The sequence below is a fragment of the Dipodomys spectabilis genome, unplaced genomic scaffold, assembly GCF_019054845.1.
Source record: "Dipodomys spectabilis isolate Male_0828 unplaced genomic scaffold, ASM1905484v1 ptg000288l, whole genome shotgun sequence".
In the NCBI taxonomy this organism is placed as follows: Eukaryota; Metazoa; Chordata; class Mammalia; order Rodentia; family Heteromyidae; genus Dipodomys; species Dipodomys spectabilis.
Genome location: NW_024870965.1, coordinates 7,813,036 through 7,869,734, shown reverse-complemented (window position 1 = coordinate 7,869,734; position 56,699 = coordinate 7,813,036). Strand labels below are relative to the sequence as shown.

Below are 56,699 nucleotides of genomic sequence, written 5' to 3'. Positions count from 1 at the left end.
TACTGTTTCTGCTGCTCATTGTACTTACTCATGCTCAACATTCCTTTATTTAAAGCTCTTTCTTAAGAGTGTTGATGACTCCAATACCTGATGAGTGTCTTAAAAATATGACTAACTCACCAGAGTTAAGTGCTACCCTGAAACCCCTCTTATGGAGGCTAGTAGACAAGTCATAAGTAAATACAAAAGTATTGGGGGTTTCACAAAGTCACTTCAGCAGAAGGAATTGTTTGTAAGAGATTTACAAGAAGCTGTAGGCTCGGCTAGAACAGAAAGAATGTATGGCAATTGCTGGGATAACTACTTAGGAGAAAGAACTTCCTGCTACTCTCTTTTATTTACTAAGAGACTTGCTAGATCTAGGCCTCCATGGCACTATTAAAAAAGGAACAGGAAAGATCTTATGGGACAGTTAAGGCCTCTATAAAAATAGGTAATGGTTAATTGGTGACAAACATCGAAACCCTTTGTATTTCTTAGAGATAAGCCGGAAACAAGTGCCTATCAGGCAACCAGCTGGTGACCACCCAAAAATGAAGCCATGCAGCAAGATTGTGTAACCTTCTGCCCTTTCTCATGGAGACTTTTGCTATAAAAGCTTGTTATCCTCTGCATTAAATCGCGCTCAGCATCCACTCCTCTTGTGTGTGAGTTGTCTGTTTGCCATCTCCCCACCTATTCCAGTTCCTCCACTAGGTGTCCTCCGTCGTCCCGACAGAGCCGGTCCGCGGCAAAACCCCAGTGCCAGCACTGGAAAAAAAAATGTAGTAGCCTGGTGATCAGGTCACAGCGCCTTTGGTGACCCAGGTTCAGCTCCTGCAGCCTCATCTCCAATCCTCCACTCAAAACCCAAACCATCTTTGTTTGTTTGTATCGGTTGTGGGGCTTGTACTCTGGGCCTGGGCGCTGTCCCTCAGTTCTTCAGCTCAAGGCTAGCGCTCTACCACTTGAGCCACAGCGCCACTTCCGGTTTTCTGGTGGGTTATTAGAGATAAGAGTCTCATGGACTTTGCTGCCAGGGCTGGCTTTGAACTGCGATCCTCAGATCTCAGCCTCCTGGGTAGCTAGGATTACAGGTGTGAGCCACTACCGGGCAAACTCAAAATGTTTTTCATTTTTCTCCCCAAATGCCTGCATTCCACCTTCCTGCAACCTGAGACTCCTTCCTCTAACTCTGGTCCATGCTACTTTGCAGTTTCAGTGGGTTATTAGATGCTCCCCTGCCTGTCCATAGCATGTCTCTGTCCTTTGTGCAGGACAGCTCTTGCAGGCCTCTGCTCAGTACACATGAAATGTCTGTACAAGTCTTCTAAGGGGCATCTTTGCAGATGTAGTATCAGCTAGTAATCCATGTTGACAGGCTACCATGCTGAGGACTTTAATCTAGTTAAAGGCACATCTTTGCTTGATCCACGTTTAGTAACTCATGAGTACTTTGACTTTAGGGTTTTCCCTAATTTGTAATTCTTACATATTTTTTACACCAGTTTCCTGTGTTGCTAGTTTGGGTTTTTTAGTTGCAGAACTTAACTCTGGGCCTAGTCGCTGTGCCTGAACTTCTTTGGCTCCAGGCAAGTGCTCTACCACTTGAGCCCCTGCACTACTTCTGGCTTTTTGAGTTCTTTATTGGAGACAAGAGTCTCAGACTTTCCTGCCTGGGCTGGCTTCAAACTGTGATCTTCAGATCTCAGCCTCCTGAGTAGTAGCTAGAATTACAGGTAGTAGTAGCTGAGTAGTAGCTAGAATTACAGCCATCAACACCCAGGTTAGGATATTATATCTTAATTTTGTTGGTTGTGGGGCTTGAACTCTGGGCCTAGACGCTGTCCCTCAGCTCAAGGCTAGTGCTCTACCACTTGAGCCACAGCGCCACTTCCAGCTTTTTTTGCTTATGTGGTGCTGAGGAATCAAACCCAGGGCCTCATGCATGCAGCAAGCAGCACTCTACCACTGAGCCACGTTCCCAGCCTGTTTGCTGATTATTTTGGAGATGGAATCTTGTAGGTTTTTCTGCTAGCTTCAAACTTTGATCCTCTAGATCTGAGCCTTATGAGTAGCAAGACTTACAACAGGCATGAGTCCCAAGTGATGAAATACACCAGTCCCCTAGTTTCCATGGTGGTGGTGATGTAGTTTGTGCATTTTCAGATTAGCAAATCCACCATGAAAAGCATCCAAAGGCTGATTGAAATATATTGTAAATGTGTGGGAAGGTATTAGTGAGTGCCCCTCTGGATAACTCATGTAAGCTAGTAATAATCATAACACAAAAGCAACCAAGGAAGAGTTCAAGCTCAGTAGCAGTTAGACTTCTGACACCTTTGAAAACTGTCTGAAACCAAAAACCAAAACCAAGGCTGTAAACATTAGCCAGGGTTGTAAGTGCTTACCATGTGACAAGCAGTCAACACGGGGGCTGGGGGGGGGGGGGGGGTCCGTCCATCCTGTCTGGAGGAGCCAGTAGGGCTCAGCATTGTGAGATGTCACTCAGTGGGTCATAAAATGGGAAGGCAGGCTCACTACCCTGAACTCATGGTGCACTCTAAGTCTCATTAAAGTAACTTGAATTAGCATATTTGTATTCTTACATATTTTCTCTAGAGAATAATTTAAAAAGCAATATAAATACTTAAAACCCATTTTTGTGCAGTACTTGGGCTTGAACTCAAGGCCTAGACGCTTGCCCTTGGTGTTTTCTTTCACTCTACCTCATAAGCCACAGCTCCACTTATGGTTTTTTTGGTGTTTTAATTGGATATGAGTCTCACAGGCTGGCTTTGAACTTCAATCCTCAGATCTCAGTCTCCTGAGTAGCTAGGATTACAGGCATGAGCCACCAGTGTTTGTGTGTGTGAATGGGTATGTATGTGTATTGATACTGAGGCTTGAACTCCAGGCTTCAACTTTTCCACTCAAGGTTGGTGTTCTACTAGTTGACCCACACCTCTATTTGTGGCTTCTTGCTGGTTAACTGAAGATTAGCCTCAGGATCTGTCTTCTAGGTCTGACTCTGAACCCTGATCCTTGGATCTCAACCTCCTGAGTAGCTAGGAGTTTAAGAATGAGTCTTCAGCAACCTTGCCACAAAACTCTCAACTTGTATCAAATGAGAATGCAGTAATAAATTTTCATAGATCAATTTATTTGGAATTACAAATATTAATAAAAGACTTTGCATTTCTTAACAGTTTAGCTAAATATAAACTCTGCACTAAAGTTTTGCGGTGGCACAAGACTAACAAAGAACACAGAAGCATTTTAAACTATACAAAAACCTCAACTGGAAAATAATCTTATTTTATTATACATTAGCATATAAAAAGCCTCATCTTATGAGGCCTCTGAAAGAATCAGAACCACCCATTCAGCTATATCTTAAACTCCAAATCTGAAGACAATTTATTATATTTTGGCTTTATAATATTCTATATTAAAATGAAGAGAATTCAAAATATATACTTTTTACAAGATTAACATTTTAGGCAAGGTTTTTTTTAAAAACAAAAAAAACAAAATAACCAAAATCAAACCTTTCTGCATTTTACAACACCAGTTATCTTTGTTTTCCTTATAAAATATTTTTACTTACAAACTTGTACTGTTGGATTTTAACCAGTAATCTGGTTTAAAAATTGTGCAAATAAACAAAACGTATGAAAATAGTGTGTTACCAGTCTTCTTTAAATAAATCTAGTATCCGCAGCACTTTGCCCTCAACGGCAGGAGAGGCACGCCGAGCCCAGCTGCTGACGCCAGCCCCTCTCTGTCTCGGCCCCCTGCTCCTTCATTTTCTTCCAAACGCAGACACCAAAGGCAATCCTTTTTATAAATTAGATAAATTAAAGTCTTCACTGCTCTCAGCTATGTGCGGCCCCCTCACATCACACCCAGGTGTGAGACGCAGGCTGGTGGAGCCACACCTCCACCGGCCCCAGGCTCTCCACAGCCCACATGACCTCTCCCGAAGCTGGATGTGCGCACCTGGGAGGAACCGCTCCCCACGCACTGCCCACGGCTGCTGCCATGCAGACACACCGAGTTCCTTCTCACTCTCTGTGGCAGCAGCATGTTCTCCACAGCAATAGCTGCCGGCACCTTCTGAACTCAATTCATGCACTTAAAAAGAATGAACGCATTCTTCCATGAAACACTCTGTGTAGACACTTGAAGCTTAAAACACTGGCTAGTAAACGAAGGTAACGTAAGCAGTGCTACTGCATGTGGCTAATAAGGGAAGGGAGTCCGGGCCAGGTGGCAGGGCGGGCGGTACTCAATGCCGCGGGGGACTTACACCCCTCCTTCCCCAGCAGCCAGGCCACTGGAAACGCGAAGCTGAATAGAGGGACAGGCCTCCGGCCGGCGGACTGTGAGTGGCCGCTTGGCCTCAGTCTCTATTGGTGTTGTTGGCTGCAAAGGCATGCAAGTTCCCCATCTGGCTCAGGCCGCTCTGAATGTGTGCCACGTGGATCTCTACATTATTCTGGAAGCAACTAAGGAAAAAGAAATAGCTACTTTATTCACAAAGTTAAGAGAAACCTTTTCTTTTTCTTTTTGGTCGGTCATGGGGCTTGAACTCTGGGCCTGGGCGCTGTCCCTCAGCTCTTCAGCTCAAGGCGAATGCTCTACCGCTTGAGCCACAGTGCCACTTCTGGTTTTCTAGTGATTTATTGGAGATAAGAGTCTCACAGACTTTCCTGCCCAGGCTGGCTTTGAACCGAGATCCTCAGATCTCAGCCTCCTGAGTAGCTAGGATGACAGGGGTGAGCCACGGGCACCTGGCTTTTTTTTTTTTTTTTTTTTAAAAGGAAGCACTGAACTTGAGTTTGAAAATAGCTGGGATAATGACTTCAGGATGGGCCAGAATTCTACTTCCATGGTACTAGAAAACTTTGCTTTGAAAGAACCAGAGGAGCCTCAGGTAGAGAGAGGAGCAAGTTGTGCTCCACCTCCAAGATGCACCAAAGCAAAGTATTACAAGTGCCCAGGTCCTTTACACAGAAAACCCATGTAACACCCGTTCTGTCAAGAGGAAGGCCATATGGAAAATCCCAAAAAGACAAGACTACGTCACAAGTATGTAAAATTCTGAACACATATTTAAAAAGCTACAATCCATTAATAAAGTGATTAGGATACACCTAATTACCTGATATTAGAAGCATCTATTGTACTCTTGATATCATTTAATGAATCTGTAAGTGATTTGAATTCAAAGGAATTCAGGTCTCCTCCCTCTGCTAGACACTAAAAGAAAAAAAATTGAATTATAGTTCAAATACACACATAAAATACCTGAATTAACAATGAAAATGAAGCCGGGTGCTGGTGGCTCACGCCTTTAATCCTAGCTACTCAGGAGGCTGAGATCTGAGGATTGCGGTTCGAAGCCAGCCCGGGCAGGAGAGACCGTGAGACTCCTATCTCCAATAAACCACCAGAAAACCGGAAGTGGCGCTGTAGCTCAAGTGGTAGAGTGCTCGCCTTGAGCTGAAGAGCTGAGGGACAGCGCCCAGGCCCAGAGTTCAAGCCCCATGACGGACCAAAAAAAAAACAAAACAAAAAAACCAAAAAACAATGAAAATGCAAACACATCATAACGGAGCCTCTGGGATTCTGCAAAAGCAGTGCTAAGGGGAAATTTTTTTTTTTTTGGTTGGTCGTGGGGCTTGAACTCTGGGCTTGGGCACTGTCCCAGCACTCTTCAGCTCAAGGCGAGCGCTCTACTGCTTGAGCCACAGCACCACTTCCGGTTTTCTAGTGGTTTATTGGAGATAAGAGTCTCACAGAGGAAGTGGCGCTGTGGCTCAAGTGGTAGAGCGCTAGCCTTGAGCTGAAGAGCTGAGGGACAGCGCCCAGGCCCAGAGTTCAAGCCCCACGGCTGACCAAAAAAAAAAATTGAACTAGCTGTGTAACACACACAGGGGATTGAGACTTTTGTTATTGAAATTTCTCTTGATTTGATTCATAGATTCATTGATGTGGTCAATACCACATGTCAAAACCATACATACTGCCAGTTGCCAGCTGCTCATGCCTGTAATTCTTACTCAGGAGGCTAAGGTCTGAAGATCACCATTGAAGCCAGCCTGGGCAGGAAGTTCCATGAGACTATTTCCAATTAATCCCAAAAAGCTGGAAATAGAGCTGTGACTCAAGAAGTAGAGCCAGGCGCCGGTGGCTCATGCCTGTAATCCTAGCTACTCAGGAGGCTGAGATATGAGGATCGAGGTTCAAAGCCAGCCCCGGGCAGGAAAGTCTGTAAAACTCTTATCTCCAATAAACCACAGAAAACCAGAAGGGGCACTGTAGCTCAAGTGGGAGAGCACTACCCTTGAGCTGAAGAGCTGAGGGACAGGGTTCAGGCCCAGAGTTCAAGCCCCAGGACCGACAGAAAAAAAAAGAAAAGAAGAGTCTCACAGACTTTCCTGCCTGCCTGGCTTTGAAACACTATCCTCAGATCTCTGCCTCATGAGTAGCTAGGATTACAGGCATGAGCTACTGGCCAGCTGAGGGGAAAATTTTTAACCCTAAAGCACATATAAAGAAAATAGAAACAGCTAAACAACCTCATGATGCAATTAAAACTGCTAGAAAGGGGCTGGGAAGGTGGCTCAGTGGTAGAGCGCCTGCCTTGCATGCATGAGGCCCTGGGTTCAATTCCTCAGCACCACATAAGCAGAAAAAGCCAGAAGTGGCGCTGTGACTCAAGAGGTAGAGCACTAGCCTTGAGCTGAAGAGCTGAGCGACAGCGCCCAGGCCCAAAGTTTAGGTCCCATGACCAACAAAACCAAAACAAAACAAAACAACTGTTAGAAAAAAAAAAAGTCTAAAACTACTAGATGGAGAGAGATAGCAAAGACTGGCAGAAATTATTGAACTAGAAATGCAAGAACTATATATAAAAATCAATGAAACAAAAAGCTGTTTTTTTTAAATACTTCATTTTATTTTATTTATTTATTTTTTTGGGTCCGGTCATGGGGCCTGAACTCTGGGCCTAGAGCTAATCAACCACTTTGGCAAAGTAGCAGGACACAAAATTAACCCACAACAATCAGTAGCCTTTCTGTATGCCAACAATGCACAAGCAGAAAGGGAAATCATGAGAACAAGTCCATGCAATAGCCTTAAACAAACCAACCTAGAAATTAACTTAACCAAAGATGTAAAAGTCTCTATAGTGAAAACCATAAAAATCTCAAGAAAAAAACCCGAAGAGGACACCAGGAAATGGAAAAACCTTTCATGTTCATGGATAGAATCAGTACTGTGAGAATGGCCATACTGCAAAAATTGATACACAAATTCAATGCAATCCCCATCAAAATCCCAATGATGTTCTTTACTGAGATAGAGAAAACAATCCAAAAATTCATATGGAACAACAAATGACCCAGAAGAGCCAAAGCAACTCTAGGCAAAAAAGCAACGCAGGCTGGATCAAAATTCCAGACTTCAAACTCTACTACAGAGCCTTAATAACAAAAACGGGGTGGTATTGGCACAAAAGCAGACCCAAAGATCAATGGAACAGATTAGAAGACCCAGAAATAAAACCATATAGTTACAGTCATCTAATATCCAACAAAGGAGCCAAAGACATTCAGTGGAAAAATCATAGCCTCTTCAATAATTGGTGTTAGAAAAAACTGGGCAGCAACATGCAGAAAACAAAGTGGATCCCTGCTTGTCACCATACATTAAAATCAACTCAAAGTGGATCAAAGACCTCAACGTCAGACCCCAAACTCTGAAACTACTGCTGGAGAGAGCAGGAGAGACATTAGAACTTATGGGTACAGGCAGGAAGTTCCTGAATAGAGTCCCTGGGGCGCAATAGATAAGAGAGACTTGGCAAGTAGGCCTACATTAAAATAAATAAAAAGTTTCTAAAGCTGGGTGGCGCCGGTGCCGCATGCCTGTAACCCCAGCTACTCAGGAGGCTGAGATCTGAGGATCAGGGTTTAAAGCCAGCCTGGGCAAGAAAGGCTGCGAGACTCTTATCTCCAATAAACCACTCGAAAACTGGAAGTAGTGCAGTGGCTCAAGTGGTAGAGCGCTAGCCTTGAGCTGAAGAGCTGAGGGACAATGTTCAGGCCCAGAGTTCAAATGCTATGACCAACCAAAAAAAAAAAAAAGTTTCCGTATAGCTAAGGACATAGTTACTAAACTAGAAAGACAGCCAACTAGCAATACATTAGACAAAGGCCTAATATCCAATAGATACAAGGAGCTCAAGGAACGAACCCCTCCCAATCCTAATAAATCAATCATTAAATGGGCAAGAGAGCTGAGGAGAGACTGCTCAAAGAGGTAAGAATGGCAAGGAAACACATAAGGAAACGCTCATCCTCCTTCGTCATGAAGGAAATGCCAATCAAAATGACCCTGAGATTCCATCTTACCCCAGTTAGATTGGCCACATTGTGAACTGGAACAATAACAAATGCTGGCGGGAACGTGGGGAAAAGGAACCCCACCGCACTGCTGGCGGGGATGTAAACTAAACCACCACTCTGGACAGCAGTCTGGAGGTTCCGCAAAAAAGCCCAACAGCGACCTTCCCTGCGGCCAGCCATTCCACGCCTGGGCATCTTCCTGAGCACCACAGCCAGGATATGAGGACACCCGCACACCCATGTTCACTGCTGCACTATTCACAACCGCCAAGATACGCAAACAGCCCAGAGGCCCCACAACAGGTGAGTGGATCCAACAACTGTGATACCTACACACAATGGAGTTTTATGCAGCCATTAGAAAGAATAATGTCATTTGCAGGGAAGTGGATGGAACTAGAACCAATCATATTACGTGAGGTAACCCAAGATCAGAGAGACAAACAGCACAAGTTCTTCCTGATATACGGGTGTTAAGACTTAAACCACACTGGGATATGACAAATTACACAGAGACCAAAAGAGGACAGACTAAGGAGAAAATCATAAAAGTGCAATACCAAAGCACCTCTTCATATTAGAAAAAATAATATACATTCTGAAGCAAACTCTACAGATATGGAAACAAAGAACTTTCATCTTAATTTGTTATTTCATGTATGCATGTATGCATGCATGTATGTATGTATGTATGTATGTATGTATGTATGTATGTATGTTGTGGAGCTTGAACTCTACGCCTGGGTGCTGTCCCTCATTTCTTCAACCCTCAGGTAGCGCTCTACCACTTGAGCTACGGCGCCACTTCCGGTTTTCTGGTGGTTTATTGGAGATCGGAGTCTCACGGTCTCTCCTGCCCGGGCTGGCTTTGAACCGCGATCCTCAGATCTCAGCCTTTTGAATAGCTAGGATGACAGGCGTGAGCCACTGGCGCCAGCAGTATAACTGTTTAATCAAAATCATGAAATACTTTCTCTGAGATTACCTTAATTTGTAGTAAAATAGCTGTAAGCCTGGAGATCAGGTCTGTGAGGTTTTGGTTTTCAACACAAGGCTGTCCAGTGGAGGAATTTGCATGCCGAACGATCTCCTGGGCCTCTTCCTCACAGCGGCGCCTCATGTCTGTTGGCTGATCAGCTGGCTGGAGCCCCTGGTCTGGGGCAAGCTGACCATGCAAATGGAGACGCAGATGAAAGCTAGGAAGGGCCAGGGTTTGCATGCACATGTGTCTACACTTTATTTTTTTGTCTGTCGTGGGGCTTGAACTCGGCCTGGGCGCTATCCCCGCTCTACCACTTGAGCCACAGTGCCATTTCTGGTTTTCTGATGGTTTGCTGAAGAGTTTCACAGACTTTGCTGCCCAGGCTGGCTTTGAACCATGATCCTCAGATCTCAACCTCCTGAGTGTGTGAGCCCCTGGCACTCAGCATGATTCTCACTTTGTAACTAAAGTGATGTCCACTCTTAGAAGCTTTCCTCTGATAGTATTTTTCCTATGCTCTGGGGCTTGAACTCAGAACCTGGGCGCCATCCCTTAGCTCTGCAGCTCAAGGCTATCGTTCTACCACTTGAGCCACAGCACCACTTTGAGTGGTTTCTTGGAGACAAGAGTCTCATGGATGTTTCTGCCGGGCCAGCTTTGAAGTATGATCCTCAGATCTCAGCCTCCTGAGCAGCAAGGGTACTCAGGGCCTGGCATGTTTCACAATTTTTGTTATGCTTAATTTTGATATAACTTTAAACAAAAGTTAAATATGAGAATAAAGAGGAGCTGGGAAGGTGGCTCCGTGGTAGAGGGCGTGCCTTGCATGCTTGGGTTTGATTCCTCAGCACCACATAGACAGAAAAAACTGGAAGTGGTGCTGTGGCTCAAGTGGTAGAGCGCTCGCCTTGAGCTGAAGAGCTGAGGGACAGCGCCCAGGCCCAGACAGTTCAGGCCCCATGACTATCCAAAAAAAAAAAAGGGGGGGGGGAGGGGTCTGGGAAGATGGCTTCAAGCCCCACAACCTACAAAAAAAAACCCCAAAACAACTCTTTTTCTTTTTCTTTCTTTTCTTTGATAGCTTCCCCCACTTCCCCCCCCCCCCCCGCCCCCCCGCAAGGCTGAGGACTGAACCCAGGCGCCCTTCCACTGGGCTAAACCCCCAGCCCCTCCTTCTTTTCTTTCATAAGCCTGCCTGCCTTCCTTTCTTCTTTCCTGTCCTAAGTTTGAACTCAGAGCCTGGGCACTATCCCTGAGCTTTTTCATTCAAGGTTTGCACTCTACCACAAGAGCCACAGCTCCACTTCCAGCTTTTATCTGGTTGACTGGAGATAAGACTCTCACAGATTTGAACTGAGATCCTCAGATCTCCAAACCAGATAGGGTTCCAGGCATGAGCTCACTGGTGCCTGACTATGTCCTGTCTCTTTAGGCCTCTGCTCGGAACCATTCTGCAATGGTTTACAATTTCCTTAGGTTTTTTTTGTCAGTACTGGGGCTTGAACTCTGGGCCTGGGCACTGTCCATGTGCTCTTCAGCTGAAGGCAAGAGCTCTACCACTTCAGCCACAGCACCACTTCTGGTTTTCTAGTGGTTTATTGGAGATAAGAGTCTCATGGATGGGGCTGGGAAGGTGGCTCAGTGGTAGAGCACTTGCCTTGCATGCATGAGGCCCTGAGTTCAATTCCTCAGCACCACATAAGCAAAAAGAAAAAAGCTGGAAGTGGCGCTGTGGCTCAAGTGGTAGAGCGCTAGCCTTGAGCTGAAGAGCTGAGGGACAACGCCCAGGCCCGGAGTTCAGGCCCCATGACCGGACCCTCCCCCAAAAAAATAAAAGAGTCTCATGGAGTTTCCTGCCTGGGCTGGCTTTGAACCATGATCCTCAGATCTCAGCATCCTGAGCAACTAGGATTACAGGCTGAGCCACTACCACTGGCTCAAACTCCCCAATTTTAAGTGGTAGTGTTGAACCATCCTTAGTAATATCAAATGTGAATGGTAAATCAAAATAACTTGTCATAATTCCTAAAATCCAACAATTCACAGTTCCAAGATAAAGTCTGAAGGAAGAAGAAACAAAATTGTATGCATGGAATGAGCACAGCTTTCTGAAAAGCATAGAGTGTTATGTATTTATTAAAATAACAAAAGCAAAAACCAGAAAAGAGTCTCCTGTTCTTTTTTGGCCAGGCTGGCTTTGAACCTTGATCCTCAGATCTCAGCCTCCTTATAGCAAGGATTATAGGTGTGAGCTACCTGTGCCCAGCTTATTTAAATGAAAAAAGAAAAAAAAAAGATACTTGGACGAAGGAGTTTCAATTTGACAAGTCAGTTTATGAATACAAGGCATTGAAGATCAATTATTTTGCCTATAATCCCAACACTCAGCAGGCTATGGGAGGTGGCTAAAGAGTTCAAAGGCAATAGGGCAGTGGTAGCTCACGCCTGTCATCCTAGCTACTCAGGAGGCTGAGATCTGAGGATTGTGGTTCAAAGCCAGCCCAGGCAGGAAGGGCATGAATACTCTTATCTCCAATGAAGTACTCAGAAAAAGCCAGAAGTGGTGCTGTGGCTCAAATGGTATAGCACTACCAGCCTTGAGCAAAAGCAGCTCAGGGACTGCGCCCAGGCCCTAAGTTCAAGCCCCATGACTAGCACAAAAAAAAAGAAAAAAGAAGCAAGAGTTCAAGGGCAGCTACCATCTCAAAAAACAAAACAAACATTCTCTTCCCCCCAAAACAACAAAAACAAAGAATCCTTGAGGAGTGCACAAAATAAGGTTCCCCAAAGGACCTTACTCAATGATACTGGCCTAGGTTCCGAAAGTGCAGACGGAGGATTAAGCTTCAAGCAGAAACACAGAGAGATTCATATAATCACCTACCTCATAGCAGTACTGTTGAACTTTATGTAAAACTTTGTTTAGGTCCTTGTTCAGTTGTTCAAGCTCTAAAACAATGGTTGCATATCTCCGCTGAAATTCAATGCTGATTGGCATGGAATATGATTTCTGAGAAGAAAATCAGATCTTGGTAAGTTTTTATTATTATTATTGATATTAGCTTGGCCTGGTGGCTCATGCCTATAATCCTAGCTACACAAGAGGCTGAGATCAAGGTTCAAAGCCAATGCAACTGCAAGTGAGGCTGTGGCTCACAACGATACAGCCCTAGCCTTGTACAAAAGCCATCAGGGACACTGCCCAGGCCCGGAGTTTAAGACTCATGACTGGAAAAAAAAAAAAAAAGACATTATTAAGTAGTAGTTGCACACATAGGTTACAATTTCAAAAGTCAGACTATGAATCTAATGCTTATTTTTTTTTTTGGTCGTGGGGCCTGAACTCAGGGTCTGAGCGCTGTCCCTCAGCTCTTCAGCTCAAGGCTAGTGCTCTACCACTTGAGCCACAGCGCCACTTCTGAATTTTTCTGCTTATGTGGTGCTGAGGAATCGAACCCAGGGCCTCACGCATACAAGGCCAGTACTCTACCACTGAGCCACCTTCCCAGCCCTCCACTATTCTTTTTGGCAGACAAGATATCTCAGTTCTTTGCCTTTCTCACTTGGAAATGTATGCGGAGGATACATAGTGTTACACTGTACACACACGTCCCTTACTGATGGGCATTCTGGGTGTTTCCATAGCACTGCAAACCACAGTTTCCCCATGGGCCCCTGCTGTAAAGAGAAGGGCTGGGGGTTCTTACTCCTCACGGAATGCCTCACCAATGCCATGACTTGTTCAAGATTTTGTTTTTGCCACTTACAAATTCAAGACTCATTTGTGTTTTTCCCTCTGTAATATGTCTATTCATACCTTTTGCCCACTGTCTTCTGAGTAGTGGACTTCTAAATTTCACATGTTTAAAAAATGTTGACATTTCTTAAATTAAGAGTACTCTACCACTTGAGCCATAGCTCTACTTCCAGCTTTTTGGTGGTTAACTGGAGATAAAAATCTCAAAACCACAACTCTCAGATCTCAGCCTTCTGAGTAGCTAGGATTATAGGTGCGGGCCACCTGAGCCCAGAAGGCGAGAGAGAGAGGAGAGAGGAGAGAGAGAGAGAGAGAGAGAGAGAGAGAGAGAGAGAGAGAGAGAGAGAGAGAGAGAGAGAGAGAGGTCTCAAAGGCCTCACCATATATATGGGTGTGTGTGTGTGTATTTGGTCTTAACCTTTTTAAAACAAGATAAGCAATTGAAGAGAAAAAGATAAATCCTTACCAGTTTTTCAGCTTCTGTGTTCATTTCCCTTAATTTCTTGATATGCTCCTTTTTAATCATGAGAATTTTTGATAATCTAGTCTACAAAGAAGAAATATTTCACAATCAACAGAAGCATTTAGCTACCTGTCAGTGTACAGAACCTTACTCTGCAGCCCAACTTGGACTCCTCTTGGCATCCTGAGCACTGGGATTTCAGGCGTACGCCGTCACCACCAAATCTGCCCTTCCAACTCTTCACTAAGGTGATTGGATAGTAGATTTTAATGTTTTGATAGAAAAACAGCAAAGTATTTTACTTCATATATTTGATCAGCTAATGGGAAAATATAATATTTAAATCCACTGCAACTAGGACATATTAAAATGTAACATGTCAATCTGAATAAGCTTTTACAGCTCAAGACAGGACAATGTACAGATCAAAGAGATCAGAAACTATAAGAACTGATATGCAAATGTTAAAATCCCAATTTCACAGTCATTGTAGGTATGTATGTATGTAGACCATGAGGCTTGAACTCAGGGCTTAGGCGGTATCCCTGAACTTTTCTGCTCTACCACTTTGACCCACAGTGCCACTTCGAGTTTTTTTTTTTTTTGTCAGTTGTGTGGCTTGAACTCTGAGCCTGAGTGCTGCCCCTCAGCTCTTCAGCTCAAGGCTAGCACTCTACCACCTGAGCTACAGAGCCACTTCGAGTTTTCAGGTGGTTAATTGGAGATAAGAGTCTCATAGACTTTCTTGCCTGGGCTGGCTTTGAACCACGATCCTCAGATCTCAGCCTCCTGAATAGTTAGGATGACAGGGTGAGCAACCAGCACCCAGCTACAGTGATACTTAAAAAAAATGCATATAATTAGAGAATGCTAGAGTCTCATTGTTTTCTAAACTTGGCAGCAAAAACATTTAACTGTATTACTATGTAACCAAATAATAGACAAGGAATAGTATTTCTTAGCTTTTTCAGCTAAGATGCACTAGTTTTCTGGTTGTTAATTGGAGATAAGAGTCTCATGGACTTTTCTGCCCAGGCTGGCTTTGAACAGAAAATTCAAAAACGTATTTAGCCAAACTGACATAGACACAACTATATACCAAATGGACACAACTATATGACATTCTGGGAAAGGCAAAATTAGGGAAGAATAAATAGATCAATTGAGTCAGGTGCTGGTGGCTCAAACCTATAACCCAGCCCCAGTACTGGATCAACAACAGCAAAAAGCGCTATTCTAGTGGAGATGCTGACGACGAGGAAGTCTATACGTGTGTACAGTAGACTACAGGGAGAGTACTGGTACCTTCCTTTCAGCTTTACAGTAAATTTAAAGCTGCACTGGAAATAATGTATATTAATTCTTTGGGTGGGGGGTCGGGGGTGGGGAGTGGGGGGTAGGAGGTGGTTATGGAGCTTGAACTCTGGGACTAGGTGTTGTCCCTGAGCTCTTCAGCTCAAGGCGAGCACTCTACCACTTGAGCCATAGCGCCACTTCTGGTTTTCTGGTGGTTTATCAGAGACAAAAGTCTCATATACTTTCCTGCATGAGCTGGCTTTGAATGTGATCCTCAGACCTCAGTCTCCTGACTAGATAGGATTACAGGTAGAAGCACTGGCACCGTGCCAGAATACTTTTTTTGAGCCAGCATTTCACTATGCAGTACAGGCTGCCCTTGAACTCACTATCCTTAGCCCTCCAAGTGCTGGATTGCAAGTAGTGTGCTATCACATCATTACTTTTTACTAGTCAGACTAAAGCTGGGTGCTGCTAGCAGCTCATATCTGTAATCCTAGCCACTCAGGCTAAGATCTGAGTGGAAGCCTTGCATAAAAAAGCTAAAGGGCCGGGTGCTGGTGGCTCATGCCTGTAATCCTAGCTACTCAGGAAGCTGAGATAGATGGATCATGGTTCTAAGCCAGCCCAGGCAGGAAAGTCCATGACACTCTTCTCTAACTTAAAAAAAAAAGACCAGAAGTAGGGCTGTGGCTCAAGTTGTAGAGCACCAGCCCTGAGCAAAAGCTGAGGGAAAGCACCCAGACCCAGACTTCAGCCCCAGGATTGGAAAAAAAAAAAAAAAATTATTTAGAAACATTGCTACATACAATATTTCTACTCTTAACTTATTATGCTTTTGACTTAGATTTCTTAGTCTCTAAGAACTTGCTAAGTACTTAGAAATAGTAGTTTCAAGTTTCAGGAAAGTTTTTAATGCAGGTAAGGTAGTTTAAACCTATGTGCACAAACCTCCTAGCTACTTGGGAGGCAGAGACAGGAGACTGCACTTTGGGATCGGCCAGAGTATAAGAGTTCATGAGACTCCTCAGAGAATGAGAGGGTGTGGCTGTATACACCTGTCATCCTAGCAACAAGTCCAAACAGAAAGGTCATAGTCTAGGCCAGCCCGGACATAATACAAGACTCTTATCTTTAAAATAACTGATGCAGAGACTGGCAGGATGGCTGAAGTGGTAGAGTGCTCACTTAGTGAGGTCAAGGCTGCAAGTTGAAACTCCAGTACCACCAAAACAAAATAGACCTCTTACTCCTTTTTGGCTGTTACAACTTAAGTTTTACTGGAAACAGTGAAGTCCTGAAAATTCACAAAATGACGAACAATATGTACAAAAGTATTTGGCTCTAGAAAATTTTTGAACTTTAGTAACACAAAAGACATTAAATTTTTATACAAACAGCAAAATATTCAGAGCAGTTCTTACCACTTGAATAAGAAATTCTACTGGAAAACCTCCTAACGTTTCAGTGTCAGAGCCAGAAATTTTACTTCTCCAAGGTGACTGCCCTAATAAAGGGTCATTATCCTATGGGAATAGAAGGCAAACATCTAATTAGTGACTGCTCAAAAAGAGTATCTGACTTTTAGATAAAGTGAAAATTCTGTTATAATTTACACTGTATTAAAACCTAATAGGAAGGAAAACATTTCTGGATTTGAAGTGGTGTGACTACTTATCTATTTTAATTTTTGATAACTCAAAATAATATGGGTAGCTCCTAAAGTTGTTATACTAGATGTTTATATCATAAGAAAACAATTCAGAATAAAATAATCAAATTACTGGTAGCATTTATATACTACTACTCACTGTGATTGGAGACTGGAGAGGAGGGGTATAATGTAGTCGCGGTGGGGTCATAAAAAATCGAGAAGGCCGCTGTTTCTGTCCAAAGGCAGCAATTGGCATTGTTTCATGAGGCTCATTACTCTTTAACAAAAGTGAACAGTCCACAACTTAGAAAAGTTTATCAGAAGCCAGGTACCAGTGGCTCATACCTGTGACCCTAGCTACTCAGGAGGCTGAGATCTGAGGATCAGGGTTTGAAGCCAGTCCAGAGCAGAAAAGCCCCCATGAAACTCTTATCTCCAATTAACCACTCAAAACCAGAACTGGAGTTGTGGCTCAAGTGGTAGAGCACTAGCCCTAAGCACAAAGAGGCTCAGGAATAGTGCCCAGGCCCTGAGTTCAAGCCCTACAATCAATGAAGAAAAAAAAAAAAGCTTACCAGTCATTTAAGCTTTATACATGAGATACATACTCACAGGCTATGATTTGATGATACATAAAGTGCATTCTGATTTATCATAGGATATATTAATCTAGGGCTGGGAAGGTGCATGCATGAGGCCCTGGGTTCGATTCCTCAGCACCAAATAAGCAGAAAAAGCCAGAAGTGGCGCTATGGCTCAAGTGGTAGAGCACTCGCCTGGAGCTGAAGAGCTGAGGGATAGCGCCCAGCCCAGAGTTCAAACCTCATGACCAGCAAAACAAAACAAAACAAAGAATATATTAATCTACAGATATCAAAGGCTCAAATGCAAATCAGAAAATGTAAACATTAAAGTGTTGTCAAAAGGTTGAACTCACAAAGGAATCAAAAGAAGAAACTATCAAAGGGTCACACAATTTGAAGAATTAACCAGTCACATTATTCTATGGGCCAGTGGCTCATGCCTGTAATCCTAGATACTCAGAAGCCTGAGATCTGAGGATCGCAGTTCAAAGCCAGCCCAGGCAGGAACGTCTGTGAGACTCTTATCTCTAATAAACCACTAGAAAACTGGAAAGGAGCTGTGGCTCAAGCGGTAGAGTTCTCGCCTTGAGTGAAAAACGTCAGGGACAGCGCCCAGACCCTGAGTTCAAGCCTCACACTAAAAATAAATAAATAATAATAAAAATGAAAATAAAAAAATTCTATGGCCACCTTTGGCTATTTTCATTTATACTATTTAAACATTATCTACTGTAAATTATTTAGCGAAGGAGACATTTCTGAGTGGCTGCATATTGAAAATTGCATTGATAATACAGAAAAGTAATTTTCTGAAAATTTCCTCATTTAATAGAAAACTGAAGAAAGGTACACTTTGCTCTTTGAGTCTAAACTTTTCTTTTTCCTTTCCTTTCTATCTCTTGTCTAAAAGGATGAGGAACCAAAAAAAAAAAAAAAGGAGGGGGGAAGTATAGGGAGGAGCTCTCATGTTAAGCAGTGTGCATGATTTGTGTGTGCGCGCAGGCGCGTGCATGCTAATCCTGCAGTTTGAACCCAGGGCTTGTGTGCTGTCCCTGAGCTTTTGTGCTAAAGGCTATTGCTCTACCACTTCAGCAACAGCTCTACTTCTAGCTTTTTTGGTTGTCAACTGGAGATAAGAGTGTCATGGACTTTCCTGCCCAGGCTGGCTTTGAATCGTAATCCTTAGATCTCAGCTTCCTAAATAGCTAGGGATATAGGTGTGAGCCACTGGCACCCGATTAGCTCCAGAGCCTTAATTAATGAATGTATGTGCCTCCATACTATCATTCAGAAAGTGAAGATATTAGTACCCACCATATGTAACTGTGAGGATACAACAACAAGACATAAAATAAAAGATGGTACTTCATGCTATTAAAGGCATTTTGTAAGAGGCTATTCTTTAACCTAAAAGCTAGGCTGAAAATGTAGAGTAGCTTCTTCCTAAGATTACTTAGTAAGCAGTGATTGGTTCTATTATACTGTGTAGGCAAAATATAACAGACATGAATCCTGGTTTCAAAAAATACAGGGTCTAGTAGACAGGGTTAGGAACTCCTAAGGATCTCTTCAGTTTTCAACATGAAATCTTTTTTTTTTTTTTGTCGGTCGTGGGGCCTGAACTCTGGGCCTAGGCGTTGTCCCTCAGCTCTTCAGCTGAAGGCTAGCGCTCTACCACTTGAGCCACAGCGCCACTTCCGGCTTTCTTCTTTTTGCTTATGTGGTGCTGAGGAATCGAACCCAGGGCCTCAGGCATGCAAGGCAAGCGCTCTACCACTGAGCCACCTTCCCAGCCTTTTTCAACATGAAATCTTGACTCAGAAAATACAATTTCTAAGAAATGTCTAGCAAACGTATTTAATATGCATAAAACACAAATGTATTATAAAATACTACTTACAAGAACTTCATAGTCAGGAATGGTATGAGTCCCCAGCCCTGTCCTGTCAAAAGTTACTCTATAAGTAGCATTAAGTGTGTCTACAGCGTCTATCTGTCCAGTGAAGAGACCATCATGAACACCACGTAGCCGGGCTGAAAGAAAGACAGACTTTATCACATTTGGGAGATAGAATTATACAGAAAATATATAGTATTGTCTCTTAGTTTTAAAATGAACACGTATTATATTTTAGGTTTATTGATGCACAAATGAAATCACATAGCTACTAAATTAAGGGGGAAATATATTAACATTTAGAGTTTAAATTTCTAAAAAAGTAAAGTAGCCAGCTGTTGGTGACTCATACTTGTAATCAAAGACACTCAGGAAGCTGAGATCTGAAGATTGTGGTTTGAAGCCATCATGGACCTTTTTTGAAAAAACTCTCTGAGACTCACACTTTACCAGACTCCAATTTACCAGAAAAATGCTGGACTGGAGGTGTGGCTCAAGTGAGAGAGCACTAGTCCTGAGTAAAAAAGCCAAATAAGAGCATGAGACCCTACGTTCAAGTCCCAGTAAAGGCATCCACACATACACAAAAAGAACTTGGACAGCCAAGTATGGTGACTCATGCCTGTCATGCTATTTACGTGGGAGTCTGAGATCAGGAGGACTTCAGTTTAAGGCATCAGGAAAAAAGTTTATAAACCTCATCTCCACCACTAAAAGCTGGTTGGTCATAAGTCAGGTACCAGTGGCTTACACCATGCAATCCTAGCTACTCAGGAGGCTGAAATCTGAGGGTTGCAGTTTGAAGGCAGCCTGGGCAGTAAAGTCTGTGAGACTCTTATCTTAAATACCAAAAAAAGCTACAAGTGGAGGTATGGCTCAAATGGTAGAGCACTCTAGCCTTGAGCACAAAACCTCAGGGACAGCACCCAGGCTCTGAGTTAAGTCCCAGGACCACTAAGAAAAAAATGAAAGAAATGATCTGTGCTTTGAGAGTGTAGCAGGAAAACACCGTATTGGTTTGATGTGCCTCTGTTTTACTGGAATGAGGCATTACATGATTCTACTCAGTTGGTCTCAGTTTGGAGAGCAGAGTTACCAGAGATTGAAGTATAGGTGAGGCAGAGAAGTTGGAGAGATGTTATAGTGCAGTGACAGAATTTCAACTGAAAGAAGCTCAGGAGATGTATTTGTACAATATGGTGACGATAGTTAATACATTTTTCAAAACTGATCTATATTTCCAAATATATTGATATAAAAAGTACTACATCACAGAAATGATAGTCATCCTGGGCGCTTGTGGCTCACGCCTTTAATCCTAGCTACTCAGGAGGCTGAGATCTGAGGGGCACCATTCAAAGACAGCCCTGGCAGAAAAGTCTGTGAGACTCATCTCCAATTAACCATCAGAAACTGGAAGTGGCGCTGTAGCTCAAGTGGTAGAGCACTCGCCTTGAGCTGAAGAGCTCAGGGACAGCGCCCAGGCCCATAGTTCAAGCCCCACAACCAACAAAAAAAAAAAAAGAAAAAAAAGAAATGATAGTTATGGTTCTGCACTCTTGTTTAGTTTTTTCTGCTCAAGGCGAGTGCTCTACCACTTGAGGCACACTTCACTTTTAGCTTTTTATTGGTTAATTGGAGATAAAGAGATTCACAGGCTTTTCTGTATAGACTAAATTCAAACCAGGACTTTAAGATCTCAGTCTCCTGAGCAGCTAGCATTACAAGGGTGAGTCAGCAGCACCCAGCAAGTTGATCATTTTTTTTTGGTTGTGCTGATCCTGGGGTTATATTTTGTTATTGCTTTTTCTGTGTATGTGGTACTGAGGAATTGAACCCAGGGCCTTATGCATGCAAGGCAAGCCCTTGACCACTGAGCCACCATCCCAGCCCCTAAATTTAGAACTTTACTCAGTCTGAAGAGTTACACACCGTGTTAATTTTCACTCTCTCTAGGTAAGCTTAGGTGGTGCTGACATGCCTTCTGACTGGAGCTAAGTGCTAGTACACAAGAGTCTGCCAGCAGTGGTAGGGACACCCCACCCCCACCCTTGACTCAGTGGCTCACTAGATAGAGGCAGAGTACTCAGCACTTCACAACAGAGGACACAAAACAAAATTAGCCAAGGTAAGAGGTGCATGGGGCAAAGTCCAGGGAAACCTGGTGGCCGGTTCTAATTGAGTCACTAAGGACTTGTTTACGTCTTCCAAAAACTTGTTGTTGGGCTGGGAAGGTGGCTCAGTGGTAGAGCGCTTGCCTTGCATGCCTGAGGCCCTGGGTTCGATTCCTCAGCACCACATAAGCAAAAAGAAAAAAGCTGGAAGTGGTGCTGTGGCTCAAGTGGTAGGGCACTAGCCTTGAGCTGAAGAGCTGAGGGACAGCGCTCAGGCCCAGAGTTCAGGCCCCACAAACGGACCCCCCCCCCCCCCCAAAAAAAAAGAATTGCAGTATCTGGCCTATCTTCTTTTTTTTGTTGGTCGTGGGGCTTGAACTCTGGGCCTGAGCGCTGTCCCCCAGCTCTTCAGCTGTAGACCAGCGCTCTACCACTTGAGCCTCAGCCCCACTTCTGGCTTTTTCTGCTTATGTGGTGCTGAGGAATCGAACCCAGAGCCTCATGCATGCAAGGCAAGCACTCTACCACTGAGCCACCTTCCCAGCACCCCTTATATTTTTGAATAGTAACAGTTTATCTGTTATATTTGAAAACATTTTTCCCATTCTATAAATTGTTGCATCTCAAAAAAAAAAATAAATTGTTGCATCTGTCTATTGTATAGTTTGCTATAATTCCACTCATCTACTTTTGCTTTTTGAGGGAAAGATTTCTATACTGATATATTCAAAATTAACAAGTAGAAATTATCCAACCCCAAGAAACAGACCAAAAAAAAGATTGAAGAGAAATGAACAGGATAAATGAGGTATACTCAAGTCATTGAGTGCCTACCTAGCAAGCATAGACCCTGAGTTTGGTACCCCAGGGGGAAAAAAGAAGAAGGGAAAGAAAGGGGGGTTGGGATGGCAGCCCTATGTTCTTACTCCGCTGTTCTGCTTGTAGCTGGAGCTCTACAACTTTACCTTCACTTCTGATTTTTATTTATTTATTTAGCCTCCTAGGGCTTGAATTCAGGGCCTTGGGTGCTTCCCCTGAGTTTCTTTTGCTAGGCTAGACTTCTATCTACCACTTGAGCCACAGCTTCACTTCCAGCTTTTTGTTGATTTAGTGGAGATTAAAATCTCATAAACTTTTCTGCCTGGGCTGGCTTCAAATTCTTAGACCTCAGCCTCCTGAGTAGCTAGGAATACAGGTGTGAGACATTGGTGCCTGGCTTTTTCTTAGGTCATGGCGGCTTGAACTCTGGACCTTGGAGCTGTCTCTGAGCTCTTCAGCTCAAGGCGAGTGCTCTACTATTTAAGCCACAGCACCACTTTGGGTTTTTTGGTTGTTAACTGCCAATAAAAGTCTCACAGATTTTCCTGCCCACGCTGGCTTTGAACCGTGATCCTCAGATCTCAGCCTCCTGAATAGCTAGGATTACAGGTTTAAGCCACCAGTGCCCGGCTATGGTGCCTGGCTTTTAAGCCTATTTTTTTTTTTTTTTTTTTACCAAGTTTACAGCCTTGGGGCTGGGAAGGTGGCTCAGTGGTAGAGCGCTTGCCTTGTATTCACGAGTCCCTGGGTTTGATTCCTCAGCACTACATAAGCAGAAAAAGCTGGAAGTGGTGCTGTGGCTCAAGTGGTAGAGCGCTAGCCTTGAGCTGAAGAGATAAGGGACAGCGCCCAGGCCTAAAGTTCAGGCCCTAGGACTGACAAAAAAAAAAAAAGAAAAAAAAGTTTCCAGCCTTAAGTACTCTATTATAGCACAAGAAAATTCACTCATCTAAGATCCAAGAAACTCAATGAACCATAAGCAGTAAGCATAGTTAGATATATCAAATTTCTGAAATGTAAGGATAGAGAATATTAAAATCTGCAAGAGGAAAAAATGATTCATGACATAGAGGAAAAGAGCAGCACAAGTAATAGGTACACCTTAGCAGAATCAATCATCAGAAACAATAAAGGTCCATCCAATGCATTGACAAACCTAAAAGAGCAACCCTTCCAAAAATAGAAAAGAAGTTAAACATGGTGGTGTGTCCCTCTGATTCCTGCTTTAGAGGCTGAGAAAGATCTTGAGTTGGAATTGAAGGCTAGCTGGAGCTACTTGGAAAGACCCTATGTCTCAAATTCACTCCCCTTTTAAAAAAGCAAGAGAAATGAAGACATTCCCAGATAAACACAAATGGAGGGAATTTGTTATTAGTGGACCTCTTGGGAAGAAATATTGTTTTAAAAACCCCTTGTGGGCCTTAACAGTAGTATACACCTAAAATCTTTGATACTCAGAAGGTGAAGATCAGGAAGAGAGCAGTTTGGGCTCGTCTAGGTAAAACTTAATCAACAAACTGGCATGGTTGTACATGCCTGTGATCCCAGACATGTGGGAGACCTAGACAGAGGGCCCAAGGCAGTCCCAAGGCAAACTATGAGACCTTAAAAAGGACTGGGGTGTGGCTCACCTGATAAAGCACCTGCCTGCAAAGTGCAAGGATCTAAATTCAAACCAAAGCATCATCAAAAAAAAATTAGTATACATTTTTCCTATTCTCTTCATCTGTTTAGCAAAAGCATAAGACAATATAAATACAGATTGAATAATAATACTACGGTGGGCACCAGTGGCTCATGCCTATAAACCTACTTAGGAGGTTGAGATATAAGGATTACAATTCAAAGGGAGCCTAAGCAGACACCAAGAGACTCTTTTCTCTAACCAGCAACTAGCCAAGAGTGAAGATGTGGTTCAAGTAATAAAACATCAGCCTTGAGCAGAAAACACTAAGAACACAAGGTTCTGGGCTGGGAATGTCGCTTAGTGGTAGAGTGCTTGCTTAGCATGCATGACGACCTGAGTTCGATTCCTCAGTACCACATAAACAGAAAAAGCCAGAAGTGGCACGGTGGCTCAAGTGGTAGAGTGCTAACCTGAGCAAAAGAAGCTTAAGGACAGTCCCAAGCCCTGAGTTCAAGCCCAGGACTGGCAAAACAAACAAACAAATAAAAGCAAGGTTCTGAGCTCAAGTCCCTGTATCGACACAATTTCAAACAAAGAAATGGACCACTTCTAGACCAAAGGCAGTAAGAACAGTGGTACTGAACTAGTTTAAATAAGGCTGGGGGAGCAAATGTGGCAATAAGAGATGAAAGATGTTTTAATTAAAACCACACAAAGGTATATTTATTCACATTCACAACAATTTCCTTTAGTTTATATTACTGTAAATGTTACTTTGAATCAATATACTTTTTGTGCCAAGCACCAGTGACTCACACCTGTCCTAGCTACTCAGGAGGCTGAGTTCTAAGGACTGTGGTTCAGAGCTAGTCCAAGTAGGAAGTCCATGGGACTCTTATCTCCAATTAACCATCTAAAAACCAGAAATGGAGCTGTGACTCAAAGTGTTAGAGCACTAGCCATGAGCAAAAATGCCCAGGCCCTGAGTTTAAGCCCCATAACCAAAACCCCCCCTCAAAAAAATTACAAGTCACAATAGTAATAAGTTGCCCTCGCTTACCTGTAACCTTGGTTCCAATAACCAGAGGCAAAGGGATTTCATCTGGGAGGTCTTTGAACTGTGAGACATCTGCAACTTTCCTTTGTTGTAAGAGCCTTATTTTTTGCCGCTTCTGTTTTAATGCTGATCTCTCTTCCTCAAAAAATGCAGAAGAACATCTAGAATTTATAAAAATCACATAAACTGATAACTACCCTCGATAAAAATTGCTTCGTTTCCCCTCTCATTCTTTTTTTTTTTGGGTCTGGTCGTGGGATCTGAACTCTGGGCCTGGGCGCTGTCCCTCAGCTCTTCAGCTCAAGGCGAGCACTCTACCACTTGAGCCACAGCGCCACTTCTGGCTTTTTTCTTATGTGGTGCTGAGGAATCGAACCCAGGGCCTTAAGCATGCAAGGCAAGTGCTCTACCACTGAGCCACCTTCCCAGCCCTCCCCTCTCATTCTTTTTTTTTTTTAAATTTAATTTAATTTTATTTGTGAACATACTGTACAGAGGAGTTACAGTTACATGGGCAGGATAATGCGTACATTTCTTACCAAGCATTGCAGCCTCCTCCTTTGTTTATCCTTCACATCCCTTCCCAGCCTCCCCCCTCCCTCCCCTCTCATTCTTGAATACTGTATTTAAAATGGGTAATCTCCATGAGTATTCCTTTAACTATTATGGTACCTTTACTTGATTTTGACAGTACTGGGATTTGCATTCAGTGTCACATCCCCAGCTCTCCAAACATATACGTGTGTGTGTGGGGGGGGTGTGTGTGTGTGTGTGTGTGTCTACTAAGGAGGCTGAGATCTGCAGATTGTGGTTCAAAGCCACCTTGAGATGGAAGTCCATGAGTCTCTTAACTCCAATTAAGCACCAAAAAAACCTGAGAATGGAGTTGCAATTCAAGTGGAAGAGTGCTAGTCTTGAGAACAAAAAGCCCAGGGACAGTAATCAGGCCTTGAGTTCAAGCCTCAGGACAAGCACAAAAAAAGCAAAAAATTTGAAGTAATGTTATGACAGGAGAACTATAATATGACCTTCACAGAAACTGAAGAATTATAACAAAGAGTATAATAACCACTCATATATATATATATATAAAATATATATAATACACACACACACATATTTTTTTAAAGTCATAGGGCTTGAACTCTGGGCCTGGGCGCTGTCCCTAAGCTCTTTAGCTCGGGGCTAGTGCTCTGCCATTTGAGCCACAGCACCACTTCTGGCTTTTTCTGTTTATATAGTGCTGAGGAATTGAACCCAGGGTCTTAGGCACTTGAGCCACAACACCACTTCTGGCTTTTTCTGTTTATATAGTGCTGAGGAATCGAACCCAGGGTCTTAGGCATGTGAGGCAGCACTCTACCACTGATCCACTTTCCCAGACCCACTACTCCTATATTCTGATGGACATGAATTAGAAATAAGGGCTCAACTTTCATCAAAGACCATATTACATTATCAGTATGAAATACACTAGGTAACAGAATGTCAATCTTGTTCATTTAAATGGAAGAAATACTTAAACATCATAAGAAAGACCATCTTTCAGCAGGGCGCCAGTGGCTCACGCCTGTAATCACAGCTACTCTGGAGGCTGAGAACTGAGTTTGATCAAGGTTCACAGCTAGCCCAGGCAGGAAAGTCTATGAGACTCCTATCTCCAATAAACCACTCAGAAAACCCGAAGTGGTGTTGTGGCTCAAGTGGTAGACAATGCCCAGGCCCAGAGTTCAAGCCCCATGAAAAACAAAAGAACAACAACAACAAAAAGAGCATCTTTTAGTAGAGGGATTAAATAGTAGTGGCTTGATTAAAAAATTCTCTGAGAATTTTATCACCACTTACAGATGTCACCAAAATAAATTCTTTTTTTTTTTTGCAGGGGGGGAGGGGGGAGGAGAAGGGTAGTAGGGGGAAGGGACAGGTGTTGGTTGTAGGGCTTGAATTCAGGGCATAAGTGCTATCCCTGAGCTTTTTCTCTCAAGGCTGGTGTTCTACTGCTTTTAGTCACAGAGCCACTTTCAGTTTTCTGGTGGTTAATTGGAGATAAGAATTTCACAGGAGGGGCTGGGAAGGTGGCTCAAGTGGTAGAGTGCTAGCCTTGAGCTGAAGAGCTGAGGGACAGCGCCCAGGCCTCACAACCGGACCCCCCTAAAAAAACAAAAAAAAGAAAAAAAGAATTTCAAGGGGCTGGGCACTAGTGGTTCATGCCTGTAATCCTACTCAGGAGGCTGAGATCTGAGGATCACGGTTCAAAGCCAGCCTGGGCAGGAAAGTCTGTGAGACTCTTATCTCCAATAAACCACTAGAAAACTGGAAGTGGCGCTATGGCTCAGGAGGTAGCATGCTTGCCTTGAGCTGAAGAGCTGAGGGACAGCACCCAGGCCCAGAGTTTAAGCCCATGACAGACAGACAAAAAAATAAATAAATAAAATAATAATAATAAATTCACAGGGCTAAGAAGGAGGTAACAATGCTTGACAGGAAATGGACTCGCTACCTTGCTCATGTAACTATAACCCTTCTATACAGTATTTTTACAATAACAAAAGTATTTAAAAAAAAAAAAAAAGAATTTCACAGGGCTGGGAATGTGTAGTGATGGTAGGGTGCCTGCCTAGCATGCATTGGGTTCGATTCCTCAGCACCACATACACAGAAAAAGCCAGAAGTGCCACTGTGGCTCAATTGGTAGCGTTACATCCTTGAGCAAAAGAAGCTCAGGGACGGTGCTCAGAGTTTGATCAATAGGTCTGGCAAAAAATAAATAAATGAAATAAAATATCTTGAACATTCTCCTAACTATACACATAACACGAGAACTAATGATCTAATTCTCAATTTTTTAAAATGGTTATTAGTATTTTTTAAAATACATTTTTATTGTAAAAATACTGTATAGGGGGGTTACAGTTACATGAGCAAGGTCATGAGTACATTTCTTGTCAAGCATTGTTACCTCTTCCTTTGTTTTTCCCCTACCCTCCCTTTCCTCCCACTCCCACAACTACACTCCCCACCTGTTCAGTTTTCAACAAAGTGTCTTGTGCATCTCACTGTTACAATGGGTCAACTTGTATCCTGTATTCAGCATTTTGTTTTTTCCCTCCCCCTCCTCCTAACATCTCAAATTTTTAATTGAAAGTAGTAAGAGGTTTTCAGTACCTAGATGACAATAAAAAAGGAAAAGTTATTTCATGAGAGAAAGTAACCCTGGATAGATTAACTTGATTTCTTTTTTCTTTTCTTTTTTTGTCATTTAAAGGGCTTGAACTCAGGGCCTGGGTTCTGTCTCTGAGCATTTTCTTTCTTTCTTTTTTTTTTTTTTGTCGGTCATGGGGCCTGAACTCTGGGTCTGGGCGCTGTCCCTCAGCTCTTCAGCTCAAGGCTAGCGCTCTACCACTGGAGCCACAGCGCCACTTCCGGCTTTTTCTGTTTATGTGGTGCTGAGGAATCGAACCCAGGGCCTCATGCTTACAAGGCATGCACTCTACCGCTGAGCTACCTTCCCAGCCCTCTCTGAGCTTTTTCATTCAAGGCTAGCATTCTACCACTTTGGCTACAGCGCCACTTCTGGTATGCTGGTGGTTAACTGGAGATAAGAGTCTCAAGGACTTTCCTGCCTGGGCTGGCTTTGAACAGCAATCTCATCCTCGAGAGTAGCTAGGATTACAGGATTGAGCCACTGGCCCCCATGTGCTTTCTATTTGTATATTAAAGTATATCAGACATTTAAAGGCTCTTGAAATGATAAATGATTTCACAAAGGATATTAACAATGTGCATATAACCTTATAACTTCCTTGAATATTTTTTGTGTGTGTGCTGGTCCTGGGACTTGAACTCAGGGCTTGGGTACTGTCCTGAGCTTTTTTGCTCAAGACTAGTGTTGAATCACAGATCCACTTCTGTTTTTTGCTGATTAACTGGAGATGAGAGTCTTAAGGATTTTCCAGCTGCAGCTGGCTATGAACTATGATCCTCAGATCTCAGCTAGTATTAGAGATGTGAGCCACTGGAGCTTTGACTTCCTTTAATACTTTTTAGGATAGTCCTAATACTCAATATTTTTTGGAACAAAGAACAGCATTGGTAATTGAAAAACAGTGAAATTATGTTTAAAACCTGAGATCTGCATTATATGCTACATATGGACATGTGAATGCCAAAAGCCCTTGTATAATTTACTGATGCTGATAAAAATATGGGGGGAAAACTTATGAGCAAATATGAAACTGTATGTTTATTTATAAAATTAAAATCAGCTACATTAAAGTAGTTTAGCAGGGCACATTTAGCATATGATAAATTATTTTGTAAAGTAATCTTTTGGCACTGGTACCTTTCAAGAATTAAAAAAAAAAAAATCAATCCAAACGTCAGTGGCTCATTCCTGTAATCCTAGCTGATACTCAGGATCATAGTTTAAAGCCAGCCTAGGTAGGAAAGTCTGTGACTCTTATCTGCAATTAACTATCAAAAAGCCACAAGTGGAGCTGTGGCTCAAGTGGTAGACAGAGTGCTAGGCTTGAGGGGAAAAGCTCAGTGACAGCGCCCAGACAGGAATGGCATAAAATAAATCAATAAATCAAGGAACTAATGATAATACTATTTCTTGACTTTAAACAAACATTATTTTTACCTCCGTGGTTTTCCCATTAGCCGCCTGATTTTTCCCCACTCTACCCTTGTCAACTTTCTTGTTTTCAAATTAGGAAAAGATTCCTTTAGGCATACACAGAAGTCATTATCACCCTCGAAAAGTGGTCTGCAAAACAGAAATGGAATTTCATTGGTTAATAAATAACGTGCTATTTTTCAGACATAAAATCCAAAGTATGCATTCTAATTTTCCACATTATACTAACAATCCAAAATGCCACTTTCACTCTGTCCTACAGAGAGGCAAAGAGGCACAAATTCAAAGTGCTAAAGGTAAATCCTTAGCATGTGTGAAATACTCAACATATAAAAGCTATTTGGGAAATGCCATCAGGGCTGGAGGTTTTAGGAGGCGCTGATTTTCGTTGGAACCTCTACCTGCTTTATTATGTGGGAGGCCATACTGGCCCTGGCCTTACATCTGATCAAAACAAACAATACTAGCTACAAAGTACCTACGTCCCAGAGGTAATGCCATCACCAAGGAGTCTTCTTTGGGACTGAGCCAGTCTCGGAGCACTGGAGGACTCTTAATGGTAAGCTTAGGTTTTAGGAACCTTCAGACCCCATGGAAGCTCCCTCAAGCTCCATGGAAACGGGACAAAAACAAAACAATTATACTCACGAGCTTGAGAAGGCAGAAGTTCAATCTAACAATGATATATACATACATGCCTCAGGCTCAAATATTCATACTCATGAGATTCATAAGCTTCAGAAGAGACAAATCGTTTGGAAAAGAAGAAGGAACTTTGCTGATTATTTGAAAATCAATTTTTCTCAGTAATTCTATTGTCAAATATTGGATTTTAACCAATTTTATGTCCGCTTCAACATTTCTGTGCTATTATATTCCCCAAGTAAAATACGCATATAAAAATCCTATGCAGCTAGGCACCAATGATTCACACCTGCGATTCTAACTCAGAAGGCTGAGTTTTGAGAATCATGGTTTGCAGCCAGCACTAGCAGGAAATCCATGAGACTCTTATCTCCAATTAACCAGCAAAAAGCCGGAAGCAGAGCTGTGGTTCAAATGCTAGAGCATTAGCCTTGACCACAAAACTTCGGAGACAGCAACCAGGCCCTTAGTTCAAGCCCCAGCACTGGCACAAAAAAGAGGGGTGAGGGAGTGGAGGAAGGGGAGAAGCCAGTGGCTCATACCTAAAATCCTAGCTAGAAACTGAGATCTGAGGATCGAAGTTTGAAGCTAGCCCTAGGCAGGGAAATCTGAGATTCTCACCCCAATTAACCAGCAAAATCAGAAGTGGAGGTATGGCTCAAGTGATTGAGTGTCAGCCTTGAGCAAAAAAAAAAAATCTAACAAACAGCACCCAAGTCCTGAGATCAAGCCCCAGTATTAGCACAAAAAAGGGAGTGGTGGTCATGGCATACTCAAGTAGAAGGCTAGTAAGTTCTTGCACCTGCTTAATAAGAGGTCCTGAGTTCAAACCCCAATTCCACCACAAAAATTAAAGTAACATGATATAACCCATGATACATACTTATCTATATTTGAATAGAACCATTCATATATACACCATTTATGTGCTTTGGGAAGCTTCAGTAGGTTACGTAATCGAAAACCAATCTTCTGTGATGCTTTCTTATCTGGTGTTGACATTGTTGCTGTAAATTTCTACATGATGAAAAAAAATAGAATTATAGCTCCCCTAGTTAAAAATGAACATTTAGAATATTGAATACATTTGTAAAAAGGCAAGCTATACTTAAGTACTCAAAAGATTCATGGAATTTTTTTGTTAAGAAATATGCCGATCCTTTACAAAGTTAAACCCTCAACTTTCATCACACATTCTGAGAAGGAATGTGAAATATTTGCCCCACCATGTTCAAAGTGCAATGACTTCAATTAAAAGACCAAAAAGAAGATTGCTAGGCTCAGTGGTACAGTGCTTGCCTGGATTTGAACAAGTGTACACATGGGCAGGCAAGCAAGCACTAGTCTTAGAAGTGAATGCTATACCAAACAATGAACTATGTTATTCAAATGTTTTCGATAACTGGAAAACATAAAGCTTCCCAAATGTCTGCATGATAGATAACAAATCCTACCAAAGTATAACAAAGAAAATAGTGTTATACTCCTGTAGTTCCAGCTACCCAGAAGGCCGAGAGAGGAAGATGGAGAATTCTGAGCAGTTATTGAGACTACATTAAAAAAAAAAGGGGGGGGGCTAGGAAGGTGGCTCAGTGGTAGAGCGCTTGCCTTGCATGCATAAGACCCTGGGTTCGATTCCTCAGCACCACATAAGCAAAAAGAAAAAAAAAAAAGCCAGAAGTGGCACTGTGGCTCAAGTGGTAGAGCGCTAGCCCTGAGCTGAAGAGCTGAGGGACAGCCCCCAGGCCCAGAGTTCAGGCCCCACGACCGGACCCCTGCTCCACCCCCCCCCAAAAACAAACAAACAAACAAGATAAAGCCAGGTGCTGATAGCACATTTCTTGTAACTCTGGAGGCTGAGACCTGACACCTGCAGTTTGAAGCCAGCCTATGCAGGAAGGTAGAAATGTGGATCAAGTAGTAAAGCACCAGCCTTGAGCAAAAAAAGCCAAAGGACAGTGTGAGGCCCTAAGTACATGCCCCAGTTTTGTCACAAAAAGAACAAAAGAAAAATAACAAAAGAAAAGGTGAAGTGAGAGTGCTTGCCTAGCATACTCAAAGCACTAGTTCACTCACAGGTACTAATAAAGTTTGGTGCCAGCACAAAGAAGAATAAAAAACAAACCATTAGCTAGACTGACCAAGAAAATAAAACTAGATGGGCACTATTTTAACTGGAGGCTGTTTTCAAAGTGTCTCCCAATTTATTGTGTTAGACAGCAGATCCTCAAGTCACATTAAGGTAGTTAAAAGAGTTAAAACCTGGGTCTGAGAAGGTGGCTCAGTGGTAGAGTGCTTGCCTTACATGCATGAGGCCCTGGGTTCGATTCCTCAGCACCACATAAGCAGAAAAAGCCGGAAGTGGGACTGAGGCTCAAGTGGTAGAGCGCTAGCCTTGAGCTGAAGAGCTGAGGGACAGCCCCAGGCCCTGAAAGCCCAGAGTTCAGGCCCCACAACCAGGAAAAAAAAAAAAAGAATTAAAACCTTTAAAAGGCGATAAGAGCCAGGAAATGGAGACTCATACCTGTTATCCTAGCTACTCAGGTGGCTGAGATCTGAGGATTGAGGTTCAAGGCCAGTCCAGGCAGCAAAGTCTGTAAGACTCTCATCTCCAATACACAAATCAAAAAAAGCTGGAAGTAAAACTGTGCTCAAGTGATATAGCACTAACCTTAAGCACAAAAGCGCTAATGACAGGTCCTTACCAGGACCCACATCAAAAAAGGAAAAAGGTGATTAGGTGGTAAGTAAGGACCCTGCCCTCATGAATGGGTCGATCCATTAGCAGATAAGTGAGTCCTGAGAGTGGCTTTAACTACCAAAGCAAACTCCCCCTGGGACCCTCACTCCTTTTCTTGGCCTGTGACACACCATCCCACACCTTAGCAAAAAGATGGCCCTCATCAGATGGTGAGCAGATGCCAGCCTTCCAAAACTTCCAGCCTCCTATACCTCCAAAACTGAGTCAAAAACAAACTTTTCTTATTTCTTTTGAACAGTCCTTGGGGTTAAACTCTGGGCCAGGGCGCTGTCCCTGAACTTTTATGCACAAGGGTAGTGCTCTACCACTTAAGCTACAGCTCCAGCTTTTTTTTTTTTTTTTGGGGGGGGGGGGGGGTAGATTTTAGTGGAGATAGGAGTTTCACCAACTTTCCTGCCTAGGCTGACTTCAAACTACAATCTGCAGACCTCAGCCTCCCGAGTAGCTAGGATATCAGATGTGAGCCACTAGAGCTTGGCTCCAACCTCTTTTCTTTATAAATCATTCCACTGTTGGTAGTGAGTTGCAGAAACAGAAAACTGCCAGACACTTGGCAGAATGTGTTTCTTTCCACTCCAAAAATCCTAAGCAGTTAAGGACTTCAGTTCAAAGTCAGCCCAGGCAGACAAATCCAGGAGACTCGTCTCTAATTAAGCAGCAAAAAGCCAATGCTGTTGATGGCTCTTGCCTGTAATCCTAGCTACTTCAGAAGATTGAGGTTTGAGGATCAAGGTACAAAGCCAGATTGGGCAGGAATGTCCATGCGACTTTTATCTCCAATGAAACATGAAAAAAGCCACAAAAGGAGTTGTGGCTCAAGTGGTAGAGCACTAGCCCTGCGCAAAAAAGTTCAGACAGTGCCCAGGCCCTCAGTTCAAGCCCTAGAACTGGCTCACAAAAAAAGTCAGAACTGGTGTTGTGGCTCAAGTGGTAGAGCACCAGCTGTGAGTAGCAAAAAAGCTGACTGAGGGCCGAGGGTGTGGCTCAAGTGGTAGAACACCTGCTCTGCAAGCACAAGGCCGAGTGCTAACACCAGCACTGCCAGTCACTGAGATCTGAAGGTTGAGGTTCAAAGCCAGCCAGGACAGAAAGTCCAAGAGCCTATTGAGAGCTCAAGGCCCTGAGTTCATGTCCCAGGACCAGCACAAGAAAAATTACACATGGCTAGGATTACAGGTGTAAGGCCACCAGTAACCTGCTAGAAGTGTTTAACCTATATAACGACCATGGTATCATAAAATAATGTTACCACACATACGTAGAAACTAGATGTAAAATATAATGATAACCTCTATAGGGTTCTAGGTATCCACACAGTCAGACTAGAGGAGGATACCTTAGGGGACAAAGTTAAAGGTGTAACTTCTCTGAACATTTAAGATACTATTTATTACCAGGTGCTGGTGGCTCACGCTTGTAAATCCTAGCTACTCAGGAGGCTGAGGTCTGGGGATAGACATTCGAAGCCAGCTTGGGCAGAAAAGTCCCCATGAGACTTATCTCCAATTAATCACTCAAAAACCGGAAGTGGTGCCGTGTCTCCAGTGGTAGGCTAGTACCTTGAACACAAAGAGGCTCAGAGATAGCAACCAGCAAAAACAACAAAATACTATTTATCAAAGAATTCCAGGAAATGGAACGTGGTATTTTTTTTGTTACTGTTGGTAGTGATGATGTTTAGTTTTTGCTTTTTGTGGGGGGGGTACAAAGGGGGGGCACAGAAAAGGAGAAAGGTAGGGGAAGCAAATGCGGTCATGCTATTCAGTATACAACATGTAGAAAATGAACTATGTAATCTGTGGGCAGGGATGAGAGGGGAAATGAGAGAAAGTGAAGGAAGGTGACATACCAGATGTTTATTTATTTTTTTGGTTGGTGGTGGGGCCTGAACTCTGGGCCTGTGCGCTGACCTAAGTACTTCAGCTCAAGGCTAGCTCTCTACCACTTGTGACAGAACTCCACTTCCATCTTTTTCTGCTGGAATCGAACTCAAGGCCTCATGCAAGGCGAGCACTCTACCACTAGCCACCTTCCCAGCCCTCAGTGTGTTTATTTTAGCAACAGTCAGGGCCTTGAGCTTGCCAAGTAGGCACTGTACATTTGATGTATTCCCCAGCATTTTTTGCTTTTTTTTTAAACATTTTTAAAATTGTTATTATAAAGGTGATATACAGAGGGGTTACAGTTACATAAGTCAGGTAATGAGTATTTCTTTTTTTTGTTTGTTTGCCATGGGGCTTGAACTCAGGGCCTCAGCACTGTCTCTGAGCACTTTTGCTCAAAACTAATGCTCTACCACTTTGAGCTACAGCTCTACTTCCAGTTTTCTGGTTAAATGGAGATAAGAGTGTCACTGATTTTTCTGCCAAAGCTAGCTTTGAACTGTGATCCTCAAATCTCAGCCTCCTGAGTAACTAGGATTTCAAGCTTGAGCCATCAGCACCCAGCTATGAGTACATTTCTTTTTGGACAGTCACCCCTTCCCTCACTCTCCCCTTGTTTTTCCCTCCCACCCCACCCACAAATTGTATAGCTCATCTTCAACACAGTGTCCAGTACAAGTACTTTTGCTTTTTTAAAACAGGGTCTTGAAATTTTGCCTGGGCTGGCCAGGACCACGATCCTCCTACGCCTACTTCTCCAATTACGGGAATGACGGGTGTTCACTGCCATGTTCAGTTCTGTGTATGTCTGTGCCAGTACAGGGTGCCTTGCACTCTTTGGTCAGCTTTTTTCACTCAGGGATGATGACTCTATCTACCACTTGATGCACCCCTTCAGTTTTGGCTTTCTGCTAGTTAATTAAAGATAAAAGTCTTACAAATTTGTCTACCAGGTTGGCTTCAAACCATGATCCCCAGATCTTAGCCTCCTAAATAATTAAGATTAAAGGCTTGAGGCAACTGATACCCAGCTATGACTTTTTTTTTTTACTGGTTAAGATGGGAGTCTCAAGAACTTTTACTATCCTTGGTAGCTAGAATAACATGCGTGAGGCTCTACATGTGTAGAAAGGGGTCTAATTATAATACTTACATATCACATACATATAATGTACTCTGATCAAATTCACTTCATCTTTATCCCTTTTTCTCTTCCTTTTTTTTATTTTGGTCGGTTATGGGGCTTAAACTCTGGGCTTGGGCACTGTCCTTCAGCTCTTCAGCTCAAGGCTAGCGCTCTAGCACTTGAGCCACAGCACCACTTCCAGTTTTCTGAGTAGTTTATTGGAGATAAGAGTCTCATGGCCTTTCTTGCCCCGGCTGGCTTTGAACCACGATCCTCACATCTCAGCCTCCTGAGTAGCTGGGATGACAGGTGTGACCCACTGGCATCCGGCTCTTCCTTCCTCCATTTTAACAGTTTTTAAAAGCAGGTTTCATTATGCTATTTTCACACACACACAGACATAAAATTTACTTCTATCATATTCACCACCTGTCACTTTTGCTTTCCCCTTCCAACCTCTCACTGGTTGTCTCCCACCGAACAGTCTTCTCCACTTTTTTTTTTGGTCAGTTGTGGTCCTGAACTCTGGGCTTGGCTGCTGTCCCTCGGCTCTTCAGCTCAAGGCTAGGGTTCTACCACTTGAGCGACAGCGCCACTTCTGGTTTTTTCTGTTTATGTGGTGCTGAGGAGCTGAACCCAGGGCCTTGCGCATGCAAGGTAAGCGCTCTACCACTGAGCCACCTTCCCAGCTCTTTTCCCCACTTTTTACAATCATGTCATGTTATTTTGTATTTTTGTTTTTTTGTGCCAGTGCTGGGACTTGAACTCATAACCGAGGCAATGCTTTGTAGCTTTTTGTTCAAAGCTAGCACTCCACTTCTGGAGGCTGGGTAGTTAACTGGTGATAAGATTCTCATGGACTTTCCTGACTGAGCTGGCTTGGAACCAAAATCCTCAGATCTGAAACTCCTGAGCAGCTAGGATTACAGGCATGAGAAACCAGTGCCCAGCTAATTTACGTTTTTAAAAGGTCTAAATTCCACATAAAGGCAAAACATGAAATATTTGTCTCTCTGAGCCTGTTATATCTTGTTTACCATGGTCTCCAGTGACCCATATTTTTAAGTGGGAATTAGTTGCTCACTGGATATGTATATATATGATATAAATTTAATATATATTACACACATATATATATATGAAAGAAGTTGAGTATAAGCATATATACTCAAATTGTTAGTGGGAATATAAAATTATAAATCTTATGGGTTACTTGATAGTATCTTCCAGATTTTAAATATAAATACCCATTATAGCAGTTATATTTTTAAGGGTTTATTCAAGAAAAGAAGTCAGATGCCAGTGGCTAACACATGTAATCCAAGGTACTCAGGAGGCTGAGATCTAAGGATGTGGCTTGAAGCCAGCCTGGACAGGAGGGACCATGAGACTCTCATCTTCAATTAATTAGCAAAAAGCTGGAAGTGAAGCTGTGGCTCAAGTGGTAGAGGGCTAGCCTTGAGCAAAAATACTCAGGGACAGTGCTAAAGTCTTTAGTTCAAACCAAAGCACTGCCCCCCCCACCAAAAAAAAAAAAGAAGAAAATTGGGAATGACTGTTAGGTACAATGTTTCTGGGGTAATAAAAATGCTCTAAAATTGTAATGATGACTATGTACCAATTACTATTAAAGAGATGGTTTATATAATCATGTGACCTGTATACCAACAGTTTTATTTATTAGAAAGGAAAGCGAGACATTGGGGACGGACTGCCCACCGTTTTATTGTTGGTCTCCATTTCCTAGCTTTCATCTGTACAAGATACTTAACTTCTTCATAAGGCCTTTTATCTGCAAACTGGGAATATAGTAATCTGTATCATGGAGGCTGTTGAATTATTGAAGTCAAGGTAATAGATATGAAATGCTTAGAGTAGGACCTGGACCAGGGTAAGTAATTGACAAAATAGTTTTTATAATTTTTCAGCTCTGAAAGGGTTTTTTTGAGCCAGTACTAGGTCTTGGGTGATATCCTTTAGCTTTTTTGCTCAAGGTAGATGCTCTACCACTTCATAAGAACCATAGCTCCACTTCTGGCTTTTTGGTAGTTAGAGTAATAGTCTCAACGGCCTTTCTTGCCCAGGCTAACTTCAAACCTCAATCTTCAGATCTCAGCCTCCTGAGTAGTTAGGACTACAGGTATGAGCCATGTATGCAGCCTGAATGATATTCTTTAAGTAAACATACACACAAGTTGGGACTGTAGCTCAGTGGTAGAGTACTTGCCTAGAATGTACAGGGCCCTGAATTCAGTCCCTAGCACCAAAAGCAAAACAAAATCCTCCACCAAAACATCATCAACAACAACAGAAAACACAGCTGGGCGCTGGTGGCTCACGCCTGTCATCCTAGTTACTCAGGAGGCTGTGATCTGAGATCGTGGTTCAAAGCCAGCCTGGGTAGTTAAGTCTGTGAGACTCTGATCCCCAATTAACCACCAGAAAACCGTAAGTGGTGCTGTGGCTCAAGTGGTAGAGCACTGGCCTTGAGCTGAAGAGCTGAAGGACAGCGCCCAGGCACAGAGTTCAAGCTTTACAAAGGACAAAAAACAAAAAATAGACAAAATGTAACACTTAGAGGATATGACTAGAAAGATAATAGAACAAACCATATCACGTTAAATGAACGAAAACTGCAAAAAAAAAAAAAAAAAAACTAGGGATATAAGATCAAGACTAGAAAGAAAAACAGTCAGATATGAGCCCACACACTCGGAGAAGTCTCTCACATCTGTCCTGTGCTGTGTTTGCTCTGTATTGCTCATAAGTATAAACTACCACACAAAACACTCCTACAGGGAGTGATGTGCTTGAGGGCAGTGGGGAAAGCGAGGACAGGACAATTTAACAGTCATAAAGACAAAAGTTGGGCTCTCCCAAAATCAATCGCCATTTAACTATGGCCTACATTCATTTGACCTTGCATCTAGTACCTACCAAACCAGAAGTGGCACTGTGGCTCAGGTGATAGGGTTTTAGCCTTGAGTACAAAGAAGCTCATGGACAGTGCCCAGGCTGGCTCTGAGTTCAAGCCCTAGGACTGGCAAAAAAAAAGGAATTCTGACTTTGCCCTGGCTTTTTCCTCTTTCAGACAAAGTCTTCAACAAATCTATCACTTTGGTAATAGAAGTAAACATTTCCCCCTCTTATTTACATATAAAACTCAAAACTGATTCCACTTTGCCAAATCCATTTGCTTAATGTCCATTATCTTCATGCTTATAGATGATAACTGGCCTTCTACACTGGTTTAAAGTCAACCAACAAGCTGGACATCCTAGTTACTCAGGAGACTGAGATCTGAGGATCACAGTTTGAACCTGCCCAGGCAGAATAGTCTTTGGGACTTTTTTTTTTTTGGGTCAGTTGTGGGGCTTGAACTCTGGGCCTGGGCGCTGTCCCTCAGCTCTTCAGCTCAAGGCGAGCGCTCTACCACTTGAGCTACAGCGTCACTTCCGGTTTTCTGGTGGTTTATTGGAGATAGGAGTCTCCGGGTCTCTCCTGCCCGGGCTGGCTTTGAACCCCGATCCTCAGATCTCAGCCTCCTGAGTAGCTAGGATTACAGGCGTGAGCCACCAGCGCCCGGCTCTTTGAGACTCTTATCTCCAATTAACCCCAGAAAGTAGAGGAATGGCTCAAATGGTAGAGTGCTAGCCTGGAGTTAGCTCAGCACCCAGGCTCTGAGTTCAAGCTCCCATACTAGCACACACAAAAAAAAACAAAAAATCCACGAAATCGTCTATGTAACTACAACAGGAACAGAGTTATTTAAATACTGACTTAAGATAAATATACACTTTATCATGTTTACCCACTGCTTACTTCTGTTTAATGAAACAAAAGCTTAGCACCACATACCTGTGGAACCATTGCAACCCTTTGGTTTCTTTTAGGTGACTTGGTATTTATTTGTCTGTCATCTTCATCAGAGAAGAGTCGACTTCGTTTTGAATTTCTGAAAGGCTATGATAGAAATTTTTCATCTAATAAACATGTGTCAATTTTGTTCCAAAACACAATCCTGTTCTTGGAAAATACAGCTAATTCTGATTATCAGCAATATGGAAGGATTAAGTATGAGCAGTACAAAGCACTCAGAGCCAAATATAAATAATCTTAGATTTAGAAAGCATTAAAATATACATCCTGGTAGCTTTGTTTACAAATTTCACTTGATGATTAGAATTAAAAGCCATGTCTCTGCATCATACCAGCAACCAGTGACAGTGAAGACAAGAAATCCCAGTTCAAAATATGTTGGTTAGCCAGGCGCCGGTAGCTCACGCCTGTAATCCTAGCTACCCAAGAGGCTGAGATCTGAGGATCACGGTTCAAAGCCAGCCTGGGGAAGGAAAGTCCATGAGACTCTTATCTCCAATAAACCACTAGAAAACTGGAAGTGACGTTGTGGATCAAGCGGTAGAGCGCTCGCCTTGAGCTGAAGAGTGCAGGGACAGCACCCAAGTCCAGAGTTCAAGCCCCAGGACAGACTTCTCCCCCCCCAAAAAATGTTGGTTAATACCAATGGAGTGTATTTCATGATGTTCGGTGCACGGGCTGAGCTGGAAAGGACAGTAAATAATCTAGGGGAGTATCCAAATATGTAACATACTGCATCTGCTGTCAAAAATTGCTAACAACATTTTTTTTTTCCTTTTTCCCAGTCATAGGGCTTGAACTCAGAGCCTGGGCACTGTCCTTGAACTTCCAGTTTTCTGGTAGTTATTTAGAGATTAAGAGTCTCACAAACTTTCCCACCCAGGCTGGCTTTGAAGTACGTTCCTCAGATCTCAGCCTCCTGAGTAGCTAGGACTTAAGGCCTGAGCCACCAACACTTGGCTGTTAACAATATTTCTTTTTTTTTTTCTTTGCCAATCCTGGGGCTTGAACTCAGGGCCTGGGCACTGTTCCATGAGCTTTTTTTGCTCAAGGCTAGCACCCCAACATTTCTATTTGTAAATAAAAATACAAAATATGGGGCTGGAGACGAGATTCAGCAGGATCCCATCATCTTTGTACATGTGAGGCTCTGAGTTCAAAGCTCCAGTACTTTCCCCACCCCTCAAAAGAAAACAGAAGACACGTAATAAAGAATTGATAACTATAGAACTTTTTAAAAAGAAAATGAGGGGCTGGGAATGTGGCTTAGAGGTAAAGTGCTTGCCTAGCATGCATGAAACCCTGGGTTTGACTGCTCAGTATCACATAAACTAGAAAAAGCCAGAAATGGAGCTGTGGCTCAATTGGTAGAATGCAAACCTTGAGCAAAAAAACAAGCTCAGGGACAGTGCCCAGGCCCTGAGTTCAAGCTCCAGAACTGGCAAAAAAAAAAAAAGAAAAAAGAAAAAAAGAAAAGAAAGAAAAAGAATTGAGTATTGAAAGTACATAAGAGTCGAGCACCAAAGCCGGGCGCTGGTGGCTCACGCCTGTAATCCTAGCTACTCAGGAGGCTGAGATCTGAGGATTGCGGTTCAAAGCCAGCCCGGGCAGGAGAGACCGTGAGACTCCTATCTCCAATAAACCACCAGAAAACCGGAAGTGGCGCTGTAGCTCAAGTGGTAGAGCGCTCGCCTTGAGCTGAAGAGCTGAGGGACAGCGCCCAGGCCCAGAGTTCAAGCCCCACGACCGACAAAAAAAAAAAAAAAGAGTCGAGCACCAGTGGCTCGTACCTAATATTCTAGTTACTCAGGAGGCCAAGATCTGAGGATTGAGGTTCAACGCCAGCCAGGCAGGGAAGTCATTGAGACTCTTATCTCCAAATAACCACCAGAAAACTGGAAGTGGCGCTCTGGTACCAAGTGGTAGAACCTAGCCTTGAGTGAAAAAGCTCAGGGACAGCTCCTAGGCCCTACATAAAAGACCCATGACTGACAAAAGAGAAAAAAGTACATTACTGAAGGGTCTGTAATAGGAAAAAATATAAAGTCCAGCCTAGGTTTAAATGTTTGAGAGCCACCTTTTTTTTTTTCCTTGGTGCTGGTCCTGGGTCTTGTACCCAGGGCCTAGGTACTGACCTGAGATTCTTTTTCTCAAGGTTGAGCTACAGAACCACTTCCACCTTTTGCTGACTAGTTTAATGGAGATACAGAGTGTCAAACCTTTCCTGTCTGAACTGGCTTTGAACTACAATCCTCAGATCTGTCTCTTGAATATCTAAGATTACAGGTGTGAGCCAGCAGCTCTCTGCTTGAGACCCATATCTTTTTTGTTTGTTTGTTTGTTAGGTTGTGAGGCTTGAACTCTGGGCCTGGGCACTGTCCCTCAGCTCTTCAGTTCATGGTGAGCGCTCTACCACTTGAGCCACAGTGCCACTTCCGAGACCCATATCTTTTTGCAAAGTGTCCCTTATCACTCAAGACAGCTCTACGGGCTGGGCGCCAGAGCAGAGACTTATAAGCCTAGCTACTCAGGAGGCTGAGTTCTGGGGATCATGATGACATGAAGCCTGCCCTGGAGGAAATCCCTGAGACTCTTATGTCTAATTAACCACCAAAAAGCCACAAATGGAGCTGTAGCTCCACTTACACCGTGGAAGTGGTGGAGTATCAGCACTCAGACCCTGAGTTCAAGCTTCAGTACTAGCACGCAACACATACACACACACCCCTACACACACAAATGGACAGCTTTTCAAGGTCACATGGAAGGGAGACAGGTGAACAAAGCTAATTATATACAGGCAGCCTTCAACTGGGTCAAGACTAGATTTTCCAGTCTTGACAGTTAAGTCCTTTCTACCTAGACTCCTTCCCTGGCCAAATACAGAGGAGCAAGGGAAAAACAGTTCCTCCCATCTGTGATGGCCCCCTGGCCAGGCTACTCCTGTTATCTCTGCCAGCTACAGGCCTGTTTCATGCCTGACCCATGAGACACCTCCTGGCTACCTCTACCTACCTCCCTGGTTGAGCAGGGAGGAAACAGAGTTCCTAAAATTATTACTAGGCAATTACACACTCACCTTGACTTCCTTTCCAAATGTACTTATCCTTGATCTACACAAGATTTAACATTTCACCAGTTGATGGCATACATATCTCTATGCAGGCACGAGAGACACATAAAATTTTTGTAATCTAATAAAACTAGACTTTAGGTTGTCTGCATGTTTTTGCCTTTTGTATTCAAAGAACCTATATTTATCACATGCTTGATGGTGACAAGATAATCACTGTAGATAATTTGTCTCCATAAGCTCAAATTTACTTAATAACAAAGACCCGAGTGCTTGAGTTTGGAAAAATAAAAACCCTGTTATTGTGCTAAGAACTTACACACAATAATAACACAAGCTAGTTATTATTTGAAAAAGTTAACTTATTCCTTACCATTTCTACAGCAGGGCTTGTGTTCCTGCCCTTCCAAACAGGAGTTTTCTGTAAAGAACTGTACTTTTCATTCCATGTGTTAGATAAGCTTCCCTCTGTAACAAATAATACTAGTAAATTTTAAGTTTGTTCAAAGGATTTTCATATCATAAATATGATCTTTTAAATAGTAGAAATGTATTTAAAGTATATACCAGTGTGAATAATATACATTGCTCATAATAACTGCATTTTATTGCAAATAAAAACATCTATATTTTTCTGTTCAGTCTCAATAAAGACATGAAACTTAGTATTAAACTTCTGTTTTAAAATATGTAGCATCTTTGTTCCCCCTCCTCCCCTTTTGAGGCTTGAACTTTGGGCCTGGGCGCTGTCTTTCACTGATGGTTAGTGCACTACCACTTTAAGCCACAGTGTTACTTCAAGTTTTCTAGTGGTCAATTGGAGATAACTGTCTCCCGGACTTTCCTGCCCAGGTTGGACTTGAGTCGTGATCCTCAGATCTCAGCCTCCTAGGATTACAGGTGTGAGAGCCTGGCTGTTCCCTTCTTTTTGACATTTAGTTATTCTTGTACTCAATTTCCAAGATCCCATAATTCTCTAGACAATTCTGACTAAAGCAAGGAACAGAAATAGGAAAGGCCTCTTCCTTCTAACTTTGAATTTGCAACACATCTCTCAATGTTTTTTGTTTCAATAGGTCAAAGCCAGCCCGTGCAGGAAAGTCCGTGAAACTCTAATCTCCAATTAACCACCAGAAAACTGGAAGTGGTGCTGTGGCTCACGGTAGAGTGCTCGCCTTAAGCTGAAGGACAACACCCAGGTCGAATTCAAGCCCCACAACTGATAAAAACAAAACCAAAAAACAAGAACAAAAAAATTTAGTGCAGTATTTAAAAAAAAATTCAAAGAAATGTGCTATACATACAGGAAAAACCCAATCAAATAAATGATTAGATATGAAAATTAAGGGGAGGGCTAGGAATGTGGCTCAGTGGTACAGTGCTTGCCTAGCATGCATGAAGTCTTGGGTTTGATACCTCAGTATTACATAAACAGAAAAAGCCGGAAATGGCGCTGTGGCCAAAGTGGTAGAACGCTAGCTTTGAGCAACAGAAGCTCAGGGAACAGTGTCCAGGTCCCGAGTTCAAGCCCCAGGACTAGGAAAAAAAAAAAAGCCAGGCATAGTGGGTCACACCTATAATCCTCCATCTCAGGAGGCTGAGATTAAGAGAATTGTACTTTGAGACCAGATCAATCTGAGACCATCAGCTCAACCAATAAAAAGCAGAGCATGGTTATAAGCACCTGTCATTACAGCTATGCAAGAAGCATAAATAAGAGGATCACAGTCCAGATCAAACTAAACATCAACATGATACCCCATCTCAAAAATAACTAAAGTAGGGGGCTGGGAAGGTGGCTCAGTGGTAGAGCGCTTGCCTTGCATGCCAGAGGCCCTGGGTTCGATTCCTCAGCACCACATAAGAAAAAAAAAAAAAAAAGAAATAAAAATAACTAAAGTAAAAAAGTCTGGAAATATAACTCAATTGGTACAGTGCCTGTTTAGCAAGTGTAAGGCCCTCAGTTCAAACTCCTAAGGAGTTATCAAGACAATTCCTCTGAAATCCCAGTGTTATTTTTTTATGAATTAAATTTCTAACACATGAATATACCTAAAACAAATATAATCCTTACCTTTTAAACTGACAAGGGCTTTTGCCGAAGAGCCTACAATAGAAAAAAAAATGATTATTTTATAAAGTAAGAGAAAAAGAACTTGATTTGGGGGTGAAAGTAATCCATTCAGTTTGTATAATGGGGAGTTTGAAATGACAAATGAATATACAATTTGAAAAAAACTGGTAGACAATGTAAGCTTTAGACATGAATTCAAGACAGGATAAGGAAGAACTGGAAAGAAACATTTGGTAAAGAGCTGGAAACCATTCTAAGGAAAATGTAGAGAGGAAAAAGGAGGTAAGAACAGAAATAATTTTGGATCCTCATTCCAAAGTGCTCTGGTGAAGAAAAAAAAGGAGCAAAAGAACTGACATTTATTGAGCCCAAGAGCTGAGGAGGTAATGAAGTAGAGAAAATAAAACATGGAAATAATCCTAGAACTGACATAGTGGGTTTGAAGTCCCTTGAAAATCTCAAATACAGGCACGTGCAACACTTAAGATCCATGCTAGAACAGCCACCAGGGGCTAGCCTAATAAATGTGGAGGAGCTGGGCGCCTGCAGCTCACACCTGGAATCCTAGGTGCTCAGAAAGCTGAGCTCTGAGGATCATGATTCAAAACCAGCCAGGGCAGAAAAGTCCATGAAACTCTGGTCTCCAGGGGCTGGCAAGGTGGCTCAGTGGTAGAGCGCTTGCCTTGCATGCATGAGTCCCTGGGTTCGATTCCTCAGCGCCACATAAGCAAAAAGAAAAAAGCCAGAAGTGGCGCTGAGGCTCAAGTGGTAGAGTGCCAGCCTTGAGCTGAAGAGCTGAGGGACAGTGCCGAGGCCCAGAGTTCGGGCCCCACAACCGGACCCCCCCCCAAAAAAAAAAAAAAAAAAAAAAAGAAACTCTGATCTCCAATGAACCACCAGAAAACTGGAAGTGGTGCTGTGGCTCAAGTGGTAGAGCACTCGCCTTAAGCTGAAGACCTCAGGAACAGCGTCCAGGCCAAGTTCAAGCCCCACAACTGACCAAAAAAGAAAAAAAAAAAAATACCTAAGGTAGTAAGAGAGCTTAGGAATAGTGCCCAGGCCCTGAGTTCAAGCCCCCGTGACTGGAAAAATAAAAAAAAGCCTAAGGTCTGATTTAACAAGCCCAGGACATTACAGCCAAACTAGGAAACAGAAAGATAGGCTGCACATCCACACAGTACCCAAAACAATGCAGTTCATCTGAGGAAAACACATTCACTCATTCAGTGAGTATGTACAGGGCATTGACTACAGGCTAGCCCAGCTCAGAGCAATGGGGATATTGCAGCAGACAAAGCAGCCCAAGTCCCTACTCTCCCGGAGCTTATCTTCTACTAGAAGGTAAGAAGGGAGACAAACACAAATACAGGCCAGGTGATGATAAGCACTATGGAAAAAGTAAAGCAGGATAACAGGAATCCAAGTGTGGGAACAAGGAGAGCGCTGTTTACATAAGGGGACCATGATTTCCGTCTCTGAAAAGGTGGTATCTGGGCAGGAATCCGAAGGAAGAGGTTAGTCACAGAATCACAGACATCGATTCCTGCTTCATACTCCATGACTGCACATTGGGGTTTGTGACCTTAACTCGACTACTTACGGTCTTTCTTTCCTTTCTGGAGAGCAGTTATAGTTAAGGATTCTTAATTGAGGCTACCTGTGTTTTAACCTTGGCTCTGTCACCTCCTTGCTTTACCTTCTGAAAGTACTTAATCTCTGTGCTGTTCTTTTTTTTTTTTTTGTCAGTCCTGAGGCTTGAACTCCGGGCTTGGGCCCTGTCCCTGCACTCTTCAGCTCAAGGAGAGTGTTCTACTGCTTGAGCCACAGCGCCACTTCCAGATTTCTAGTGGTTTATTGGAGATAAGAGTTTACGGACTTTCCTGCCCCAGCTGGCTTTGAACCGTGATCCTCAGATCTCAGCCTCCTGAGTAGCTAGGATGACAGGCTAGCCACCGGCGACCGGCTGTGCTGTTGTGTCTTCATTTGTGAAATGGGCAGTAAATGAGTTAACAAGAGCTTACAGCATGTACATATGTGAGCTGGTGGCTCATACTTGTAATTCTAGCTACTCAAACATCTATAAACTGAAGATCAAAGTCAGCCAGGGCAGAAAAGACCACGAGACTCTTATCATCAATTTTTTTAACCAGCAAAAAAGCCAGAAATAGAAGTGTGACTCAAGTGGCAGAGCACCAGCCGGAGCACAGGGCTCTGAGATCAAGCCCCAGTACTCACAAGGGGAAAAAAAAGGCAGAAGTTAACTGTAAGTGAGTACAGGATGAGCATCCTAGTCAGAGAACATGTACTGAGAAAAGCCCGGTGAATACAGGGAATGCAAAGGATCCAATTTAACTCAAAGGAACAGAGTAAGAGAAGCAGAATGGCCAGCCAAAATAGGTCGTATAGCTATTAAGAGACTTTAAACAGAGCCAGAAGCTGGTGGCTCACGCCTGTAATCCTAGCTACTCAGGAGGCTGAGATCTGAGGATCACGGTTCAAAGCCAGCCCAGGCAGATAAAGTCCAGGAGACTTTTTTTTTTTTTTGCCAGCCGTGGGGCCTGAACTCTGGGCCTGGGCGCTGTCCCTCAGCTCTTCAGCTCAAGGCTAGCACTCTACCACTTGAGCCACAACACCACTTCTGGCTTTTTCTGCTTATGTGGTATTGAGAAATGGAACCCAGGGCCTCATGCATGCAAGGCAAGCACTCTACCACTGAGCCACCTTCCCAGCTCTCCAGGAGACTCATTTCCAATTAAATACCAGAAAACCTGAAGTGGTGCTGTGGCTCAAGTGGTAGAGCGCTTGCCTTGAGCTGAAGAGCTGAGGGACAGCACCCAGGTCCAGAGTTTAAGCCCCATGATGAAAAAACAAATTAAACAGGAGGATAAGGAGCTAGAGACCTGACTAAAGCCTCTGCCTAGCAAACAGTAGACTCTGAGGTCAATCTCTAGTGCTCTCAAAATCAAACAGAAGCCAGGAACTGGTGTATCATACCTGTCATCCTAGCTACTCAGGAGGCTGAAATCTGAGGATTGCAATTCAAAGCCAGCCATGGTAGGAAAGTATGTGAGACTCTTTAACCATCTAAAAACTGGAAGTGGTGCTCTGGGTAGTAGAGCCTAGCCTTGAGTAAAAGAGCTCAGTGACAGCACCCAGGCCCAGGGTTCAAGCCCTACAACCCAGCAGAAAACAGAAAGATGACCTTTACACACTTTGAAAGGAGCCTAAAGTGCTGGGACATAATAGAAAGCAAAAGTTCCAAAATTTGGTAAAGGCTCAAACATGAAAAGTGAAAAGGAAGGGCATGCCACAAATAACCACTGGGGTTCTGCTCAGTGGGTGGGTAGGGATGGTGGATATCCAGAGGATTTACCCTGAGAAGTTTGAGGAGTCTCTGGAGCATCCAAGGGGAGATGTGGAATAACAGACACTTCAGCAACAGGAGTTTATAGGAAAGACTGATCTAAACATAGTATCCTCATGTACAAAACTGAGTACTCACATGAACTGAAACATTTAACAAACATATATATATATATACATGCATATATATGTATATATACATACATATACATACATATATATATATATATATGTGCTTTGCGGGCTGGGGAGGTGGCTCAGTGGTAGAGCGCTTGCCTTGCATGCCTGAGGCCCTGGGTTCGATTCCTCAGCACCACATAAGCAAAACGAAAAAAGCCAGAAGTGGCGCTGTGGCTCAAGTGGTAGAGCGCTAGCCTTGAGCTGAAGAGCTGAGGGTCAGCGCCCAGGCCCAGAGTTCAGGCCTCACGACCGGATTCAAACAAAACAAAACAAAAATATGCTTTGTACTGACTCGGGTTCACATTACATACTCGGTAAGTTATATTTTGATTGCTGATGCGAATACACTAGCTAGCGCCCTTGAATAAACTGAGCAAATACCTGTTAGTTCTGTAATCTAAAATCTCTTTTCAAGATCTTCCTCAAAAAAGAAAAAGGAAGGAGATCCTGCAGCGTCTCCTCGACGGGGCTGCCGGGTCCGTCCCGTCTCGGGGCCGGGGTTTGCGTCTGCTGGCCGGTAAGGAAGCCGGGGTCTGCGCTGACACGCACGCAGGCCCGCGCCCCACGCTCACGCGGGGCAGAACGGCCGGGACCCCGGCGGACCCCCACGGCGCTCCCGTCCGGAGACCAGCACCCTGTGCGGGGCCCCGTGTCCGGCTCCCCACGTCCACCGACAAAACGGCCGCCGGTGTGCCCGGCCGGCTCGGCGGACTGAGCTCCCGCCCCCGACGGCGCGAGCGGCGGGGTCGGGCTCGGACCCAACGTGGGCGCAGCGTGCCCGGCGGGCAGCTCCCGGGCCTGGGCGGCCGGCGCGCCGTGCGGGGGCCGGGCCGCGGGGGCAGGCCGCGGGGCACGCGGGACCGCGGCGGCAGCCAGCCGGGGCGTCTGCTCTCTCCGGCCCGGCCGGGGCGCGGGCGCGGCAGGTGAGGGCGCGGGGCCGGGGCCGCGCCGCGCCGCCGCCGCCCGCCGCGCAGCTCACGCCCGCGGGCTCCGGGCGGGGCGCGGGGGGGGGCGCCCTGCGCGCCGCGGCCCGGCCGGGTGGGCTGCGCCGGGGTCGGGCCCCCCGTGGTCGGGGCGGTCCCGGGACGGCACGGAGGCCGGCGGGAGAGGGGCCGCGGCCGCGCCGCCGCGCCGAGCCCCCGGCCGGCGGCTTACGTAACCGGCGCGGGAACGGCGGCGGGGCCGCTCTCGCCCCTCCGCCGAGGCCGCGGCCGCCGCGCCGCCGGGACGGGCGGGACCCCGGCGTGCGGCTTCCGGCCCGGCGCCCGCACAGCCCCAGAAACTGACACGGACACCATAACAAAGGCGGCGACGCGGCGACGGCCCCGGCGCGGGAGGACCCGGCCTGCGGGGGGGGACGGCGGGGGTCGGCCCGCTTGCCGGGCGAGGGACGCGGCCGCGCGTGCGGGCCGGGGCGGCCGCGGGCCCGGCGGGCGGCGGGGACGGGGGCGCCCGGGCGCTACTCACTCTCGTCAGGCAACTGGTCGAGCTCCGCCATCTTGAACGAGCCGCGCCGCTTTTTCAAAGGCTGCCCGCCGCGGTGCATTGTGGGGCGGAGGCCGCCTGCGAGGGAGGTTCGAATGCGGAGCTGCGGCCCGCGCCGCCGCCGCCGGCTCCGCCCCACCCTCGCGCGGCCCCGCCCCCCGCAGGCCCCGCCCGCCCTCGCGCGGCCCCGCCCCAGGCCCCGCCCCCGCAGGCCCCGCCCCCTGCAGGGAGCGCCCGGGGCCGGCGGGGCCGGTCAGCCTGGCGTCCCGGTCCGCGCGGCTTCCTCAGCGCGCGTGGGCCGCGCTCCGAGAGAGGCGCGGGAAGGAAGCCCGCGGGCCCCGAGGGGCCGCGAGGACACGGAGGCAAGCCCCGCCTCCCGGCGCCCCGCGGCCGCCTCCGCCGCGGCCGCGCAGCGCGCTGCGCGTTCGGGTCTCGGGTCCCGACGCCGCGGCGCTGGTACCTGGAGGCCGGGCCGCGCGGCTGACGGGGCCTCGAGCGGCGGTGGAGTCGCGCCCCTCCGGCCCCCGGGCGGGTGCTCACAGGCCGCGCGGCGCGGCCCGCCCCGGACCCCCGGCTCGCCCCGACCCCCCCCCCCGGCTCGCCCCGGAACCCCGGCCCGCCCCGACCCCCCGGCCCTCCCCGACCCCCCCGGCCCGCCCCGACCCCCCCCCCCGGCCCTCCCCGACCCCCCCCCGGCCCGCCCCGACCCCCCCCGGCTCGCCCCGGAACCCCGGCCCGCCCCGACCCCCCCGGCCCGCCCCGACCCCCCGGCCCGCCCCGACCCCCCGGCCCGCCCCGACCCCCCGGCCCGCCCCGACCCCCCCCCCGGCCCTCCCCGACCCCCCCGGCCCGCCTGACGCCCCGAAGCCCCCGGCCCGCCCCGGACCCCCCCGGCCCGCCCCGACCCCCCCTCGGCCCGCCCCGGACCCCCGGCTCGCCCTGACCCCCCCCCCCGGCTCGCCCCGGACCCCCCGGCCCGCCCCGACCCCCCCCCCCGGCTCGCCCCGGAACCCCGGCCCGCCCCGACCCCCCAGCTCGCCCCGGCCCCGCACGGTCCCGGCCAGGCTGGCGCGGGTCACCCCCGTCGGAGGAGCCCATCCTCGGCCTTCGCGACACCTCCGCCCCCGCCGCCGCACGCTGCGCCTCCCGGCCAGCGCCGGATCCACGCCAGCCACGCCTGGCCTGTGCCGGTTAATCTGGAGGTGGAATCGCGACAACTTTTCTGCCAGGGCTGGCTTCGAACTGGGATCCTTGGTAACTCGGCCTCCTGAGCACCTAGGAGTAAAGGAGGTGAGCCACCGGAGTCCACCTCCTTCCGTCCCTCCCTCCCTCTCTTCCCTCCATCCCCTCCCCTTTTCCCTCCCTTCCTTCCGTCTTTCCTTCCTCCCTCCCTTTTCAGAATGTTTCTCTGTAGCCCAGGCTTGCCTTCCAACTCTCCATCCTCCTCCCTCAGCTGGGAGTACAGTGCTACCTGCTGATCTCCAGGTCTTTTCCTTCAGAGAATGGTTCTTTTGGAAGCAGTAGGATGACCCCTTGTGTGGATGGGTGGAGTGCAGGAACTAGATGTTAGTGGTAGACAGAGGACATCAGGACACCCCAGCCCTGGCTAAGAAGCTGAACTTGCTGAGGGCATGAAGAGCCATATATTTAATAGGGTGGTAGGTTTTTGTTTGTATTTTGGACAAAGACACAAAATAGATGGGAAGAGACAAGAGGAGAGCCTGAGAACCGGCCAGGCACAGGGCAGCAGAGATGCTGTGCTGCCCCTGGGCTTTTTCACGCAAGGCTGGCGCTCTACCACTTGAGCCACAGCTGCACTTCTGGCTTTTTGGTGGTCAATTGGAGTGGACTTTGCTGCCTGGGCTGGCTTTGAACCGACTCTCAGATCTCAGCCTCCCGTGTAGCTGACAGGTGTGGGCCACTGGCGCCCTTCTCATGTGTGCTCCTAGCACACAGCAGTGCCCTTGTGCTACCATGATGGCACAGGTGGAAGCAGTCGGCATGTAGGGCAGGACTTTTACCTGGAGGGAGATTTGGGACACAAGCCTGAGCTGTGCAGTGTGAGGGGAAAGGACTATCACTGGGCTTGCTAGCTCTTTGCCTCTACTGCCATGCTATTAGGCTGCTGTGCTATTAGGCAGGGATAGGGAAGTGAGAGTTCAGTTTTCCAACATAACCCCTTATTTTGAGTGAGCCAAGCCCTTCTGTGCCCTCTGACCTGCCCTCTTAGAGGTGAAGCTCTAGCCCTGAGGCCAGTATCTGAGGAGTCACAGCAGCTTCCTCTATTTGGAGATAAGGTCAAAAGAAGGTCTGAGAATGAAAGAGTAAAAATAAACATGAAGGAGGCCAGTGGTGAGAGGGAGGCAAAAGTTCTATGAACATCGCAGTGGCCAGGGCATCATTAAGACCAAGGCAAGTCAGGCTTTATTTTGGTCGGTTGTGGGGCTTGAACTCTGGGCCTGGGTACTGTCCCTGAGCTCTTCAGCTCAAGGCAAGCGCTCTACCACTTGAACTACAGCGCCACTTCTGGTTTTCTGGTAGTTAGCTGGAGATTCTCACCAACTTTTCTGCCTTTCTGGCTTTGAACTGTGAGTTTCAGATCTCAAGCCTCCTGAGTAGCTAGGTTTATAGGTGTGAGCCACTGGCATCTGGCCAGGTCAGGCTTTTTACCAAAGAGTTTTTACACACAAACAATAGAGCTTCTGTTTAAATCAGCTTTTCAATCAACACTCTACTCTTTTTGAGAAAATCATAAAGCATATATATTAACAAAGCTTTTCAGGTAACAAAGAATACAAATATAAAAGCATTTTCAAAACAGTAGAAAAATACAATAAAACTTATCAATTCAACAATCTATATATTAAAAATCTTAAGTGAATCTTCTGGAAGTCTGAGCCGTGTCCCAGCCCCAGATCTACCATTTACTTTCTGACCAGTATTAAGGCACTTAACTGCTTTTCCAGTGAGGCTCTTTATTGGGCATTTAAGAGGGAGTCATAATCATTACCTTAGTCCATTCTCCCAACAGCCTCATAACTTGTCCAAGGAACATAGTAACCACATGGTTGGTTCAGGGATCGGGTCCATTTTTGCCACCTCAATTCGTCCTTCTGGGATGTGAGGCCATTTGTGCTAATATAACAAAATGCCTTTTGACTGGGATTTTTTTTTTTTTTTGTCAGTTGTGAGGCTTGAACTCTGGGCACTGTCCCTGAGCTCTTTTGCTCAAAGCTAGCACTCTACCACTTTGAGCCACACCTCCACTTCCAGTTTTTGAGTGGTTAATGAGATAGGAGTCTCACAAGGACTTTTCTGCCTGGGCTGGCTTCAAACTGTGATCCTCAGATCTCAGCCTCCTGAGTAGCTAGGATGACAGGCGTGAGCCACCAGTGCCCAGTATGACTGGGAAATTTATAAACAACAGAAATCCAGAGAAACCCATTTCTGGGCTGGGAAGGTGACTCAGTGGTAGAGTGCTTTCCTAGCACATATGAGGCCCTGGGCTCAATTCCTCAGCACCACATAAACAGAAAAAGCCAGAAGTGGTGCTATGGCTCAAGTGCTGGAGTGCTAGCCTTGAGCAAAAGAAGCTCAGGGACAGTGCCCAGGCCGAGTTCAGGCTCCAGGACTGGGGAAAAAAATCCATTTCTGATGGTTCCAGAGACTGGGAAGTTAAGGTCCATGTGCCAGCATTAGTATATGGTGAGTGATGCTCTTGTCTTCCAAAGGTGAGGTTTTTGTAGCTGCTCCCAAGTAGATGAAATGTCGTCCTCTAAGGACAGAAGGCAAAGCAGTGCTCCTTTCAACTTTTGATTCTTTATAAGGATGTTATTCCCCTTCACAAGGGCAGAAACCTCATCTCTTAGTACTGTTGTGTTGGAAATTAAATGTTAACATGAGTTTGGAAGGGCCACCATCATTAGCAATATGAAACATTACATATTCCAATTTAAAATGACATAATTGGCTGTGTTCTTAGTTGCTTTTAAAAAAAACACAAAAAAAACACAAAACTAGGGGCTGGGAAGGTGGCTCAGTGGTAGAGCACTTGCGTTGCATGCCTGAGGCCCTGGGTTCGATTCCTCAGCACCACATAAGCAAAAAGAAAAAAGCCGGGAGTGGCACTGTGGCTCAAGTGGTAGAGCGCTAGCCTTGAGCTAAAGAGCTGAGGGACAGTGCTCAGGCCCAGAGTTCAGGCCCCACGACTGGACCAAAAAAACAAAAACAAAAAAAAACCCCAAAACCTTTAATAGCCAGGTGTTAATCCTAGCTACTCAGGAGGCTGAAACCTAGAGGACCATGGTTAAAAAGTCTGTAAGAGGCTGGGAATGTGGCTTAGTGGTAGACAGCTTGCCTAACATGCATGAGGCCCTGAGTTCGATTACTTAGTACTACATAAACAAAAAGCTGGAAGTGGTACTCTGGCTCAAGTGGTAAAGTGCTAGCTTTGAGCACAGAGAGGCTTAGGGACAGAGCCTGGGCTCTGAGTTCAAGCCCTAGGACTGGCCTAGAACTGGTTTAAGTAGGTGATCACCAGCCATGAGCAAGAAAGCCCACTTACAGAATGAGGCCCTGAGATCAAGCCCTGGTACCAACAAAAACCCCCAAACCACAAAAACCTGTGCCTGGGGTGTACACTTTACTATACCTACCTAGTATGTATATCACTCTAGGTTCAACCCTCAGCATCACAAAAACAAAAGAAAAAGCACTAGGTCAAAATAGAAGTCTGGTGGTACCAGTGACTCAAACCTGTGATCTTGGCTACACAGGAGCCTGAGATCTGAGAACTGCAATGTTGTGCTGATAGAACCAGGTTCAGCTCGTCCTGTCCCAGCATCCTTCCTGCCAGAATCCCACTCAGACCTTGGTCCCTACTTCCTCTGTTTGGCCTTACACAAATGACTGCTCCCTTCCTAGGGTCTCCAGTGAATAGTAGTCTCCTTTTTTTTGTTGTTGTTGTTGGTCGTGGAGCCTCAATTCTGGGCGCTGTCCCTCAGCTCTTCAGCTCAAGGGAAGTGCTCTACCACTTGAGCCACAGTGTCACTTCTGGCTTTTTCTGCTTATGTGGTGCTAGGGAATCGAATCCAGGGCGTCATGCATGCAAGGCAAGCACTCGCCCACTGAACCACCTTCCCAGCCCAAGTTTCCTTTTATGAAGTATAGATATTCATGAAAACATACTCAAGTGCCCTCAAAAATTTTCTCCTTGGACATATTCTGAGGCGAGGAAAGCGGTTCCTGGAGTGAGAGAAAATGTGAGTTTTACCATTTGTGAGCAAGTGTTAAATCCTGAAGCCTTGAACTTCTCTGCTTCAGACTACTACAGTGTGATTTTTTTTGTTTTGACCACTCCTGGGGCTTGAACTCAGGGCTTAGGTACTGTCCCTGAGCTTGTTTTTGCTTAAAGCTAGTGTTCTTAACACTTGAGCCACAGTGCCACTTCCGACTTCTTTAGCATTGCACTTTCTGTCTGGACTGGCTTTGAACCACAATTCTCAGATCAACTTCCTGAGTAGGATTACAGGCATGAGCCAATAGCACTCAGTTCAGTGTAAATCTTAAGTATCCTGGAAAGAACCTTGTGTTAAGGGCTTGCTTCCGATGGTTGCCCAGTGGGAGGACTGTAAGTCATGGGGACCTGCCACGAAGGGGACTAGGGGACCCTGGTCCTTTTCTTACTCTTCTTTTCCTTCCCAACCCTGAGATGAGGTTTTGCTTTACCAAGTTGCCGCCTTATCCAAAGCAGCCTGCCAACAGAGCATAGACTGGGACCTTAAAACTGATCAAGTCAGGTATTTGGCTGGGCTCTGCTGATCCACACCTGTAATCCTAACTACTGAGGAGGCTGAGATCTGAAGATCACAGTTCAAAGCAGCCCAGGCAGGAAAGTCGATGAGATTCCTACCTCCAGTTAGACACCTGAAAACAGAAGTGGCGCTGTGGCTCAAAAGTGGTAGAGTGCTGGCCTTGAGGAAAAGACCTCAGGGACAGAGCCCAGGCCTGGAGCTGAAGCCCCCACAATAGACCAAAAAACCCCACTATCAAGATAGTGAAAAGGAACTCCAACGCCAGTACCACGGGGTAGGGGGAGACAGAGAAAAAGATGACTCTGAAATCATCTTTACAAGTCACATATATCTCTGATAAAGACATATATGTATCTCATAGCTTGATAATAAAAAGGAAGATAAACCAATCAAAAATGAGCAAGAAGTGTCAAATATTAGACGCTCTCATGCCTGTAATCCTAGCTACTAGGAGGCTGAGACATGGAGGATTACAGTTTGAAGCCAGCCCAGGCAGAAAAGTCTGAAAGACTTCATCTCCAAAATGCCAGACTTGTGGTGAGGTGATAGGGCACCAGCCATGAGCAAGAACACCAAGCTAGAGCGTGAGAGCTTGAGTTCAGATCCTGAGATCCAGGAGAGAAAAGAGAGTGCGCAAAAATATTTGACTAGAGATGGGAAGGTGGCTCAGTGGTAGAGCGCTTACCTAGCATGCATGAGGCCCTGGGTTCCATTCTCAGTACCACATAAACAGAAAAAGCAGGAAGTGGTACTGTGGCTCAAGTGATAGAGTGCTAGCTTTGAGCAAAAGAAGCTCAGGGATAGTGACCAGGCCCTGAGTTTAAGCCCCAGGACTGGCAAATATATATTTGAATAGACATTTTTCCAAAGAAGATGTGATAGTCAATAAGCTTCTGAGAGGATGCTCAAAATCATTGTCATTCTGAAGATGCAAATGAAAACCACCATGAAATAACCATTCATACCACTGGGATAATTAGAATACAAAAGACCTATAACAAGAGTCCACTTAGATGTGGAAAACTGCAACCTTTATGCACTGTTTTCTGGAGTGTGAAATGGAGCGCTGCTATGGAAACCAGTACAATTGCTCCTGAAATGAAAGATTGAAACATTGAGCCACCATATG

General features: G+C 45.0%; 1 protein-coding gene across 4 annotated transcripts; it reads right to left on the bottom strand.

Annotated features, from left to right (window-relative positions):
• Positions 1-3,121: 3,121 nt before the first annotated feature.
• Positions 3,122-49,926, bottom strand: Lin9 (lin-9 DREAM MuvB core complex component). 4 transcript variants are annotated; one of them, XM_042701203.1, is made up of 15 exons: positions 49,740-49,926; positions 44,730-44,762; positions 43,029-43,123; positions 39,562-39,666; positions 30,817-30,950; positions 29,292-29,417; positions 24,653-24,810; positions 19,036-19,169; positions 16,709-16,828; positions 16,322-16,423; positions 13,605-13,685; positions 12,266-12,391; positions 9,385-9,564; positions 5,147-5,244; positions 3,122-4,490 (listed from the first exon to the last, which is right to left on the bottom strand). In XM_042701203.1, exons 1-15 carry the CDS (start codon positions 49,816-49,818, stop codon positions 4,385-4,387), a joined length of 1,677 nt encoding a protein of 558 aa, XP_042557137.1. In that variant the 5' UTR covers positions 49,819-49,926; the 3' UTR covers positions 3,122-4,384. The 4 variants fall into 4 exon arrangements, with proteins under 4 accessions (XP_042557137.1, XP_042557138.1, XP_042557139.1 ...); XM_042701204.1 differs by lacking the exon at positions 39,562-39,666 and having other exon boundaries at positions 49,740-49,819; XM_042701205.1 differs by lacking the exon at positions 43,029-43,123 and having other exon boundaries at positions 49,740-49,795.
• Positions 49,927-56,699: the final 6,773 nt, after the last annotated feature.

Coding starts and splice junctions, on each gene's coding strand:
- Lin9 (XM_042701203.1), bottom strand. CDS start 49,818: ATGCACCGCGGCGGGCAGCCTTTGAAAAAGCGGCGCGGCTCGTTCAAG. Junction 13,686..16,321: donor TAGAATTTCTTATTCAAGTG/GTAAGAACTGCT, acceptor TCTTCTTTGTAG/ACTAGATTATCAAAAATTCT. Junction 4,491..5,146: donor ATAGATGCTTCTAATATCAG/GTAATTAGGTGT, acceptor CTTTTTCCTTAG/TTGCTTCCAGAATAATGTAG.